Consider the following 72,089-nt stretch of genomic DNA (forward strand, 5'->3'; position numbering starts at 1 on the left):
GTGCAGAGTTCTATCAGACCTTCATAGAAGACCTAACACCAATACTCTTCAAACTATTCCACAAAATAGAAACAGAGGGAACTCTACCCAACTTGTTCTATGAAGCCACAATTACGCTGATACCAAAACCACACAAAGATCCAACAAAGAAAGAGAACTTCAGGCCAATTTCTCTTATGAATATTGATGCCAAAATACTTAATAAAATTCTTGCCAACCAAATCCAAGAACACATCAAAACGATCATCCACCATGATCAAGTAGGCTTCATCCCAGGGATGCAGGGATGGTTCAATATAAGGAAATCCATCAATGCTATCCACTACATAAACAAACTCAAAGAAAAAAACCATATGATCATCTCATTAGATGCAGAAAAAGCATTTGACAAAATCCAGCATCCTTTTATGCTAAAAGTATTGGAAAGAACAGGAATTCAAGGCCCATACCTAAACATCGTTAAAGCAATATACAGCAAACCGGTAGCCAACATCAAACTAAATGGAGAGAAACTTGAAGCAATCCCACTAAAATCAGGGACTAGACAAGGCTGTCCTTTCTCTCCATATCTTTTCAATATAGTACTTGAAGTTCTAGCTAGAGCAATTAGACAACATAAGGAGGTCAAGGGGATACAAATTGGAAAGGAAGAAGTCAAATTATCACTATTTGCAGATGACATGATAGTCTACTTAAGTGACCCGAAAACCTCCACCAGAGAACTCCTACAGCTGATAAACAACTTCAGCAAAGTGGCTGGTTATAAAATCAACTCAAGCAAATCAGTTGCCTTCCTATACTCAAAGGATAAGCAGGCTGAGAAAGAAGTTAGGGAAATGACACCCTTCAAAATAGCCACAAACAATATAAAGTATCTTGGTGTGACTCTAACCAAACAAGTGAAAGATCTATATGACAAGAACTTCAGGTCTCTGAAGAAGGAAATCAAAGAAGACCTCAGAAAATGGAAAAATCTGCCATGCTCGTGGATCGGCAGGATTAATATAGTTAAAATGGCCATCTTGCCAAAAGCGATCTACAGATTCAATGCAATCCCCATCAAAATCCCAACTCAGTTTTTCACAGAGTTAGAAAAAGCAATTCTCAAATTCATCTGGAATAACAAAAAACCCAGGATATCTAAAACTATCCTCAACAACAAAAGAAATTCTGGGGGAATCAGTATCCCTGACCTTAAGCAATACTACAGAGCAATAGTGTTAAAAAACTGCATGGTATTGGCACAGTGACAGACAAGTGGACCAATGGAATAGAACTGAAGATCCAGAAATGAATCCACACACCTATGGTCACTTGATCTTCGACAAAGGAGCCAAAAACATCCAGTGGAAAAAAGATAGCCTTTTCAACAAATGGTGCTTGATCAATTGGAGGTCAGCATGCAGAAGAATGCGAATTGATCCATTCTTATCTCCATGTACTAAACTTCACTCCAAGTGGATCAAGGACCTCCATGTAAAACCAGACACACTGAAACTAATAGAAAAGAAACTGGGGAAGACCCTTGAGGACATGGGCACAGGGAAAAAGTTCCTGAACAGATCACCAATAGCTTATGCTCTAAGATCAAGAATTGACAAATGGGACCTCATAAAATTACAAAGTTTCTGTAAGGCAAAGGACACTGTTAAAAGGACAAAACAGCAGCCATCAAATTTGGAAAGGATATTCACCAACCCCACATCTGATAGAGGGCTAATATCCAATATATACAAAGAACTCAAGAAGTTAGACCCCAGGGAACCAAATAACCCTATTAAAAAATGGGGTACAGATCTAAACAAAGAATTTTCACCTGAAGAAATTCGGATGGCCGAGAGGCACCTTAAGAAGTGCTCAACATCATTAGTCATTAGGGAAATGCAGATCAAAACAACCCTGAGATTTCACCTTACACCAGTCAGAATGGCTAAGGTCAAAAACTCAGGAGACAGCAGGTGTTGGCGAGGATGTGGAGAAAGAGGAACACTCCTCCACTGCTGGTGGGGCTGTAAGATGGTACAACCACTTTGGAAATCAGTCTGGAGGTTCCTCAGAAAACTGGACATGAGACTTCCGGAGGACCCTGCTATACCTCTCCTGGGCACATACCCAAAGGATTCCCCGGCATGCAATAAAGACACATGCTCCATTATGTTCATAGTAGCCTTATTTATAATAGCCAGAAGCTGGAAAGAACCCAGAAAGGAGGAATGGATACAGAAAATGTGGTATATTTACATAATGGAATACTACTCAGCAATTAGAAACAATGAATTCACAAAATTTTTAGGCAAATGCTTTGATCTGGAAAATATCATCCTAAGTGAGGTAACCCAATCACAAAAGAATACACATGGAATGCAATCTCTGATAAGTGGATATTAATTAGCCCAGAAGCCCTGAATACCCAAGGCACAAATTGCATAAGAAATGATGCCCATGAAGAAGTATGGAGAGGGTCCTGATCCTGGAAAGGATTGATCTAGCATTGGAAGGGAATATAAGGACACAGAAAAAGGAAGGAGGTGATTGGAGAAGGGTTGGAGTGAAGAAAGTTTATGGGACATATGGGGAGGGGGGATCCGGGAAAGGGGAAATTATTTGGAATATAAACAAAGAATATAGAAAATAAAAATATTTAAAATAAAATATAGTGAGTTCTAGGACAGTCAAGATTAAAAAAAAATAATAGCTGTGTAATGACATATACTCCAGCAGTATACAAGAGTTCAATTTTCCATACCCTCATCAACATGTATCTTTATTTTGGTTCTATGATAGCCATTCTGATATATCTGAGGGGACATTTCGTTACAGTTTAACTTAACTTTTCCTATCTACTAGTGATTTGCAGCATTTTTCATTAATCCCTTGACAATTTTCATTTCTTATTTTTTAGAAAGACATCTTTTGGTTTCTTGTTCATTTCAAAACTGGACTGTTTTCCTTACTATCATGTTGTTAAGTTGCTTGGATATGTTAACTACTAATGCCCAACTGGATTTTGGCTTGTAAATTTTTTTTTTCCAAAATGGTAGGTTGACTCTTTCCTACTGTTAGCTATTTTCCATTGCTGGGTAGGGCATTTTTTGTTCAATGCAAGCCCATTTTCACCTGTGCTTTCATCTCTATGGTTTTGGAAGCAAACCTATCTTTCAGACAAAGAAGTGAGCTGTTGACCCCCAGCGTCTTCTCATATTTTTATAGCTTATTGTCTCACGTTTGATGCTGAGCTGTTTTGTGTTAATTGTTTTTTGTCTGAAGTAAAATGAGGGCTTGATTTCATTCTGCATGCACATATCCAGTTCTCCTGGAATATTTAATAATGAAGGGACTGAAGCTTTCTAATTGTATATTCTTGGCTCTTGTGTCAAAAATCCTTTGGCTGCTCATGCATGAATTCATGTGGGGTGGTTTTCAATTCTATTCCACCATTTAATGTGTTCATTTATATGCCAACACCATACCGAGCTGTGTGTAAGAATTAGAAAAGGGCTAATGAAGTGCCCCATGTTAGGAAAAGTAATATTAAAGGCCAATTTAATATATTATTTCCAATTATGGCTATCACAAGTATGTTTGGTCAAAGTAATTTGTGCATTGTCCTTGGGGGAACTACGACCATGAGTCATGAACAAAGTTAGTGACCACCAAAAGGGCCCAAAAGACAGCAGAGGGAGAGCAAGTGAAAATGATACTTACCCGTCACACATTAATCAAAGAATATGTGTGTTTTATACAATTCAACCCTCCTAGAAACTCTGAATGGTGAGAATCACAAATGGTTGGTAGATGTGAAGAAACTAAAATGTGTGTATTTAAAATAGCATCCTGAAGCTATCTATCTGTACATGTAAGAGTTCTGTGGCCTCACGTCTAGCCATAGCACCTGAAAATAAGAGCAGCTGTTCTTTGACTACCTGGAAGATTTGTTAGCCATGTATCTTATTTGGGATATTTTGGGCATCTTAGTTATCAGAAGAATATATCCCTCTGATTTTCACCCTCCTCAGGGCAGACTTTGCTTGCTCTCTGCTCTCCCTTTTGCTAAGTCTTCTTTGACCCTGAAAGCCATCTCTTCTCTGACTTTCATGATGTGCACAGCACATTTTCATTCCCCTCTCTTGTTCCTACCCTCCCTTCAGATCTCTTCCACACATCTAAAAATCCCATTTATTCTTTCATGTCTGAGACAGAGATGTTGTAGAAATTCTTTAATCCCGACCCACAGTTTCTATCCTGCTGTAGATCATTGAGTTCCCATTGAGTAACTACACAGCCTTTATAGTTACAATAAGCTTTAAACAGCACAAAAGCCGGGCAGCTGCTTAGCCTCTACACTGTTAGACTCTACTTTCCAATCAAGAACCCCAAGTTTTCACTTACTATGTTTCAACTGGGCTACTCTGAACTCCATTGGCCAGCCCTCAGGATCATGTTTATTTTACTCTTAACCCATGGCAACTTCTCCCTCTTCCTCTTCCACATTCTTCTTCTTCATGGTCCCTCTCAAACCCCTAAGCCTAGGAAACCTAAACCCCACCTGTGTCCCTTCTGCACAGCTATTGGCTGTTGGTATCTTTAATTCCAATCAGAAGTAACTTGGGGTCAACGTGTACATGTGGACTCTCTCTTCTCTGCAACAACCAGGTCTTGGAAGCCTGTATTTAGCATTATAGTAGATAGCAAAATACCAAACTTTAGCACAGAAACTATTTGTGTATACATATACATATATATGTATGTGTATAGTGTCTATATGTTTATATAAATTTAAATCTATGTTTTATTCATGAGAAAGTGTGATATTTGTTTTTCTGAGTCTGACTTACTTTAGTATGATAATCTCCAGTTCACATTTTCTTGTGAATATCATAATTTCCTTTAAAGTTGAACAAGATTCCATTAAGTGTATCTGCCATAGACCACTGGCTACTTCTCTGTTTTGAGAATTGTGACCAGCACAATAGATATGGGCATTTAGGTATCCCTGTGGCGTACTGACTAAGAATCCTTTGTGATGTGCCTAGGAGTGACCCAGCTGGATCATATGGTAGCTCTATTTTTGTTGGTTATTTTTAGTTAGCATACAGAATAACCACTTTCCTTATGGCATTCTCATGATGCTTAATTTTGGTTCCTTCTGTCCTCCCTGCTCCTGTCTCCTCTCTCCACTTGTTCATTTCTCTCCTGGCATTTTCCTTTCCACTTTCACATCATGTATGTTCTATTAACTTCCCCAACTCTGCTTTTAAACCTACATCTCTCCTCTTCTGCTCCCCTTTCTACTTCCATAACCTCTGCCCACATCCACTCTCAAATAAGTACACATATGTAAAAATAAGAAGCTATTATCTACATATGAAAGCAGACACATGGCATTTGTCTGGCTGACCCAGGCTTTTTAATTGAGTTCATTTTCATACAGATTCCATAATTTCATTTTTTATGGCTGAATGAATTTCCACTGTGGATATGTACCATACCTTCATTATCCCTTCACTTGTTGATTGACATCTCAGTTGATTCCATGTACTTGATATTGTGAACAGCAGCAGTGAGCATGGATATATAAGTATCTCTGAGGTAGTAGAGTCAACCATAGACACTTCAAAGGTTTGCATTCCAACATCACTATAAATCTCCTCTTTCTCCATGTTGGAAGAATATTTATTTTTAAAAAATGAGTTCCGTACATTCCAATGCCTACATACCAAACATACATTTTTTGAGGATGGTATGGAAATCAAGGCTTAGTGTAATGTGAAGACAATTACTTTTCTAGAAATGTTGATGAAGCCGCTATTATTGTAGACTCTTTTAAAACTTGTGGAATTTGGGTACCTCAAGTAATCGACTTATTTTTACATACATTCTTTCCAAAGCCTATTTTAGCATATTGAAGAAATTAAACCTCAACTGAATGGATAAAGAAAATATGGTATATTTGCACAATGGAGTATTACTCAGCTGTTAAATATGAGGACAGCATGAAACTTGCTGTCAAATGGCTGGAACTAAGAATTATTATCCTGAGTCATGTAACACAGACCCAGAAGGACAAACATGGTATGTATTCATTTATTAGTGGATATTAGCTATAAAGGATAACCATGCTACAATCCACAGACACAGAGAAGCTAAGTAACAAGGAAGGCTCAAGAGAGGATGCATAACTCTCCTTGTGAAAGGAAGATAGAATAGAAATCTCTGGTAGACCAGGCTAGGGACTGGGTGGTGGTGACGTCTGGGTTGAGGAACAGGGGAGATCAGGTTGGGAGTTGGGGGAGTCTAGGTAGGGGAACAGGAGAGATCAGGTTGGGAGTGAGGGGGTGTCTACATAAGGGAACAGGAGAGATCAGGTTGGGAGTGGGGGGTGTCTATGTAGGGGAACAGGAGAGATCAGGTTGGGTTAGTACTTTTCTCAGGAAAAGTACTGGGAGAGACAACTGGATTGGGGGCCATCTTTGGGACAAGCAATGGAAATTCCTAGTGCGATGGAAACTCCCAGGAATTTACGAGGATGACCCTAGCTAAGACTCCTAGCAATGAAAGACATGGAGCATGAACTGGCCATTTCTTACAACCAGGCAAGACTTTCAGTGAAGAGATTAGGACACCAACCCAGCCACAACCCCCTGGACCTACAATTTGTCCTGCCCGTAAGATGTGCTAGGGTAAACGTAGCACAGATATTGTGAGATCACCAACCAAATGACTGACTGGTCCAACTTGAGATCCATGCAATGAGAAGGAGCCCACCCATGGCACTGCTTAGAGGGGATATATATCAGCAAAAACATGAAAAATGAAAAAGATATTCAATTTGAAAGAAGTTGCTTTCTTCTTCTTTTAATTAAAGCTCTAAGGGAAGCCTGGGTGTGTGACATTCTTTAGTGAGGTATCTTCTTGCCTAATCCTCCACCTCACCCTTGTGGTAACATGTTAAAATGACTAAATCTAACTGGCCTGTCAATACCACAGATATTCAGACAAATAGCACAGACCTTACTGAAAACAAATGGTTGGTGTAGTTGTTTGAATATGCTTGGCCCAGGAAGTGACACTATTAGGAGGTGTGGTCTTGTTGGAGTAAGTGTGTCACTGAGGAGGTAAACTTTGAGACCCTCCTCCTAGCTGCCTGGAGATAGTCTTCTCCCTGGCAGCCTTCATGACAAGATGTAGAACTCTCAGCTCCTCCAGCACCATACCTGCCTGGATGCTGCCACGCTTCCAGCCTTGATGATAATGGACTGAACCTCAGAGCCCATAGGCCAGGCCTAACTAAATATCATCTTTTATAAAAGTTGCCTTGGTCCTGGTGTCTCTTCACAGCAATAAAACACAAACTTAGACAGTAGGATGTTGTATAGTTTTAGACTATGTACTGGCTAGTTTTGTGTGTCAACTTGACACAGGCTGGAAATATCACAGAGAAAGGAGCTTCAGTTGGGAAAGTGCCTCCATGAGATCCAGCTGTGGGGCATTTTCTCAATTAGTGATCAAGTGGTGAGGGCCCCTTGTGGGTGGTTCCACCTTTGGGCTGGTGCTCTTGGGTTCTATAAGAAAGCAGGCTGAGCAAGCCAGGGAAGCAAGCCAGTAAGAAACATCCCTCTATGGCCTCTGCATCAGCTCCTGCTTCCTGACCTGCTTGAGTTCCAGTCCTGACTTCTTTGGTGATGAACTGCAACGTGGAAGTGTAAGCTCAATAAACCCTTTCCTCCCCAGCTTGCTTCTTGGTCATGACGTTTTGTGCAGGAATAGAAACCCTAACTAAGACAAATTGGTACCAACATAGTGGGGTATTCCTGTGACAACCTGACCATGTTTTGGGGAGGACTGTGGAAGGACTTTGGAACTTTGAGCTAGAAAAGCCATTAGAATATTAAGAGCTCGGTGGAAAGTTCTGTAGGATCTTGGAAGACAATGTTAACAGTGCAAAAATATGGAGGCCTGGCTTGTGAAATTTCAGAGGGAAGATTAAAGACTCTTACAGTGGCCATGTTTTGATTGTGAAGATTCTGTGGGTTTGGTTAGCTGGTGCTGAAGATTCAGCTGTGAGTAACAAGATACCAGAACCACTAAAGAAAACCTTTGTGTTACTGGGATATTGGTGCTGGTTAGATGGAGCTAAGAAATTAGCGGTGATTAAGAAGAGACCAGCATCACTGAGATGAAATCTTCTTGGAAGTGTTTTCTGAGAGCACAGAGTATATTACAGAGATAGCCACAGCTGTATTTTGTGCTGTGGCTGGACTTGGTACTGTGTAAGAGTCAGCCAGATGGTACTGGTTTTGAAGGCATAAAGGGGTCATGAAGAGCAGCTGAGGCTCTTGGCACAGTGAGAGGCAACGGAAGGCCACTAGTGAAGGTGCAGCCTCAGTTGCAATTGATGGCCCAGGACTTGAAGGGGTCATGCATAGGAGCAGAGGCTTATCACCATAAAGAGAGACTATGAGAGGCTATTGGTGAAGCCTAATTACAGTAGAGGTCAACAGTGTTTTGGAGATGCCAGTGCCATGAGATGGCCACCAAGAACAGCAGCAGCAGTAGAGTACAGACAGCTGGAGCCTAGAAGACAAGCGGTGTGCTACAAAGGGCAGAGCTGAAGAAGTGACCCAAGCCCTTGGAGGATCCCAGAAGATTGTGAGTTGGATCCCAGACATTGAACCATTGGAGTTTGCGTTTTGCTTTTGGTTGTGACTGTGCCCTGATATGTTTCCCTCCTGAAGGAAGAAAGTATTTTAGTGGAGCCCACAGTTAAAAGACTTTGAATTTTTAAAAGACTTTGAATTTTAAAGATATTGGACATTTTAAGGTGATTGAACTTTTAATATGTAAAGACTGTGGGACTTTTGAAGTAATGTAGATCTTGGTGATGAATACGAAAGTAAGGGTTGAGGCTTAATAGTGATGTGTTTGTGTGTCAAGTTGACAAGGGGTCAATTGTACTGGCTAGTTTTGTGTGTCAACTTGACACAGGCTGGAGTTATCACAGAGAAAGGAGCTTTAGTTGGAGAAGTGCCTCCATGAGATTCAGCTGTGGGGCATTTTCTCAATTAGTGATCAAGTGGGGAGGGCCCCTTGTGGGTGGTACCATCTTTGGGCTGGTGCTCTTGGGTTCTATAAGAGAGCAGGCTGAGCAAGCCAGGGAAAGCAAGCCAGTAAGAAACATCCCTCCATGGCTGCTGCATCAGTGCCTGCTTCCTGACCTGCTTGAGTTCCAGTCCTGACTTCCTTTAGTGATGAACTGCAACGTGGAAGTGTAAGCTCAATAAACCCTTTCCTCCCCAGCTTGCTTCTTGGTCATGACGTTTTGTGCAGGAATAGAAACCCTGACTAAGACGGACTATTTGAGAAGTTTTTTATGACTTCATGCCACAAGTAACATTTAATTAAAACATAAGGGATGTCTAGTGAACTCAATGAGTATGAGTATTCTGAAATTTACAATGAGTCATATTTTAATTATGGTGTCATGGTGTGCTTTTTCTCCTTAGCTATAAAAATAAAAGATTTTTTTTTTGGCAGTAACAACATAAACTCTTCTGAATCTATATGGCTAACAATAGTCATCCCAGACATTCCAGAATATTACCAGTGTTCTTGGTTAACCTGCAGAACTTAATTGTAAGACCCTATTGCTGAAAACATTCTATAGTTGAATCATAACACATGGATTAATCAAGCTAGTCCTGACCTAGAAGCTTCATTCCTACTAGCTAGTACCACATTGCTGGAAAGTGTTATGTGTGCTACTGAAGGAGAAAATAATCACCAATATTACAAAGATGCTAACACTTTGGGCTACAATAATGACTGGCCTGCCAATACTGGTGTGAATGTTATGGGGGTAGTCAACCACTTTCTCTTTGCATTTAAGTCCCATACTACAAGATAAAAAACATACCTGGCACCATTTATTGTGGCAAGAATCTATGGCAGGTCAAAGGTTCTAGGGAAGAACCTACTGCTATTATTTTGTTCAATACACATAATATTAAACTGACTGTTAATGACTTACATTATACCCATAGATTAATGCATCCCTCAATTTTCATTGCAGAAGTTTTTACTTGCAATAGTGGATTATTAATACAGACTCGAAATTCTCCAAGATGCTGAGAATAGGGCATTACAGAGTGCTTAGCCCTGAAGGGAATATATAATAGACAGAACCACTTCCTCCCAAAAGAGCCAGAGGAGGTGGATTAATACAAAAAAAACCCAGTGTCTTCTGCACACAGTAAGGCATCTATATCTAAGAACTCACAGTAGTTGTGAGATCACTTACCAGAACTGAGAAAGCCCAAGCAAGGACAAATCCCAGGATGAAGAGAATAATTGGATAGGAAATCCCACCTGTAGCTGAAATCCCAAGATGGAGAGAATATAGGGTCAGGAAGTCCCTCCCCTAGCTGAAGTCCATGGATAGAGAGAATAGATGGACAGAAAGTTCTACCCCTAACTGAAATCCCAGGATGAAGAGAATGGATGAATAGTAGTCCCATTCCTAGCCGAGGAACTATTGCCTGCAGTTAGCTGCTGAGTGAGAGTCATTATTCTTTAAGAGTATGCCTCTAGCTGGGCGGTGGTGGGGCACGTCTTTAACCCAGAACTTGGGAAGCAGAGGCAGGCAGATTTCTGAGTTTGAGGCCAGCCTGGTCTACAAAATGAGTTCCAGGACAGCCAGGGCTACACAGAGAAACCCTATCTTGAAAACAAACAAACAAAAAAGAGTATGCCTCTAGTAAATTGACAATGCTCCAGTGAAAGGTCACATGTCCAAGAATATTTGAGCAGCATAGATTAGTTTTGAAATGTTAAAAATAAAAAGAATACAAAGTTGAGTGGATAGGGAAGGGGAGTTGGATCTGAGGATATTTGAAAGGTGGCTATGATCAAACATATTGTACAAAATCTCAAAGAATATATATATATATAAAGGGGACATAAAAAGGAAACAACATAAGTTCAAGGAAAAATAAACAATGTCACATTTATAACTTTATTTTTCATTCATATACTTTTAAAAATAGCTAAATGAATATATCAGTTACACTGTTGTTTAAGATTTTTTAACATGTCAATATTAATTATACATCTAATTAATCATGCATGGCCTTTTATGCAGCTCCTTCTTAAAAAGAAATGATCTTATTTGGTTTTGGTAGCTCATGCCTAAAATCCCAGCACTTAGAAGGTCGAAGCAGGAAGATTATGAGCTCAAAGTTATCTTCTATAACCAAGTGAGTTCAAATCCATTTCAGGCTACATTAGACCCTGAATCAAACCAAACAAACAAATTTTACAAAGAAAAAAAAGAGAGAGATGACCTCTCATGATGTCAACTTGTATTTGAAAAAATTGTGTTGTGAAATATTAGGGTTTTGAATATGAACAGGCTCTATTAATATCTATTACTATGTTAATTTTTAGATGATAGAAAAATAAATGGAGGACAGAAGTTAGCTCTTAGGCTCATGCTCTCCTCTCCAATTATGTGATTATTTTCAAATATATCATTATTTTCACAGGACAGAATTTACAACATTCATGACATCCCTGAGTAAACCCATACGACACAGATGAATTCCACAAGTAGCTAGGAAGTGTCAGCCCAATTGATAAACTTCCCCAGTCCGCAGAAATTGAGCCATAACATTCCCATTAACTTTGTTTTGAGCAATGATTAATGATACAGGGTAGCGACAAATCCAAGCTAATATAGATAGGGAGCTGTTATTTTCCTCATCCCCCAAAATTTGGCTATCACTGAATAAACATTCCCTTCCTTGGAAGCCTTCCTTCTTCCCCCACACTGGTATGCCAGCAATGTTGCCCACAGTCTATAGAAGGATATAGAAGGTATCCTGGCCTGACCTAGTGCCCCAACCTTCAAAGCAAATGTTCTCTACTTGTTCCTGTTAATTCGATCTCCCCCACATACCCAGCCACACTCAACAATCCTGTTGCTCATGAGGTAATTAAACTTTCTAAAACTAACATACAAATTTAGAGCTAAACTTTCCACACACGTACACATGTACAGAAACACGAGAATTTGGCTCCAGGTAAAAGACCATCTTTTTAATCCATGGAAACGATTATGGCACGAAGTTTGTTCAATAGCACCATGAACTTTGCAACAACATTTTTTGTTAAATGCGGAAGAAGAGACTTGAACTAACCAAAGCTGGGTCTCAGTCACAGGGCTCCAAAATATGGCAGTGCTGTGAGAGACAGACTGTCACCAGCACTGAGTGTTCATGCTACTGTCAGTGAACTTCCTCCCCTGTAGTCAAACCTCTGTGGGGAAACACATCACAGTCAGAATTTGCTTAGATGGAACTTGAGGGCCTCTGTAAACTGAGTGGTGACACATATATATCAATCTCTTATTGGGAGACCCTGAGCTTAGCAAGAATTTCAGAATGTAATGACATCTGTGTTTCTAAGACCCCCCCTCCCCCTTAAGACTTGCTGAGCATTAGCTGTGATTATAAGTAACTGAGCAATTGTTTTCTGGTTCATATAAGACACAGAAGGACGCTAAGACACAATATCAACTAAAAGATTATTCCTGTCCTCATAAAAGTTCCAAAAGTATATCTGGACAGATAGCAGAAAAAAATCCAAATACAAACAAGTTCAAGAGGCCTTCCTGGACAGGATGAAAACTAGCTTTTAAAGGTAGACCCTGTGAACTGACTCACAGCCATACAACAACAGAAGTCTCAAGAATTATATTGGAGAGCTGGATTGGTGTCTCAGTCAGGACAGTGTCTGTTACAGAAGGACCTAGATTCCCCAAGAAGTGATATGAAAAAAAATTCCTTTAACACCAGTGCTGAAGAGGTAAGAGGCAGGGATTCCTGGGCTTGTTGACCAGCAAGGTTAGATCAGCAAGCTCCAGGTTCATTGAGTAAATAAAAGGTAAAAAGCAATTGAAGAAGACAATTGACTTTACCCTCTGGCCTACACACACACACACACATACACACACACACACACACACACACACTATTTACACATACACACCAATACAACATATACTCTTAGGTGTGCACACATATAACATACATACACATGCATATATGCTCATTATACACACACCACCTTCTACACATAAACACACACACATACACTACACACACACACACACACACACACACACACACTACACACACACTACACACACACACAAAGAAAAGTATATACATACCTATATACATAAACACAAGCAGTACTAGTTTCTTGGGTTCATGCCGGTATTGGATAGGTCATATTGTACAGTTATTCAGATGTTATCTAGCAAATATCTAGAAATCTTGTCTGTAAGGACCAGCAAACTATGCTTACAAATAACCATCACAGATTGTATCTCATGCCCTCTGGAGTCTGTCTCTACCCATCATAACCATTATGAGATTTCACAGATATTCCCAAACAGGCATTTGTACAAAGAACTTCAACTGCCAGACAGAAAATTAGACTCATGAAGAAACATCCATGTAGTATGGCTTCTATGAGTAATCACTTCACAGGTCAAAAGAGAAAAAGAAAAAGAAAAAGAAAAATAATTGGCTGTCTTAAAGTGTTGTGTAGAACAAGCCAGTGCTTGAATCCAGGGCTCTGGCTTCTTCCTAAGGTAAGATCAGGTACAAGCAGTGGCAGAAGCTGAAATGGATTTTCATGCCCACTTATCTCTGCACATGTTTTCAACTGGATGGAACATTCTCCTCAGCCACTGCCAGAAGGTTTTTTCTAAGATGCTTTGTGGTGCAGAGTTGCTAGGGGACATGGAGATTCAAAATAAATAGTTCATCCTTGTTTAAAGTGTGTACAAACTGCACCGAGTGGTGGTGTGTGGGATCATCCAAGTTGTTGAGGCTGGCACTGCACGGTGTATCTTGATGCCTCTTTGGCAAAATCAGATTCCTCGGTTATTTTCAAACAAGGGATGATGTGTTAGAAATGTGCACAAGGCTATCCTTTGGAAACATCCTAAGAATATAAAGAATGCCTTTTCCTGACCATTTCCTAAGAGCTGCTCAACAGGGATTTGAGACTCTAAAGGTGATTTGCAGCCATAGAGGGCAATGAATCCTGCAGAGCACCAGGGTGCCACCCCTCTGCTCTTTCCAGAGTTCAGCCTGGGGGGAAGGGGGAATGGAACAAGGATTCTGAGTCCTCCTAGTCATCCCTATTGATGCCAAGGGTGACTTGAAACTTTTGGCACTGTGTTGCCAGATGCTTCCTTCACAGCCAGAAGCCAATGATCAAGTTACCAAGGACCTGTGTACTATTGAAGTTCATGTGAATCAGTACAGAGCAGGACGATATGAGCATTGTCATCAAGGTAGACAACACAGAGAATGCTGTTTATGATGCTTCTCTGGGCTCCTCTTTGGGTCCCATGATTAAGGTACCTAGTGGGGCACAGAATGACACAATGACGTTCTAAAGTAAGATAGGATGAGCTAGCTGTTCCCATAGTCAATTTTTAAAGAGATTTCTTCCTGTTATCTTTGTTTCCTTTAAGAGGAAAAGCTAAGTTGTTCCCAATGTACCTACCTTGAGCTGGCTTGTCTTGGCCATCTGATGGATTATACAACTGGGACATTGCTTTACAGAATGATAGCCTCTGCATTATCTCCCCCTTTTGTTGCTCATATGGGAAGCTGTACTGACTGGTTCTGTGTGTCAACGTGACAACAAGTTGGAGTTGTCACAGAGAAAGGAGCTTCAGCTGGGGAAGTGCCTCCATGAGATCCAGCTGGGAATTTTCTCAATTAGTGATCAAGGGGGGAGGGCCCATTATGGGTGGTGCCATCCCTGGGCTGTTAATCTTGGGTTCTATAAGAGAGCAAGCCAGGGGAAGCAAGCCAGTAAGTAACATCCCTCCATGGCCTCTGCATCAGCTCTTGCTTCCTGACCTGCTTGAGTTCCAGGTGGCTCAATAATTAAGAACACATACTATTTTTGCAGAGGACCTGAGTTCGGCTCCCAGCACCTGCAGTGCGTAGCTCATAGCTCCCCTAACTCAAGATCCTGAGTGATCCAGTTCCCTTAGTCTCTGTAGACACAGGGATACACATATACATATGATTTAGAAAATAATAATGTATCACTTCCTTTGGTGATGAACAGCAACATGGAAGTGTAAGCTGAATAAACCCTTTCCTCCCCAGCTTGTTTCTTGGTCATGATGTTTGTGCAGGAATAGAAACCCTGACTAAGACAAAAGCCTTGCTGAATACTGCTTATAAAGATCCCATTAGCTTGAAATATTATTTTCTCGCTTGAGGTGTTTTTTTCTCTCATTCCCAGTTAAACACAAATTTTAAATCTATCAAAGTTCTTCTCTCATTTCTAAACCCCATGGCCTCAGGCTTTAAAAGTAGACTACATGATTGCACAATTTTAAGTTTGAGGATGATTCAGAAACCAGAGAACCTATCTCGAAGAAAAGGAGCCACGTGTATTTGTAAACAGACTGCCTGCTTCACGGTGTTTCCCATGTATAAATTTTACCCATGGGTAACAATTAACAGTCCTATCACGCTTTAGAAATTTGTCTTTAGTCCATTTTCTCACTCAACAGTCTGACATTCCCAGGTTTTCTCACTGAAAAGTAAAATTACCTCATATTTGATATATTAATATGTTTCTAATCCTGTGCCTCACAGTGTTCTATCTTTATTGTTCTTTTTAACCATTTGCAGTGTATTTTGAGTAATGACTTTTCTTTGCTCATCTATGACCCACATGTCAGGAAAAAGAAAGTCCTCTGTACCAAGCGATAAAAGCCTGTGGTGACTAGAAGAGGACCCTCCTTTGCTGCAACTGGTGATCGTGAGCTACCTGTAAGGATGCTGGGAACTGAACTCTGGTCCTCTGGAAGAACAGTACATGCGCTTAACTGGTAAGCCTTCTCCCATCACTGAGCTCTTATGTTAGTGTTAAGAAAACAAAGACAGAGACCCTAGAAGTGGCTCAATAATTAAGAACACAGTGCTTTTGCAGAGGACCTGTGTTTGGCTCCCAGCACCTACAGTGGGTAGCTCATAACTCCCTTAACTCAAGCTTCTGGGTGATATTATTCCTTTGGTCTCTGTAGACACAGGGATACATACATACATACATACATACAATTTAGAAAATAATAATACATCTTTAAGAAGGGAAAACAAAGACCAGTGACCAAGTAAAACAAACAAACAGTTTGGTAATGATATACTAGGTATAAACTAGCTAGAAAAACAAACCAGGGAGAACAAATCAGAGAAGGGCGGTTGAGGGAAGAGGTTGGTGGTTGGTTACAACTCTGAATAGTGTTATGGGGAAAACTGAGCTGAGCTGATGCTCTTCTGGTACAGGTCAGGATGAATAAGAGAAGGGAAATATCCCAGATTCTTGTGGGAGCAGAACAGCACAGCCTACAGTGTGTTGCATGTAAGGATCCTAAAACAGGAATATGTATGCTGTGTTGGGGAAAGAAATGCAATAGACTCTCTTACCTACATATTAAGCTGACATGAAACAAAGACACAGGAGCACAAGGACACTATTCAGCCTCCTTCTGGGACTGTCTTCCTAGGCTAGATGCAAATAAAGCCATTGTACCCTGGGACTTATCTTTACCTGGAAGAGAGATCTGTCTTAGGAGTATAAATTTTAAAACTAATAAAGTAAATTTACAGCGAAGGACAATCATGTGGTGTTTTTTTTTTTTCTTAAGGTGCCTCCATTTGAAGGCTTCTACAGGCTCTGCATTATCTCAGAAGAATTTGCTAAAGTTCATGGTGATTAATAAGAATGATTTAATAGAGCATTTGGCAGCTGTTAGCTGGCTAAAAATATAAGGGATTATTTTTATTATTAAAGAAATGGAGTTTATAAAACAGGCTGCAATGTTTTTTACCCATAAATTTCACAGGTACTTTTTAAATTCATACCACTTATTTGTAATTTAAAGGTGCCTTTCCCTTCATTATATCTTTAATGAAAATATTTTAATTATTTTCTTTAATACATTATGTTTACCATAAGGATCCACTCTTCTATCACCACCACCAAATTAAAAAAAAATACACATCTCATATGTTCATAAATTTTTATTGGTGATAGACTAGGATAATCTTTCTAGGTAACAGTGTGACAATAAATGTCATAAATGCCAGATAAATTATATATACTTCTGAACATGCCAGTTTATTCCAGAGCCTGAAGAAAAATAAGAAGAAGAAAAGAGAAGTGTTGTGAGGGTATTTTGTACAAAATTATCTCTAATAAGATCACTACTCTATGAGTTACTTTTGTGGCAAAAAATATCTGATGTAAACAATATAAGTAAAGAAGGACTTATTTTAGCTCATGGTTCTTTTGTCTCTTTGGGTTCATATCTGGTTGGCTCCAGGTGTTTGGGAAGATCATGGCAATAAGAGCATGTTTTAGACAGATGTTCATATCTCAATGGGTAAGGAGGTGGGGCATAAGACCAAGAATATAGTCCTTAAAAGTCGAACCCTAGTGGTTATTTTCTGCAGTGTAGGCTCGTCTCCTAAAAGTCGACCAGCCTCCCCTATCCACCCCACACACAAATAGCAACATCTGATGAGTGATGGCTTTTAGAACATGAACCTTATGGGGGACATTTCTGATACAAACCGTAACAAAAGCAAACAAACTTCCTGTGTTATAGTTTACCTGCACACTGGGAAGGAGGGCTCTTCATAGAGAATGACCTTAGCATAGAATTTTAATAACATAGACATTCTTATGCTTTATTATTATTATTTATTTTATTGACTTACATCCCTAATGTTGCTTCCCTCCCAGTCTCCCCTCACAGAATTATTTCCCCAATCCCCCTGCCATTTGCCTCTGAGAAGGTGCCCCTCCCTGGCATCCCTTCTCCCTGGAGCATCAAGTCTCTACAGGAGTAGGCACATCCTCTCCCACTGAGGCCAGGCAAGGCAGTCCTCTGCTACATACATGTCAGGACCTCAGATCAGCTCATGTATGTTATTTGATTGTTGTCTTAGTCTCTGGGATCTCCCATGGGGTCCAGGCTAGTTGATACTGTTATTCTTCCTATAGGGTTGTCATCCCCTTCAGCTCCTTCAATCCTTCCCCTAACTCTTCCACATGGTTTCCAACCTCAGTCCAATGCTTGGCTGTGCATACTGCATCTGTCTCAGTCAGCTGTTAGTTAAGCCTCTCAGAGGACAGACATGCTAGACTCCTATCTGCAAGCACAACCTAGCATTAGAGACACGCTTGTGTTTTAAAATGAAATAAAACCTGGATGTAAATTTACAGATAAATGTGGGCCTTGGTAGTGAAAAAGGCAAAGGAGTAGCGAAATGTCAGCAGTTGACTGCTTTGGGGTTAAGGCTTAGACTTTGGCATCATATTTCCTACTCTGGCAGTTTGCTGATAGTTGTATTATGGTATTGGAGAAAGACACATCACCCACCCTTTCTGCTACTTGAATGGTCTTAGCAACATTTCACAACTGTTGATTTAACCAACTATAACAATTCTTTTCTCTGAGCCTTGTCAACAAGGGATGACATCATGATGTCCCAGGAAACAAAGAAATTGATAATCAAGTTGACAAGATTAAAGAGCTGAAGATCGTGACCTTGAAGTAACCTTCATACGACAGCCTACAGGTTTGTATCTCCATACCACCTGCACTTGGGAGATGCATTTTCAGATACCTGTGACTTAACTGACCTCCAGGCTTTCTCACCTGACTTCCCTAGCTACTTCAAAGGCACCAAAGAGGATGCACATTTCAAAAAGAACCATGTGCATCTTTCTGATCAGGCTTGCCATTGCAATGTAACTGGTGAAAAGCTAAGGGGATATGTTGTAGTACAATTCGATGTATGCTTGAATTTGAAGATTTATAATGAGCAAGTGGGTCATGGGTTAAATTAGGCCATCTACTTTCTTGCCTATTCAAAGAGAATTTTCATGCAAGACCACCGGGGTGTAGTTTCTATAAAAGGCCTGTTTTAGAGAGGGCTGGAAATGACACCAGATTCTCAACTGTAAACAACCACTGGTATCCCTTGCGGTGACGTCACTTCCACTGCAAACACATGACCTCATCACTAGCATCCCATTGCTTCAAGATCTGAGTGCCCCATCACCATTTGTCAGTCTTCTGCTCCTACCATGTGCTTCCAGAGAACAGACAGCTCACATGGGGAAACAGACAGGACATGCTTCCCTCATTCCCAGAATGCTCTAGCATCTTTGCCCCTTATTTCTTGTCCTCATGGGAGTACCCCAGCCACAGTCCTCAGTTTCAGCTGCCTCTATTGAGTAAGCTTCCCTCTGCTTTTTTTCTGACTCAAGTTCCGTGTCTGGGGCAGCTCCACAGTCACATTTTTAACAAGAATTTCTTCTTTGACGACTTGTCCATTTTTACCATTATCTGGAGTAAGTGGCAGATATATGAGAGTCTCCACCACCAAAAATAGAAGCCTTGATCTAAGTTGCCCAGCCAAGACCAGGCACTAGATAGTAATTTATGTCTTTAACAGTAGTCACCACAGGCCTTCAGAAGGTCTACTGTTGAGTTCTTATCAGACCAACTACAGAAATAGGAGTTTTGTTTCCTGTTATTGCAGTCCTCGTGGAGTTGGAGAAATGCTTCTGGTTTCCTTTCATAAAGTTTTCTTTCTAAAACAATCAAGACTGTAGTAAACACTGACCCCAGGAAAAAAAAAAGGTTCATTTAATGAATTTCCAGTAATGCCTGCACTCTGAGCATTGTTTGAAGCCCTAAAAGATATGAAAGTTTAATTATGAATGTCACAGAGGCATTCCAATGGCTTCAGTCCCCTCATATTTTAACCAGAAATTTCCCATAGCCAGGGGCTGCTGTGCCTGGAAGAAATGGTTGGGCAGACACTGGGTATCTGAGCTGTTTGCCCCAAAGTTTCAATTTAGAAACAAGCCCATTGCACTGTCCAATACCTGGAAAGTGTTGAAGAATTGTATATTTTCCACTATTGTTTTTAATTTCTGTTTATCCCAGAACTCAGTCTGAGATTCCACTTTTAAGCTCTTAGAGTCCTAAATGTACTATGTTGCCTTGGCCTGTAACCCTAGTTCCTCCTTTGATTTTAGGCTCCTTCCTTCCTTGGTCTTTCAGTAGAAGAGGAAGGATGCTATGAGCCTGTTTCATTTAGATCTCTTAAATGGCTATGAAGTTGACTTGAGAGCCTATATTTGGAGATTTATCCATCCCTATGGTCTTTCCCTCCTGTGCCTGCAGTTCATATTTAGATTTTTACTTTCTCCTCCTCCTCCTCCTCCTCCTCCTCCTCCTCCTCCTCCTCCTCCTCCTCCTCCTCCCCCTCCTCCTTCCTTTCCTCTCTGTTTAATCTTTAATTCTTTCTGCTCTGGGGATTGCTACCACTGTACTACCTTCAGTGCTTACAGTTTTAAGACAGGAGCCTCATGGCCCTCCTTCCTCAGCCTCCCAGATGTAGGAATTACAGTCATGTATCATTAGAACTGGTTACACTGGAATTATTCTTGTTTGCTGTGGTGAAGTCCTGCTACTCAGACTTTTTATAATTTTTATAAATTATAACTTTCTCTTAGATGCGTTCTTTGTCCTTATCCATGTTTTCTCCATTTTTCTCCCCTCTTTCCTTATTAAATCCATTACATTCTCACCCAGTGTGCCTTTTATCTAGTATAGCTCTATGTCTTCATATTGAACACCAATTAATGTGTATCATAAATATACCCAAAGTCACAAGAAAATACTGAAGGCAACAGTCAGCCTATTGGGAGAAAGATCTCACCCATTTCTTCCCTTCAATTCTTGTATTACAATGTAGAACATAACTGCCATCATAAACATTCTGATGCTCACATTCTTTCCATGGTCTGACATTCTGTAGATAATCAAGTTTATCCTCCTCCTAAAAATCTGACCCTTCATCTCCAGGAACTCAGGTCCTGAACTTCCTCGTTGGAGCATTAACCCCTGCTTTGATAATTAGCTTGAAAATTCAATATGTCTAGAGTGGAGTTTAACAAAGTAACATGAGCAGACTGGGAGCCATCATTAGCTTTGACATCATTAACCTTGATTACTGCCTTAAATGTTTTTGTTAATGGAAATGCTGTGGGTTTCCTTAGTGGCCCATGCTGGCCTGAAACTTACCATAGCTCTGCCTCTGTCTTGTGAGTTGTAGGCTTACTTATGCAGGGTCCAATTTTTTTGGTATTATGATATGAAGTCTGAAAATGTATGAGGATACATTCATACTGACCTAGGATGAAGGCTATCCAAGGAACACAGGTTAGACATGGATGGTACAGGATTGCCCTGCCACATCTGGGTTTTATTCTATTCTCAGTTGCTTAAGTGTTCCATCTTCTGGTCTGGACTTCTTCCTATGACATCTCCTTTTCTAAGTCACTGGTTATAAGAATGGCATAGGTTCAGAATTATTGCATCCTTTCTGTGAACACAAGAACAGAGATAGGTGTGTACTACTGAATGCTCCAATCATGTTATTTGGATTTAAGCTTGACTGAGTCAGGTTTCAATCATTTCTGACTAAATCTTGAGTAATAGTGGGTATTTGTCACTTTGGAAATGTCTATCTAAGAATATTCTACAACAGCCTGCTTAAAACTTGCTACATAGAACTCTATCAGGAGAGAGGGAGTCCAGTTTCTTTCCAGGGAAGTAGTCTGCATATTGTCTTTGGGAATCCAGAAGGAAGGACAGGATTGGCCAGTGATTTGAGACATATTGGAACATGGCTGTGTGTAAGACTCATGATGAAGACAAATAATAGTTTATTATCTATTTTCATCTGTTCCTCCATAATAATTTATATTTTATTGAGTTCTTCTGTGCTTACAAAGCCCCAAATAAATTCTCAGAACTTCCAGATTGGCTCATTGGAAACTTTATCAAAAGGCCAGGGAGATAACTTGTAAGAAATATCCATGCTCACAGAATTGACACAAGCGTTCTTTCCCTTACAACAGCACTCTTTTATATTAGAACTTAAAAATAGAATAATTGTGTGAATGCTCATACAACACATGCAGGCAAGCATGTCTGTAATATGTATATGATTGATATGATGACATATATCAATCATATACATATACAGATCATATATATATATATATATATATATATATATATATATATATATGGGGTATGTGTATGTATGTGTATATGTATGTAAATGTATGTGTATTGTATGTGTATGTATGTACATGTACCTGCATCTTCATGTATGTGTACATGTACATGCACTTGCACCTCCATATGTATATGTGTATGCATATGTGCTCCACCCTGGGGCTAGAGTGCATTTTGAGCCACCTGATGTGTGTGCTGGGAATCAAACTCAGGTCCTCTGCAAGAGGAGTATGTGCTATTAACTGCTGAGCCATCTCTCCAGCCCCCAACAGCTGCCTTTGGATAAGCATAGGGGATGGTACAAGAATACAGAATATCCATTTGCTGAGCAGTTGGGAAACATGGTTGTTGCCTAGTTAAAGACATCTTGAAAAAAATCTTCATTGGCTACCTCCTCCCTGGAGGAGGAAAAAACTGTTTTAACAACAAATTTATTCCTACATAAGAATATTTTAAGTACTTCATTCAAGACTAGAAATAAAAATAAGCAAAACAAACATTACCAGGGAAAAGATGAATCATGCAGCCTGATGATCAGAATGTTTTTTTCTTCCTTGGTATCAACTGACAACACGCGGGAATTTTCAATGATTGACAGATGAAATGACTAACAAGGGATAGAAGCAAAATTGTTTGCTCGTGGTTGTAATGGGTAAAACTGTGTTTGCTGATTTTCTTTCTTTCTTTTTTTTTGAAGGCTGATGGCTATTTTGGCAATGAGAACTCCCTCATTAGGGTTGGGAAAGTCACAATTGAAATTGTGAAATTGAAAGTGGTAATGCAAGTACATCAATGAAATGAAACTTCCAAACAAAAATCTGTAAATCTCTCTCCAAAGAGAACCAACATTGTGCTCACTCCTACAAGAGAACTTGGCCTTGTACCTAAAGTGATTTAGGACATCATCAACAGTGAGATTGTGAGAAGGAAAGAAAAGAAAAAGAGTCTAGAACCCTTAAATGGCTATGAAAAGGAAGGAGTTTTAAATACTAGTTGGAGATCTGTTGCTGAGGTTCCAAAATAAAAGCACAGTCCCTACCCCAACACACCACTTCATTCACGGCACTGCTAACAGTGTCTAACAGACCAGCCTGTCTGCAATTGCCGTAAGCTGGATGTGACATTACTGATCATCTTTGGCACAGGCGCTTTATTCTTTTCCTCTCTCAAGGTACCTTTCAGTCTCAATCTCATCCTTAGTAAATAGTACCCAGGTCACACAGCCTTAGAAGTCCAAATTTCAAGAGTGAAAACTCAATTCCAGTCTAGCCTTCCTTCTGGTCCACCGCCTTTTCACACCGCAGACATTGTCCTATGAGTTACTTATTTCCCTACCCTTCTAGGCCGCTTTTACAATGTGAGAAGACAGCCAGCAGATCTTCCACTGTAACTCCGGAAAGAGTGATCCACACCATGAGTGACGTCACACCCTGTAATGCCTTCTTTAAAATTGGCCTTTCATTGCACTTAGTAAAACTCTAAGGATCTGACCAATACCCATCCCTTATAGCAAGACAATTGTCATTCGAACTAAGAATCTGTAGACATGAGCACAGGAAAATATTATTATGAAGGAGGGGCTCTCTTTAAATATTCTAAGAAGAATACTACAGAATTTCAGAGTCTATACAAGGTTGGAAAGTACTTTTCTTTAACCTTAGATAGTGTTTCTGAGCCTTCACAAGCTAATATTAAGGTTCTGGCTATAAGAACACATCCAGGCTAAACTGAACTTAGCATAGTCTCTAGAAAGCAGCAAAGGGAGACCCTGGACATTTTAAGTTTCTCTAAAGATGATGGACAGATTTGCAGGTAGTTGCTTTATATATGCAAATATCATTGCTGTTTTTATCTTTATCATACACCTTTCTGGCATTACACTGTTGTGGAGGAGAACATGTTTCTCTTACCTTTGGCTGAATAAAAAATGCCAGGAGACGGAAGAATTAGCTTCCTTAGGTCTCACAACAAAGATTTTTGACACCATGCCCCTTGGTGAAGCCTGTTTTTAGATTTCCCATCATCTTCTTGCCTGCTTTAAGAAGATTATAGGGCCCTTTAGGCCAGAAATGGGGAGTGGAATTTGATGTTTATATAATTAAGTAAGTATATTATCGAACTTGGAACTGATGAAATTTTGCAAAGAAATGGACGATTCACTCACGTCTATGAAGGACTGGGCCATCTGACATCACCAGAAGCCTCCATGGTCCTGGGAGCACAGAGAACCAATTGGCTGCTCTGTGGAATATTTTCATAGTTATACAAGTTGATAATGTATCACTCTCGGGTCTAATTTTGTTTCCTAGCCTAGGAGGAAAGGTCTTCCCTTTGTTCTTATTAAATCTGAAAAATAAACAAACCCAGCAGAATCTCAATGGGCCTCAAAGCTTATTTTATGCTACAAGAACATGAAAAAATTGGGCAATAAGTCACAGGGGCAGCAAAGGGGAGAACAGTTTGCTTTGTTGAATAAATTAACTCTGGCTAGGCTTGCTGAATAGATGATTATTGACAGGTAGGTATCTTGTCCATGACCTTAAAATTGACAGGGAAATACAAATTATTCCCAAGTTGAAGCAATGAAATGGTTGTAAATGACTTAGAGTAATTGCCTCAAAGGAAAGTCCAAAGGTTTCAATTTCCCATCATTTTGTTTTGAATGAGGGAAAAGGAAGCTTATTTGAGAGACAAGCTACTTACTGTAAGAATGCTGAAGGGATTTAAAGGCAAACTTGTTCGTATGTGTAGGCATAATGTTTTTGTGCACGGTATAAAAGTTACCCTTGTGTTATTCAAATGCTGATTTCTCTGCCCTTATACCTTGTTTTAATCCGAACAGGGCATCGTAATCCTTAGGTCAAGAATCTCCTGTCTCAGGTTTGTGTCAAGAGTTCTTGCCGTTTATTCTCTGCCTTGTCAATGAATCTGTATCACCCAGTGGCTGGGCAGAAGAGAGAAGATCCCGCCAGCTAGGGGGAGAAGGAGGGTTCATTTCAGACTGACCATGAGGAGAAGAAGGTCTGAGAAGACACTATGGGAAGAGACATCTGAAGCAGAAAGATCTAGAACAACATTAAGCTGCAAGTATCATTAGATGGGGCTGGGAGGTAGCCAGATTAGCATAGGGGTTATTATAGATCATTTAACTGTCCAGTACTGAGGTGCAGCTTAATATAAATCTTGGTTGCTCTGTATGGTTATTGGGAACTAGGAAAGGTAAAGAAATACATATACCAGATTAATTTGTCATTCACATTTATATTAAAATAATTCATTTTATAGGTATGGACGTGGGTATCAATGTCCTTGAAACACATGCGTTTTTTTCTTAGTAGTTTAAGAAAATGTTTTCTTTTACTAAAGCTGACCACCCAGATGCTCAAAAAATATGAACTAGGAAATCTTCTCAGTCATCTCTGCAGTGGGCAAAAATGTCTTCTCTTTAAGAAATACAAGACTTACTCACTAAGGTACCAGCAAGGGGCAACCTTGAAAAAATTATCATTGAATCTTTAAAGGTGACTCACCATGATGGGAGTTAATTACTGTTATTACTTATAATTATTATTTTAATTCTATGGTTTAAGGGGCTTCCATAACTTTCTCATGCTGACAGCACCTGTCAGAGAAACATAAAGGGGAAGAACATGTTTTCAAGGCACCAAGGGCTTCTGCAGCTTGTCTGAGGTCAAAAGTCACTGAGGGAACAGAAAGTGTACCCGCAATGTCACTCCAAGATGTGTGCATTTCTTTGAAAAATAAATTGTAGATTTAGCCACAGAAGGCTGAGGACTATGAATACTAGCAATGACAGAGTTCTTCAGATGCCAGGGCTATTACCCAGAATACAGTTTTCTGCCAAAGATACCAGCATGAGGATGATTGGCCTGCAATAGCCAATAGCCAGTGTCCACAGATGACCTTTGACTTAGTGACCAAGCTGAGCAACACAACCCAGGCATGGCAGAGCATACCTGGTATCCTAGAACTCAGGAGATCAGGCCAAGTTCAGTTTCTTCAGCTATATAGTAAGTCTGAAGGTATCCTGGACTGTACGAGTCCCTGTAAACAAACAAGAAAACTAATTACACAACCACAAAATAAAGAAGATCCCAAGGAGCTACAAGGAATGCCATGGATACAGGATCAACTATCTGATCTTTGTCAAAGCCACCAAAACTGTGATGGGCCTGAGCATGCTTTTCTTCTTAGTGGTTATTAGTAATCATTATTTTCATGCTGCTTAACAATCATAATCCCAATGATTATTGATGATTCTTGATCATCAACTGTAGTCATCCTAACTTCCATAGTATGATATCACCATCTGCTTCTTTGAATTGGGAGTTCTGAACTTCTGATCAAGTTTTCTTATCATAAGGGTATTGTCATTTGAAGCATTTTATAGCATGTGAAGCTCCTGCACCAAAGGAAATCTGATTGGTTCTCAGTTTTTCACAAACATAAAGTAACATGAAAGTAGAGGAGGGAATGTAAGTGGCTCTCTTCATTCCAGCGCAGGAAAGGCTTTAAAAAAGCCACATACCCAGAGGTCAGTGGGGAGCCAAGACTTAGGAACAAAAGCATCAGTGGGGCAGCTGTCCCTGCCTGCTCAGATGACAGGGAGTAGAATCCAGGTAGCCTTACTCTACAGAGGTGAAGAAAGCCTGCAGATCTGTGCAGCTCAAAAGGCAGAACCTCCTTTTAGATCTCCAGGGTAATTAGCTCCTCTTTCTCCTACAGAGATTATCAGCTAGCAGAAGAATCCAATTCTTTGAATAGGAGAATTACCGTAATTCTCACCTAGCTCTGGAAACACTGGGGGTAATATTGCCCAAAGGAAATATTCCTCTTTGAGTGTGTATTTCTTTTTCATCCTTGTTCTTGTCATTTATGGTGATGATCTTTCTTTTAGAACATAGCTCTTCATTTGCTTCCAGGGGATGGGTTTCAATGACACAGAGGCAGTGTGAACATCCTTGAAAATCAAAGAAGCACACAATGTAGTCAAGGTAAAAGTGAAAATCTGTAGAGATTCTGAATTTGAACACAGACACACCCACACACCCGTCTTACCCCACCCCAGTTTTTCGGGATGAAGAAGCCACCAGTTCCATTGCTTATTAGCATGGAGGAGGAGATCAAGAACTTTGGTCCTAACTTATTAAAAGAACATAGAAGTGTCTGCAACTATGTAAGACATAAACAGTGATGGACTTGAGCTCCTAGCTAATCATGTTTCCTGTCCCCCCTGGACATCCCTAAGAGGTCGTTGACCCAGAAGTCCTCTAGCAGTATCTAGGGGCATTGCAGACTCCCTCCTTTACCCGTGCCCCCTGTACTTTGTGACACCATTTGTTTTTATTGTCAACATCTCTTGGATCTCACTGTCTCCCTATAACCATTGCCACTATAAACAATGGCTCTTAACCACATCTCCTTCAGATGACCCAGCTCTCACCTAGGCTACCTTTTTGTTGCCTTCTTAGAAATGCATTCTGTAGCTAACACAATCTCACTAAAAGTCTTTCCCCATTTCTTGCCACATGAGAGCAGAGGACCAGGTTATGAGCCACTCTCTTGCCGTCTTCTCAAAGTTTACTTCTCTCTCTGGTCTTGCATTTCAAGGCAAGTTGCTTCGGCAGCCTCACTTGTAAAAATCTTGTCCATTAATGAGGAATAACATTGTCACTAATGAAAGCTTTATATGTACCCATTTGACTCTACACAGCTAATGACCTGGGCCTACAATGTCATCTCCACAAACTATGAAGTGTTCCCTTTCAAATTTTTCAAAATCTCAAACTCTCTACCCATTCTTCAATCTTAGTAAAATGTTTCCCCCCCTCCCCCCACTCCAACCCCTCTCCCCTCCCCCTCCCCCCGGTTTATTTTGTAACTGCCAGGGTTTCTAACTCTCATGGCCTTATTGAAAGTATCTAAATCACTGTCATTATTTCATGGCAATTTCTTCTCTGAGGCAAAAATAAATTCTGTGTGGAAGAAGTTTGGCAAGTACCTGCCAGTTTAACTTGTGGAAGTTTACAACCTGGGGAAAGCTCATTATTTGCAGAACACAATAAAGGCCAATATGAATTGAGAGCTTGCTTTGTTAAATAGAGCCCTAAAGCCCAGGCTTTCAAGGACATAGAGAATGGGTGAGATTGGGCTCGCAGCAATCAAATATTTAGGTTTCCCATTTTCCTGAAAGGTCAACAAAGTTCATAATTATTCTACTAGTGGGAAGGGGATTGGTGTTCTAAAGCTCTGAAAGTATTTATTTTTAAGTCCTGCTTATTTTGTTGACTTCATTGACAAACATTTCCTCCCTAGATGGAACAAAGGCAAGGACAGGGTAAAAAGATCACAAGTGTCCATGAGGGGTGTGGGTGGGGACATAGATGGAAGCTTCCTCCTCAAGGCCAGAGTTGGGGGAAATATTTTCCTTATAAACCAAAAAATTGCCTGCCACAATATAGTTCATAATAACCATTACTGTTTTCCACAGCTGACATATTCATTCTGTCTCCAACATCTAGCCAAAAAATTGCCTTTGATGGCCTAGACTCACATTAATTAATACATACCACTAATGCTCAAAGGTACTGCCTTGTTTGTATATGAGACACTTGTTTTTACTGCAAGCTTTTTTTCTTTCTACCTTAAGATAAGTTTGGCATTTCCCTCCCTTTATCTTTGCTTTGAACTGGTTCTGCTCTTCCCATTTTAGCCTATTTCTCATCTGCATAAGCAGCAAGAGGAAAATCAGTGCTGTGTGGTCCTTAAAGCCTTCCTTAATCTCTCTTGTCTAGAGTGGAAACGTTGTGTTCCAGTATGACTCTCTCTAGAGTATGTGCTCCTCTTTTCAAAGTGATTATCCTTGCTCTGAGCATTTAGCCCTTGCCTGCATCCTGCATTTCAGCAATAACTCCTTCAAAAAAGCCACAGAGACCTTGAGGAAGGAGGACACCTACTCCTTGTTTTCAACATCACTCTTTACTTCATCAGAAAAACATCTTTTCTGTGGCCAGATTTTATTAAGCTAAGGGAAGAAGTTCATGGTTACTGTGATGGTTTAAATATGGTTGGCCCAGGGAATGGCACTATTAGGAGGTGTGGCCCTGTTGGAGGAAGTGTGTCATTGTGGGCATGGGCTTTAAGACTCTCATCCTAGCTTCCTGGAAGCAGTCTTCTGCTAACAGCCTTTAGATGAAGATGTAGAACTCTCAGCTCCTCCTGCACCATGCCTGCCTGGATGCTGCCATGTTCTTGCCTTGATGATAATAGACTAAACCTCTAAACCTGTAAGCCAGCCTCAATCAAATGCTGTCCTTATACAAGTTGCCTTGGTCATGGTGTCTGTTCGCAGATATAAAACCCTAAGACAGTTGTTTCAAAGGACCCACAGCCCAAGGTTAGATGAAAGGTTCAGAGATATTGAGGAAGTTTACCGACCATACAAAATTGAATGGGAGAAATCTGAGTGTAGAAAGGAGACCCAAACGTGTGAAGGAGCTCTGCTCTTCATGAAAGCTGTCTTCTTTGTGCCCCTTATGACAGGGTCTGGCATGGAAGGTGGAGCCTCTGCTTATGTGACTGGAACAGTGTTTGGTCTTCTGTTGTTGCATTTCTTTTTGGGATTGCCATAGCAGTCTTCCCAAACTGGAAGGATTGAATAGAAACTTCCCTACAGCTTTGGAAGCTACTGCTGGGGACAACATTTCAGGCAAGGCCTCTCCTCACTCTCCTTCCCCACCTCCATCTATCCCTCTCTTCTCTCCTTGACTAGTAGACATTCATCTTCTCCCTGTGCCTTTATAGCTCCTTTCCTCCGTGGGAACACCATACTGGACTCATCCTACTGGACTCCCTTCATGGTGTCATTTCAACATAAGAGCTTCTGTACACCCTGCCTCCAGATAAACCCAGGTGCTGAGGGCTAAGGAGGCTTTATTGTATAAATGGGGCCCACAGTTCAACTCATAACTATTATTTTTCCCTTTGAGCTGTAATGAAGACTTTCTGGGACTCCTAAAATAAGTGTGAACTATCTATATTGTACACCTAGTCAACACTATGTCAAGAGTTATTTTTTTAACAAGTTAGCTAGGAAATAGATTCTTCATATCCTAAAAGAAATAGAATTACTGTTATAGTTTCTGAAGACTCCATGATGTATTACCATACAATTTCCAAAGTCTCTCTGACATTTTATTTACTGAGGAGGTAGTCATGGGGATAGGGATTGACTCCATGTTCTCATACATACATATGCTCTGTTGAGTTGTACCACAGCTCTTTGTTGTCTCTCTTACTATTGTATGTCCCACCAGAGAGCATTCCAAATAGGACCAAGTTGATTTTATGACTGTTAAAAAGTTACCAAGGCAAGTATTAGAAAATATTTGTAGAACTATCTCCAATCCAAGGAAAAAGAGCAATTGTGAGCAGTGTGTAGATTAAATAATGAAACACTCTAAAGACAGCCATTTTCCTGGGGAGATTTTATGTAAGGGGCACTACAAGCAGGCATTCACCAAGGGAAGGAGGGTGACCTGTGCATCAGGACATGGCTTTCAGAGACTAGAACTGTGGACTCTCTCCTTTCATCTTATTATGTCAAAGGACATTGTATGACTGATAACCTTTATTCTCCATGGTAGCTTAAGGCAAAGATGTGTCTTTTTCTATTCAGCAAGCTACTGTGCTGGTTTAGCACCACAAGAGAGAAGCCCAAGGAGCTGATCACTGGCCAAATGTCATCATATTGTCTGGTGAGAAGGAGCCAAAGTGACAAAGGCTGGGATGTTGTGGGTCTCCACAGGGACCAGCCCAGCCTCAGGATGATTCTCCACCCATTTATTCAACAAATGGTGATTGATTACTAAATAGCATGCTTCAATACTTTGCATACAGCATAGTATCTATTTTTGTGTTTGCAACATCTAACTTCACTCTGATCTGAAAAAATATAGAAAAATTTCATGTTTGAGGTAGTTTTATCAAACACATATAAGAAGGATATATATATATATACATACATATACATATACATAGATACATACATACCAGGTACTTTTAAACAAACATACTAACTCAGCCAACAGACCAATCATACACAATTAAAAATTATTTGATTTGCATTTCCCTAATGACTAATGATGTTGAACGTGTCTTAAGGTACTTCTCAGACATCTGAAGTTCTTCAGGTGAAAATTCTTTGTTTAGCTCTGTACCCCATTTTTAATAGGGTTATTTGGTTCTCTGTGGTCTAACTTCTTGAGTTCTTTGTATATACTGGATATTAGCCCTCTGTCAGATGTAGGGTTGGTGAAGATCTTTTCCCAATTTGTTGGTTGCTGTTTTGTCCTTTTGACAGTGTCCTTTGCCTTACAGAAATTTTGTAATTTTATGAGGTCCCATTTGTCAATTCTTGATCTTAGAGCATAAGCTATTGGTGTTCTGTTCAGGAACTTTTCCCCTGTGCTCATGTTCTCAAGGGTCTTCCCCAGTTTCTTTTCTATTAGTTTTAGTGTGTTTGGTTTTATTTGGAGGTCCTTGATCCACTTGGACTTGAGCTTAGTACAAGGAGGTAAGAATGGATCAATTTGCATTCTTCTGCATGCTGACCTCCAGTTGAACCAGCACCATTTGTTGAAAAGACTATCTTTTTCCCACTGGATGTTTTCAGCTCCTTTGTCGAAGATCAAGTGATCATAGGTATGGGTCTTCATTTCTGGATCAATCCTATTCCATTGATCAACCTGCCTGTTACTGTACCAATACCATGAAGTTTTTAACACTATTGCTGTGTAGTATTGCTTGGGGTCCGGGATACTGATTCCCCCAGAAGTTCTTTTACTGTTGAGAATAGTTTTAGCTATCCTGGGTTTTTTGTTATTCCAGATAAATTTGAGAATTGCTCTTTCTAACTCTATGAAGAACTAAGTTGGTATTTTCACTTCACACCAGTCAAAAAGGCTAAGATTAAAAACTCAGGAGACAGCAGGTGTTGGCGAGGATGTGGAGAAAGAGGAACACTCCTCCACTGCTGGTGGGATTGCAAGAGGGTACAACCACTCTGGAAATTAGTCTGGCTATTCCTCAGAAAACTGGGCTTGTCACTTCCGGAGGACCCCGACATACCACTCCTGGGCATATATCCAGAGGATTCCCCAGCATGCAATAAGGACACATGCTCTACTATGTTCACAGCAGCCTTATTTATAATAGCCAGAAGCTGGAAAGAACCCAGATGTCCCTCAATGGAGGAATGGATACAGAAAATGTGGTATATTTACACAATGGAATACTACTCAGCAATTAAAAACAATGAATTCATGAAATTCTTAAGCAAATGGTTGGAACTGGAAAATATCATACTAAGTGAGGTAACTCATTCACAAAAGTACACTGGTATGCACTCACAGATAAGTGGATATTATCCCAGAAGCTCTGAATACCCAAGACACAACTCATATCAAATTATTCCCAAGAATAAGGAAGGAGAGGGCCCTAGTCCTGGAAAGGCTTGATGCAGCATTGTAGGGGAGTACCAGTACAGAGAAGTGGGAGGGGGTTGATTGGGGAATGGGCAGAGGGAAGAGGACTTATGGGACTTATGGGGAGGGAAGAACTGGGAAAGGGAGAATCATTTGGAATGTAAACAAAGAATATAGAAAATAATAATAAAAAATAAATAAAAATAATTATTGTTGATGCTTTACAATAGGAGAAAGTGAGGCCCACATGGGTAAGTTACCCATGATCATGGTCACATTACTACCAGTGAATTGTAAAGCTGAGCTACTGCATGTTAGCGCCAGAGGCAGCACTGTTATTCTTTGTGGGCTGGGAATCATCTTTACAAAATCTCATGTGTTGTGATACCGGGACAAAATTTTGCTTTCTTATTCATTTATTTACTTGTAGTAACAGGTTAGTAGAGATCTGTGAAGGATATTTTTCACTGGATATATTTATGCATTCAAGGATATGTACACAGATCAATATTAACATCATCATGGATTAAAGGCATTATTTAAACACTTACAATGCCAAGATATCAAAGGATACATTTATTTCAATAAGAAATTAAAAAATGAAAGAGATTAAATCCAGATCAACTTCAACAGCCCAGTGTGTAAAGTTTTATCATATTTTAGAAATTAGACACATAGCTCATGGAAGCTTTCTGTATGTAAGTAAATTCTACATATCTGGGTGTCTTGCTTTCTGTATGTAAGTAAATTCTACATATCTGGGTGTCTTGCTTAGTAGTGTCAGTGTGGCTCAGCCTAAAGTCCTCCGAGAGAAAATCTTCAACTGAGGGATGGATTAGATCAGATTGGCCTATGGCCATGTTTGTATGGTACTGTCACAATAGTTAATTGGTGTAGGAGGTCCCAGCTCACTCCCAGCATTAGTATCCCTAGGCAGGTATTCAGAACAGGGCAAGAAATCTAGCTTAACATAAGTCTGCCTGCCAGTCAGCTAGCTGGCAGCATCCTTCATAGTTCATGCTGTATTTCTCTGGCAGTGAACCAACCTTCTTGATACTACATGGAGTAGTAAGCAGGCTGGCTGCTTGACTGCTACCTTGAGTTCCTGCCTTGACTCAGTTATAGACTGTAACCTGGAGTTTTAGGTAAAGGAAACCTCATCCTCTTCTTGTAATTTGCTTTTGGTTGGAGGGGTTGTCACAGCAACAGAGATCGAACTAGAAGAAGAGATTTGTAGAATTATTAAATTCTGGAGTGGAATTTGTAAATAATGAACAAGAAAACCGAAAGAGAAAATAAGAGAAATACTTCATTTCAGCAATGAAGTGTTTCTAACTGTAACACACACACACACACACACACACACACACACACACACACACACACACCTGTACACACATACTAGATACTATTTAATGCTATAAAAATCGGCATCTGACAAATCGTCCTGACTTACAGGATGACCCAGCTGCCCAGTGCTGCATTCCCCATCACAAACCCTTGCCAGACTATGGGGTCTCACAATGGCCTGATGCTCAACTTCTTTGCCAGCAAAGGTTAATAATCCTAATTATTATTGTGACTAATAATCTTTTTGATTACTAACCTAAACTGGTATCTCTCCATGCAATACCAACTCTTTAGCAGGACAATTTTACCTCTCTCCATTCCTATTTTTCTCACAATAAAATATATTTTTGCAGAGGTCTCCTTCAACAGGTTTTTCTCTGCTTAGTAACTTTATTAATAGCCATATTCAAATGGAAATTTGTGCTTTAGAAAAGAGGCACTGAAGAGCTGAATACTGGAGGCTCAAGAGTTTAAGTACAACCTAGGATATCTGATAAGATTCTCTTCAGAAAACAGATAATCAGATAATCAGAAAGCGTGATACCTCTTCATTTTGTTACCATTATCTTTCTATATTAGCATTCATAGGATCCTAACTAGTAACAGAATCATAGCATCATATAAATTAAGATTATAGGTTTGAAAGTAAAGTTCATGTTACAATGTTGCTTGGGGTCACTTATTGCATTTAATCTATAAATTTAACATAAATATTGCATGCCTACTTTCTCAATGATGCAACGAATGCAACTTGAAGATGAAAGGAATTATTTTTACTTATGATTTGAAGGTACAGTGTATCATGGCAGGAGGGCATAGCAATAGGGGTGTTGGGACACCACTGCTCACACTGAATCCATAGTTGACAAGCAGAGAGATTCATTTGACACTTCCCATAATTTCCTCTTATGTTTCAGTATGGGACCTCAGTGTATGGGATGGTGGTACCCACATGCAAAATTAGTCTTTGTCTCTCAGTTGAATGCCTCCAATATTCCTACAGAAATTCCAAAATCTAGATCTCCTCAGTAATTTTAAGTCCCAGCAACACGACAAGAAAGAGTAATTATCATTCATCAAGGGAACATGTATGCTTTAGAAGAGGATCTCTAGAGATCTCGTATTCTGTGTATTTGATGAGTAGATTTCCTTTATTTGAAATAATATTTACAAGTATGTTTATAGTAAATAGCTTTTGAAGATAGATAGGGAGTTTCCCTCTGGTTCAAAAAATGGGCTTTTTGCTCCCCATGGAGGAGTCTATTTCCCTAAGCTCCTGGTTCATTTTATGTAATAAAGTCTACTGTCCATGCTGATTCTCTTTGCATCATGCTCGTGGGACCAGCCATATAGATGTTAATACCTATATAGGGCTATGGCATGAGAGCCAGAGTCTCTGATCTAAGGGGGCTCATGACTCCTGCCAACTCATAAAACTGTGCCATGTTCATTCCTCAGCTTATTCTTAGAGTAAAACTTTAAGCCATTCTTTATTATTTTCCAAATTTAACTGCATTAATTATTATTGTGTCTGCGTAGGACCTATGCGAGATAGTGGGTCTGGCATGTCTAGACACATGTGTGAAGTTCGGGGACATTTCTCAGAAGTCTGTTCTTTCCTTTCCTTCCACAGTGTGCTCCAGGCATCCAAGATGGATCTTTGGGTTTATACAAGTGCTTTAGGCACAGAGCCCTGGGCTGGCTCTCTTTCCCCAGTGGCCTTGGAACATGGGATATGTAATAGTTTCATTTGAACAAATGCACATTGTAAAGAAACAAACATGGTGTATTTCTTTGGAGGTCTCATTTACCAGCAAACAGCACTATTTCCTTTCAAATCAGATATCAAAGAAGAATGAGAATTGTCTAGCCACTGAGTTTTCATTCCAAAACCTCATTAATGCAATATCCCTAAAACAGGAGGCTACATGACCAAAGAAAGTTCTTTCTTGCATATTGTCTTTAATCTCATGACACATTTGCCAAAGCATGTGATATATTTCTGCACAAGATTCTCAAGGATGTAGCAACCCCAGTGACAGAAGGCCAGGCGCCAGTATTTTCCAAGGTTTCAGATCATCGTACTAAGGTAATAAGTTTGATGGCTAGAATGTAGTAAAAGAGAGAAGAAGAAACGTGGGGGTTGATGTGCTTTATTGAGACAGGAGCACTCTTCACTCACTTGGAGATCTCTTGGTAATAGGGGCAAATTCTTCTCCACCGCTGTTGATAATGCACACTGGCAAATCTTTTTTTTGTTAAAGATTTATTATTAAATCTTTAATACACTGTAAGTACACTGTAGTTGTCTTCAGACACTCCAGAAGAGGGCATCAGATCCCATTATAGATGATTGTGAGCCACCAAGTGGTTTCTGGGACTTGAACTCAGGACCTTCAGAAGAACAGTCAGTGCTCTTAACTGCTGAGCCATCTCTCCAGTCCGACACTGGCAAATCTTAATGGAGTCTCCCCTTCACAACATGCCTGGTTCACTCTTCAGTTCCCCACTCAACCTTTACCATACTTGGTTAGTAAAAGAGAGTGGCTACAGTCAGCAGAGGGTATGTGATCACTTGGAAATTTCTGGAAGAGCAATATCCCACTTAACTGATATTACCTAACTGCTACTAGAATGTTCCCCTTTGTTCCACTCTTTCACCCAGGCACCTAAAACCCTCTTAAGCCACTTTAATAACTGAAACCTTCTAATGAGGACAAAGAGAAGAGATGGATAAATGATGCTCTCAGTACCCACCTTACTTGTTCAGGACTAACCCAGAGAGCCTCTCCTCTCTCCACCCAGCCTACTCCTAGTGTGCCTAGCCATGTCCTGAAAGGATCTGCCTCACCAGTCCTCTCTTCAAACATGCTGGAGAGATTTCAACAGGCGGCTCAGGGGCATCATGTCCAACATGTGGGTGCAAAGAAACCAACACTGAGTAATGAGCTGAAATTTACCGGCTCAGTGCACCGAGTTGCATAACCAGGACCTCGCCCTGTCACCCCAAGTCTCTCCCAGTTATTTCTGGAATCCCCCTTGGTGGATCTCACCTGTGGGATCTGGAGTCCTGCTTGCTTGTTCCACAGGACATCTACTACTGTCTGTACCTTGCGGGCCCCTTGATCCCAATTCCCTGAGCCCAACTCCCCTACTGCAGACCTGCAGGTACCCAGCCATGCTGTGTAAGCCATACTTACACAAGCCATGCTGTGCAAGCCTATTTGTAAGTGTAGACAGTGTTTCTTTCTCCATACCTGGTATGGCTGTTTACCGTCACCAAGGCTTTAGAGTAGCTGTGCATCTGTCCATCTCTCAGGATCCTCTTATTCTTTTTGTCTTTACTTCTCTTGACAGAGTTGATCTGTTCCTAGTCCATGGACTAGGCTGGGAGATATAAGCACATGGTACCTGCTGAATGTAACTTCCGGTTGGGAGACAGGAGGTATATGGTACCTCCTGTAACTCCGAATCTTTTCAAGCAACTTCTTTCTTAAAGGTCCTCCAAGGGCCTGTTGATTGGCGTGCATATAGAAAGGAGACCATTTGCCCACCACCCATTCATCATCTTCATGCCAATTACTTAACATAAATCTTCTTGAAACCCGAGAGTGCACCTTATTTTCTGTCTTTTGCCACAACCAGAGCCAAAAAATCACACAGCATAAGAGAACAAAGAGATAAACAGCTGTTGACTCATGGTGTTTATTAACACATGCCTTCCATGCTGTAGATAGGAAGTGAGAATTGCAATAGCATCTGATGTGCCCATGGGAACATTGAACAAATGGGGGCATCTGTGGGTCATTTTATGATTTCTAGAGAAGAGAATGAACTTGAGTCCATCAAGATTTCACCACAAACCTCCTAGCCAGTAGAATGGGGACTGTGCTGCTGCTTCTTGGTTTAGAAAATCCTAACTGGTATTTGTCCCTAAAGCTAAGTGATCTGACTCATGAATCCCAATACCAGGTAAGCCATCCTGGTGTTGGGCTGCCTGCCTTGTCATGCTTGGGCAAGCACTTCATCTCCATCAAACACTTGTTTCCAATGGCTCTTCAACAATGTGTATAGAGCAAAGGGGAACTTTGGAAGGAGGTTACCTTGGCTTCAGCTGTTACAGGACTTCTGAAGTCAGTTAGCAGTAGGTGAGTCAGGGGTTGCTATGGCAACAGCAAAATACTTTTATCCGCTCCTTGGAGGGAGGCAGTCCAAGACGTGCATGCAGCTTGGAGAAAAGACCCATCTCATTTCCTTAATGTTAAAATTTTCTCATCATCTGAGGAAACAGAAACCTTGAGAGGAAACTGAAGGATCTCTGTTGGGAATCAATTGGAAAGAGAAGTAACAAAAGGCCAAATATTCTGAGTTGCTGAGTTTACTGGTGAGTTTTTCTTGTCAACTTGACACAAACTAGAGTCACCTGGGAAAAGGGAACTTTAACTGGGAGTTTTCCTCTACCACAAGGCCTGTGGCACGTCTGTGTGTCATTTTCTTTTATTGCTAATTGATGGAAGAGGGCTCAGTCTCCTCTGGATGATGCTATGTCTGGGCAAGTGGTCCTGGGCTGGGTAGGAACAATGGTGGACATGAGCTAGTGGACACCATTACTCCATGGCTTCTTCTGCATCTCCTGCTTGAGTTGCTGCCTTACTTCCTTTAGTGATGGAATAGAAGTGTAAGAGAAACCCTTGTCCTCCCCCAATTGCTTTTGATCAGGGTTTGATCACTGCCACAGAAAGCACACTAGAACATTGAACTTTGGGGAACACGTGTTTATGAGCTCATAGGACTAAAATAGTCCATGTGAACGGTTTGGTGTAGGGCAGTTCACACTGTTAAAACAATACTCTGTTTGTCGTAGGTATGTGAATTAGAAAAGATTGGGATAAGGTATGAAGGCACATCATGAATTCCCATCAGAATATGTCACCAGGAAGCATGATTTCCTGATAGTCATGCAAGGAATGTTGCAAAATGCAGGTGAAGCTAAAAGGATTAGTAGGACTTATCTCTTCCACTCACTTGGTTTCATCTCCCATGGTGCATAAAAGAAGATGGATCAGATCTAAGAATCTGATCTATTTTAAAAAAATCTTTAAGGTCATGTTTTATGGAAATACAGAGCATTGAGCCATAGGAACAGCTGACCCCAAGCATATAACAAACTTAGGACAAATTCTTTTTTGTTAAGTTTTGCGTTAAGCACACATGCTATTTTCACATCCTATTAGACAACACTTATTGAAGGACCATTGCTTCTCTTTCAGCTTCTATTCCTTGATCATGCCAAGGTCATCAAGTCCTTTCCACAGTGGACAGGCACACAAGTCGCCTTTGTGTGCACACCTTTGAGGGAATAGTGCCTTGCCAAGCCAAGGCTTCTGTATGTCACTTTTCCTCTTTGCTGTGACAGTAATACTCAAGCAAAGCATCCTAGAAAAGGTGTTATTGGACTCAATTTGAGGGTACAGTGATTGAGGCAGAGAAATCATGGCCAAAGGCCCGGAAGGATGCTCCTCACATTCACAGTCAGAAAGCAGAGAGAGGTGCATGCTGGGCGTCTGCTCACTTTCTTCAATTTATGTAGCAGGAAACCCAAGCCTATGAAATGTAAATGCTTACTTTCGGGGTGGAGCTTTCCTCCTTACCTCACTTAAATGTTCCTGGAAACTCGTTCACAGACACACCCAGAGGAGTGTTTCCTCAGTGATTCTTAATCCATCCAAATTGACAAAGATGGCGGCAGATTCTGATGGGTTTCAATGAGCCCACCCCCTGAAGGAAGGGTTGGCTGCTGCTGTCTCACCTCTCATCTTAGTCCATCTGTTCTCTGGTTTGATATGTGACACCTTTCCAACTTCCCCTAGCTCACTGGAAGCAAGCAGCCTAATCTAAGAGGTCCAGCGATTCCTCCAATCAACAGCAATCTACGGACCACATGCAACCAATCTGGTGTCATTACCAACGCTGAGGATGCGACCATGGGCAGCACAGATGAGAGCTTTGTTTCATCTTTTGAGGCTTTTTCTTGATCAATAAATAAAGTATTGTGAGGTGGTATGTGTTGCCAGAAATATATCCAGACTGGATGAGGCAGGATACTGGGGAATTCCAGCTTTTCATACTTAGGGGATGCCTCCATTGGGAGGCTATCTAATAAACCATGGCTCTCCAAAGATGGGCATCTGGGAAAACACCAAGGCAGAGGGAAGAACCAGAGCAAGGGAATGAGGCAGGAGGTAGTTCGGTTGGCTCAGAAAGATCTGGAGGCTTTGAGGAAAGGTCAGGGGAGGAGTGACTGGGACAATACGGGAAAGACATCCTATAAGATACAGCCTACAGTGCCTGGTCTGGGCTCTAACAGCAAAGGCTCCTAGCCAGTGGGGCATGGAATCTGCTAAGGTTACCTGGTAATATTGTATGTATGGAACTCGTGTTGCATTCTGCTTATACCCTCATGCTTTGCCCTCCCAAAGGATTAGCAATTAGGTGGCAGCACTGGACACACCCACATTTCTCATAAGCCTCAAATTTAGCAACTCCTCCTACACAGATCAGCTGTAGTTCAGAAGAGGGCTACTTGGCCATTTTCCATGTCTTGGAGGGCTGTGGCTGGCTGGGCATCATCTTGAGAGGGAACCTAATGTCTAAAACTGAGATCTCCTGCCCACCTCAAACCCCCCCCCCCCAAAAAAAAAACCCAAAGACTGTTTATGATGCCTGGAATCAACAGGCCAGCCCCCATGCCACTTGGGAGGCAGATACTCTTGAGAGGATATACTAGGATGGAGTCCATGCTCGGTTGCCTTTCTCTCCTTACTGAGTCATAAGCACAGTGAAGACCCACAGACCCAACCTGAAGTATGACTTAAACTCCATGGCAGGCCATTCGGTTTTTCACTGGATGGGGAACTCTGAAGCTCTTGAGTCCAATGGATACTCTCCACAGCCTATTCCCACCCTCAGAGTGCTTAATTCTGAGGAAGGCTCTCCTGAAAAATCTCAGTGACCTACCTGGAGCCCCCACATCCAAGCAGACTTAGCAAATACCCCTTGGTTTATGTTGGCACCCCAAGATGGACAAACTGGGGAGTCCCTGGATAGCAGGAAGATCGGTCTGGACATAGGCTGTAAAGCTAGAAGTCCCAAGAGATACATCCTAGTACAGAGAAAAAGGCTATACCTAAAGTGGTTTCAACGATGATGAACAATTGACTCCTCAGTCTCTCCAGCATCAGAACCAAGATGAAATAAGAGTCTCCAACTTTAGCGGACCACCACTTCCTCCTCTCGGGCTCCAGAGTCTGCAGAAGACACTGCTCCAACATACTTTTCTGGTTTGAGCTTTAAAAAGAAATGTTTTGCCTTTTTTTTTCTTTTGCTCTGTCTGTGTCTGTCTGTCTCTCTGTCTCTGTCTCTCTCCCTCCCCCTCCCCATACCCCCGTGGAGAATTTACTATTCTCCATTTACCCCATGTACTATATTCTTACCATTGATTTTACTTTATTTATAAAATCAGCTTATAGGTTTCTATTCCTCTTCTTAGGCTTAATCAATTTTCCTTGTACACTTTTTTCTGTATTGTATACCTTTATAAGTCATTTAGTCTATTCTAGTTTGAGTTCTGATTTGATAAAAATGCTCAAACTAAAAGCAGCTTAGGGTAGGGCAGGGGTTTTTTTTGTTTGTTTGTTTGTTTTCTTTTGTTTTGTTTTTGGCCTACACCTTCCAGACCTTGGTCATTGATTGAGGCCAGAACCTAAAGGCAAGACTCATTGGAGGACACACCTGCTGGTCCATTCTCTAGCTCTAGGGTTTCTATTGCTATGATAAGCACAATGACCAAAAGCCACTTGGACAGGAAAGGGTTTACTGCAGTCAATCTCAGTGCCCTCCTTAGCTCCCCCACATCTGAGCACAGCTCTGAGGTCACAGTGTCACTGAGGAAGTCCCAGCAGGAATCAGATCCAGGACCGGGAGGCAGGAGCTGATGCAGAGGCCATGGAGGAATGCTGCTCACTGGCTTGCTCCCCATGGCTTGCTCAACCTGCTTTCTTATAGCACCCAGGACCACCAGCCCAGGAGTGGCACTGCCCACAGTGAGCTGGTTCTTCCCACCTCACGAAAATGCTCTACAGGCTTGCCCATAGGCCAATCTGCTGGGGAACATTTTCTCAATTAAGCATCTCCATTCCCAAACAACCCTAGTGTCTGTGTTGAGTTGACTTAAAATACGTCAGCACAGATTAGCTTTCTTGCATAGCCCAGAACCACCTATGTAGGGATGGTGCTGCCTGTTCGGTTCTCTTACTGGCCAATCTGATACAGGAAATTCTCTATTTGACATTTTCCTCTTGGAGGACTTTAGTCCTGTGAAATTGGGAATTACATTTAGTAGGTTCTCCCCTCTTCCTAACATCAGTCCCTTGCCTCTGTGATACTTCTTCCTAACTAGGTTCTTCTTTCACTCCCTCCCTTCTTGCCTCCTTCACTCCAGCCTTAAAAAGAAAGAAAGAAAGAAAGAAAGTATAAGCACTCTGCTGCACATACACCTGCAGGCCAGAAGAGGGCCTCAGATCCCCTTTCAGCAGTTGTGAGCCGCCATGTGGTTGCTGGGATTTGAACTCAAGACCTCTGGAAGGGCAGCCAGTGCTCTTAACCTCTGAGCCATCTCTCCAGCCCCATTGCCTCCCCTTTTTTATTTCATTCAATTACCACTTTTACTCTAAGTAATTATTAACTGCAGGGAATTTGCTTTTTGTTTGTGCCATTTTATTGTCTTTGGTCATTTAAGGCATGGTAATTGCCTTAAATTGATTTACAGTATATTTCCCTATCTGGTTCTGTTTGCTGTTGTTGCTGTTACATTGGTTTATTTCCCCTTTTCTGCGTGAAAGCAGAAGGGTGAGCCCTGAAGCCCCTCCCCTGCTCTGAAAGCATTGTTCACTAAAACTCTCCCAAATTAGTCAGAGGAAACATCGATCTCAACAGATACAGAGCAGACCCAAACAAAACAACACATCAGCACATCAGAGGCCTGGTGAAGGGTGGTGGGTCTAGACTGAGGAGCTGTGTGTGACGCTTGCTTCCAATCCCCTCAGTGCTCCCTGCGAGCTAGCCTCCCTCACCCCTCAGCACCATGACCACTGTTTTCACTTTTAAAAGTGCGGATCCCAATACAGGATCAGCTTTCAAGTTTTGCAGCCTCCGGGTAGTGAGTCCAATTTTTTATTGGGCTTTGATAAACCAACAGAACAGGCTGTGGGGAAGAATAAATGGTCTCTACCATCTCTGAGACATCTGAAGAAAGTCCCCCATCTTGGGCCAAGTCAGCAGATACCAAGCCTAGTAGACACAGGGAAGGTTTGGAGTTCCCTGGAACATAGAGAATTAATTCCTCCCAAGCAAGCTCTGGAGACTTCTTAGGCCTCACCAGAGACGGAGACACATGAAACTATGGACACAGACTTCCAAGGTAATCAGGAGCAGATGGAAGAGAAGGTTGTGCCCACTGCTTCTTTGCCCGGACCAGTGGTCCTGGCCCCAGTGCCATCCAGGTGAAACCCTTCTGGTGGCATGTCCAGCCTGGTCTTGAGTTAGCTTCTTCTGTTGAACTCTGACCTTCTATCTGTTTGTTTGCTTGTTTTTTTTTCTTCCATGCTTGTGAAATGTGTAACATGAGCTTGACTATACCTTAAAAGAGAAACACTTAAAAGAGAGAGAGAGAGAGAGAGAGAGAGAGAGAGAGAGAGAGAGAGAGAGAGAGATAAAGGAAAAGAAAGGGTGGAATCCACGATGAAGAAGAGCATCATGACCCATCCCTGACTGCTGAGTCTAAAGATATTGAAATGAATACACTACTATGTGAAGAATTTAAACATTATTTATGAGATTACAGCTGGCAAGATGGCTCAATGGCTCAACTTGCTGAGAAGCCAAATAATAAGATAAAATAAAAACTGAACAAATATCCAAATGACTTTTTAACTCTAGTTGGGAGGGAAAGCAGGGAGTTTGCTTCGATCAATAGACATGCATAAGGGCTTTCTCAATATGACTGCGCTAGCTCAGGAAATAACAGCCGTTCACCGATGGGCTCTCATGGGAACATTTTCGTTTCTGTACAGCAAAGGAAAGTGTGGTGCCAATAAAAAGGCAGCACACAGAGGATGGGAAAATCTCTACCAGGTCCTCTAACAGGATATTAGTGTATACAACGAAACAAAACAAACCACCCCAAACCACTAAATGTCTTCAGACTCTTCACAGCTGGTTGTAAACTCATGCAAGCACAAAGGAGATCAGTGTGGAGTTCCTTCAAAAACTGAAAATAGACCTGCCATGTGACTGGGATGCAGCACTTCTGGGAATTTACACAGAGGCCGCAAGTCTGCATATCACAGAGACACCTTCAGACTTATTTGCTTATTGACAAAGAGTCGGCAAACAACAGAAATACAGATAAAACTTGATAAAAGCATACATAGCTATTAAAGTTTTTCAAGATGAACCTATAGCTCATCCACCTCATGAAAAATCAATTTCACTGACAACCAAACATAGGAATTAAAGTATTTTTCCCTACTATTTTTAGCATTTTTTAGCTAAGTCTGGAAAGTACTGACAAAGATACCCAGAAGGATGAACCCTTTTTCTCTTTTTGTTGTTGTTAATTGTGTCGACTAATAGGACATAGAATACTGTCCACACTCTGTCACTGTTGGAGGCCTTTGCTTGTAGAGTAAATGGAATTCAAAGTGACAGTTTTAGTTTCACAAGGTGTTGCTGGAAAAAGCGGTGCCCTGCAGTAACGCATACCCAGTGCTCCCGGGAGTCGCTTGGATGATAAACTCATTGAATGTTTATTTCCTTTCCATAGAGATGTGGGCACAATAAGGAGATCTCAAATAGAATATATTCCTAGTGATAAGGTGCAAGAAAAATCTGTGCGAATCATATAATGGTTTGAGCTGCCCCGGCTGTGTTTATGAGGATTCCTACTTTCTGTTCCAACTGAAGGCCAAAGAAGAGAGGGCTGAAAAAGGCTTCTCCTCCATCTGCACTAAAATACCTGCAATTCTGGCTCATGTGGCCTCCCATAAATCCAGAAGTTAAATCCAATTGAAACACGTGGCATATTCAAAACAATATTCATTCCAAGATGAATTCTACTGGGGAGGGGGGAACAAATGACCCACAAAGTATTCTTTGTCTGCTGTGCCTTCTGTTTATAGGTGAACTATTTTTGTTGTTGCTGTTGTTGTTTGGGTTTTTCATTGTTGTTCGCTTGGGTTTTTTGGGGGGGTGGGGGAGGTTAATATGGCTTTGAGTCACCATCTTGAATATTTTCAATTTTCTAATGGAATTTGTTTTAATCAATACCATTTACCACATGACAAGTTGATTTCTGCAAAGAACAACTTCTTGAGCCTGAGTTTAGGTTGCTTGGTAATTATTCTTCAATTTTACTTAAGAATTTACAGTGCCTTATGAGACACACTCAGAAGACAAGGAATAGTTAATTAGGAAAGTTACCCACAGAATAATGACAATTCACACAAAACTGGAGCTCATATGATCTAAAGCCCTTTCTTATAACTTGGAATCACCCAATCTATTTTAAATAAATACAATTCCTATCTAGAAGCTGACATTTGTAGAAGACCAGAAGGAGATAAATTAATCAAATAGATATTAGGGAGAGACCTTCGAGAAAGGGACAGCTAGAGTCAATTTCCTGAAGCAGAGTATGTCTGGGACTAACAATGAAGCTGAGGACAGTGTGGCTGCAGAGAGGGGAGAGGCAGAAACCAGACATAGAGGACCAAGGGCTATATGACAATAGACAAGGTAGGGTATTACAAGACTCTATCCTTTATGTCTATGCAATGAAGAGTCATCACTAGCTATTCAGATGAAATGGCCCTCAGAAAATTGAAAGCACCTTAGGTTCTCTATAGAGATGTTGGGTGCTATAACAGTGATTTAGGTAAGGGATGGTGGTGTGGAAACTAGAGTATTCACAGTAGAGGAGAGAGACACTGTAGAGTGCTGATGTATTTTAAACACAGGATTTCCTAAGGGATGGGAAAGCCAGATGATCCAAAGGTTTTGGCTTTGAACAAATTGAAATACAAATTATCATCACCATTATCATCACCTGCATTAGAGAAAAACAGATTTCTGTGAATATTGGGGTACCAGAATTTTGCTTACAGCTGTATATGTATGGTGCAGACCTATAATCCAGCATACAGAAGGTGGGTATTGAAGAATCAAAAATTCAAGGTCACTGGGAAGTGGTGGTGCACGCCTTTAATCACAGCACTTGGGAGGTAGAGGTAGGTGGATTTCTGAGTTCGAGGCCAGCCTGGTCTTCAGAGTGAGTTCCAGGGCAGCCAGGGCTATATAGAGAAACCCTGTCTCAAAAAAAAAATTCAAGGTCATCTTTAGCTACATATGAAATTCCAGGCTAATTTTTGCTACCCAGAAAACTTCTTTTACTTAAAACAAAAAGTTAAGGAGATATAAGAAAAATGGAAAAGTAAATTTTAATTAGAATACATTGAGCTGTGGGTACCAAGAGATGTCCAGGAAGTGACTGACTGTAGGGAGTGTGGAGTGTGTATGGAATTGATCTGTATAGTTATAGTTGTTAGCTATGGACACCATTTGAATCTTTAGCTTTAGGGAAAAAGGGGTGGAGAGGGTATTCTATTTTCATCTCTGCTCCTGTAATAAATATTCTAACAACAAGGAACTTAGGGAAGAAAGGCCTTATTTGGCTCACAATTCCAAGTTTCAGTCTATTATTCCTGTGAATTCAGAGCAGGAACTTAAAGCACCACATTCAATAATCACAGCAGAGAGAACAAACACATGGATCCTTGCTCTTTACTAACTCCTCCTCTTATATTGTTCTGGACCCCCATCTAGAGAGTGGTACCACCCACAATGGACTCAGTCTTCCTCTGTTGATTACCAGTCTAGACAACCTCCCACAGACATGTGCATAGGCCAACCTAATCAAGAGAATTACTCATTAAGGCTCCCTTCCTAGTGATTTGAGGTTGCATCAAGTTGACAGGTAAAACTAAAGAACACAGAGGGCCAATGGAAAAATGGCTTAATTCCTTGACATTCCAATATTAGAGTATGGGAAAGCACTTTTGACCTCTTAATTTGTTTTCACTGTAATATAATATACAGAAATACAGATCTGGGGAACTAGAGAGATGGTTGGTGAGTTGGGGGTAGGGTAGAAAAACCAAGAGAAGCAAGTCTCTTACAAACAAACAAACAAACAAACAAACAAACAAAATTAGTCATGGAAAAGGGAGCCAACAACTGTGGCACCGACAGTTTGCACTGTTCTGTGACATAGGATCATGAGGGAGAATGCTTCATTGGATCAAGCTACTTGAGATCAAGTTGCAATTTCAGTGAAGTTAGGAGGTACAAGTCTGGCTAGGGTTGCTTTAAGAGTGAAAAGAACAGAATAAAAGACAATAAAAGCAAATACCTTCTTTGAGATTTTCCTACAAGGGGAACAAAGACATCATAGTAGCAATAGGAAAATGGCTATTTTGCTGTGTTTGGGTTTCTATAACAAAACTATCACAGACCAGGTGGTTTTAAAACAACACAATCATTATTTCTCTTGGTTCTGAACCATTTTATAGCCAAAATCAAGGCACTGACATGTGTAAGGACCATCTTCTCCTTGTAACTTCACATGGAGGAAGGTATGAAAGGTCTCCTGGGCTCAGTTCATTTATGAGAGCTCTACCACCTTCCAAAAGTTTCATCCTATAATATCACTCTGGGAGCTGAACTTTTGACAAACAAATTTAGGAGGGATATAAACATTTGCTCCATTTCAAGAGTTAAGGGCAAATTTTAAAATTGAGTAGTTTCGTATTCATGGCAAAGCTGCGGTAATTCAATGAAGACTGAAAACAGACCTTGTTTACTGAGAGGGTTGGCCATGGACAAGAGTCTGAGGTGCCCAAACTTCATGGCTAGCATCTTAAAACCTCTTTCAGTTCACTTCTTCACAATAATCCTGGAAGGTAGAAACTGTCTCTGTGAATGAGGAAACTCTGATGCATTAAAGCTTTATAACCTGTTGGGACACACACTATCTTTATGTCCATCAACACTGCCACCAACGCCCACTCCCAGTTGAACACCCACAGCCCAGTGCTACATCATTTGGACGGCTCATTTAAATGTGCTGCACCTACCTCTGGAATTCTCTTTTCATCTGGCATTGAACTTTTATAGCCAATTATCCCTGTATTCTCAGCCAGGTAAATGGTTTCTGCCAAAGGTGTGGAATGCCTTGTGCCTGGAGGGGTATTCATATTTTGAAGTCATTCCTAGAGAGATAAGAGAAAGTTTCTTCCACACTTTCTTTCAAATACCAAGTGCATGCTTTCATAGGTACCTGTGTCAGATCCGCTCCAAACCACATTTTCAGTGGGTCATCAGAAAGAATTTCTAGGCTGCAGAGCCTAGTGAGATATGACCACAAGTGCTAGGGTCCCATGTGTAGAGGTGAAGGGACAACTTGAAGGATTAGATTCTTTCCTTTATGCCATGTGGCTCCTAAGGACCAAACTCGGGTCATGGGCTTGACCACAAGTGCCTTAACCCACTGAGCTCTCTCACTGGCTCCTCAAACACTTCTGTTTTGGCATCATTAGAAGTGATTAAATTAAAATAATATCTTTTATATAGATAGAATGTAGATATATATTCTATGTTATATATTATATGCACACATGTGCATATCATAATATATAGTTGTCTTTCTGACACTGTCTTAATTTAGTATGTTTATCTCTAGTTGCGTCTATTTCTATGCAAATGGCATAACTTCACTCTTTATGGCTAAAAAGGTTTCATTGTATCACATTTTCTCACCTGTTCTCTGCTGATGGATAACTTAGATCATGTGGTTAATATGTATTAATTATCAGCTGCTAAATAGCTAAATATCTCTGTGATATGTGGTATTCTGCCCTGAGCAGCTGGGTTCCTATTCATAAAGTCCTTCCCTGAACTTACATCCTAAAGTATTTTCACTACTTTTTCTTTCTAATAATTTCAGAGCATCTTGGTCAATACCAGGTTGGCTGTAGCTGCACGGGTTCCTCTATTCGATTCTAGTGATCTGTGTTTCTAGTTTCTTTCAGTGGCCTGCTGATTTTGTGATTATGACTCTGTATCATGTGAAATCTGGTACAGGGATTTCAAGCTCACTGGATTTTTTGGCTCTGGATTGTTTTAGCTTTCGTGCTTCTATATGAATTTTGAGATGGCTTTTCTGTCTCTGTGAAGGATGACATTGGCACATTGATGGCCATGGTATTGAGCCTGTATTATATCTATTTTTACAATGTTAGTCTTCCAATTTAGGATCAAGGGAGTTGCATGGCTCAGTTTGTAGGTAAGAAATGAAAGTAGCTTTGAAGATGCCTTCTCCATAAACCAACCTGTGCATTCAGGCAAGTGCAGTGTGATTTAGGATCCTTGGCTAAATGTTCCTGCCTCCAGGAAATTCTCTCTCTCTTTTTTTTTGTTTAACAACATCTATGTTTGTTAGACAAAGTTATTACTATGCACATTTTAGATTCAGATATTCTTATGGTTGTTTCTAAGACATTGTTATTTTACAACTTTTGTTATAATATTCAAGGGACCTGGGCTGAGTTATTTTTAACTTCCATGATAAACACTTTATATGAGTTAAACGTTTAGATTTCTTCATCAAGAGTCTTATTGGCAACATTTAAGATCAGGGTTGCCTTCGTTAATAGAATTTTCTATATCTGTAAAGTTCAGCACATTCTTCTGAGGTAAATTAAAAAGAAAAACAGACCCTGCCTTTTCCAGGAAGTTAAATTTTTATTTCACTGTAATCTGGTGGGAAGGGTGAGCTGTCTGTCTAACAAACATGAGACCTGGTTATGATCACCATACTTCAAAGAAAGAAAGCAGAAGGAAGAAGCAGTTTGGGCATGTTTGCACACTGTAAGTGTACTCTAGGTTATAGTGTTCAAGAAGTGGAGGGATGTTAAATAAATCAGAAAATAGAAAAAGCAAAGTAGCTGGGTGGTGGTGGTGGCAGTGCACACCTTTAATCCAAGCACTTGTGAGGCAGAGGCAATCATATTTTCATGAAATAGAGACAAGCCTGGTCTACAGAGCAAGTTCTAGGATAGCCTGGGCTATACAGAGAAACCCTGGCTTGAGAAAAAAACCTAAAAAGCAAAGTACCAGAAAGAGTGTAGCACATTCACACCTTGGCAAAGAGGAGGTAAGGCTATAGACATATACACATACATGTACATGTGTACACACACACACACACACACACACACACACACACACACACACACATATATATATATATATATATATATATATATATATATATATATATATCATCATATGTTGTTGGTGATGGTAGATTTTTTGAGACATGGTTTCCATCCCAAGCTGGCCTCAGACTCACTATATAAGATGACCTTAAACTCCTGATATTCCTCTCTCCACCTCCTGAGTACTGGCTGGCATTACAGGTTTGTGACTCCATGCCCACTCTGTGTGGTGCTGGAGATCAAACCCAGGCCTTCATGAATGCTAGGCAAGATGTCTACCAACTGAGCTTCCTCTCTACATTCAAATAAGTTTGTTTTAGCTGTCTTGTCTGTTTTAAATTGATCTTTCTCAAATGTTTTATGATGTAAACACTGGTTCTTCCCAACTAACTCTAGCCAACATGTTATTTTAACAAAATACATTACATATTTTGTTAGGTTGCTTTCAATGTGAGGAACTCAATTGATACCACAGTATGAGGCTATAAGCCCAAAACAACCTCATAGTGTTCTTTGGTAATCTATGGTAATGAGAGGTACATTTATTTTAGTAGAAGGTGTCAGCTGCTTCTTAATGGGAAAAATAGCCTATATATATTATATCATCATACATAGGATGGAGGTATGTAAATTTAGACAAACACATGTATTGAAGAAAATATGTAGACATAGCCAATAAATAACCTATTTCTGTATATAGAGCCTTCTTGATATGTAGATTTATTTATGTATATGCATATCTGTTGTTGGGGAAAATATTTAAAGTGTTCCAAATTGGATACTAAAATAAATTGATTTCCTCCAACACTAAGATAAAAGCCCAAAAATATTTCAAATACTAAATAACAAAAAATTCAGATTTCCAGTTGTCATTATTCACAGCTTCTTTACGTCCAGGTTCTGAAGAAACAAATAGTTCTTCATACCACAGACAATGAAACCATAGTCCTGGGACTGAAACCAGCCCTGCATCCATTTCATTGTGGTCCCCTGAACCCAAATGGACTTTACACTGTCTGATTTCCTTTGTTTATTCATTTTGTGATTATTCATTTGTTTTTCAGTCCTAGTCATGGAATCAGGGCCCCTATGAATTCTTGGTAGGTGCCTTCCTAGGGAGCTAGACCTTGACATTTTATTTTGAGTCTGGATCTTATGAACTTTTTACCAGGCTGGTTTTGAACTCACTCTAGAACAAGTAGGCCTTCAAAGTTAGAACAAAAAGGCCTTCCTAACTCAGCTGCCTAAGAAAGATTTTTACCAGCTCTTTATTTTTTTATTACATTGGCATTTGCATACATAATTTGTTTGGGTGGATTCTCCTTTGCCCATTTCTCTCCCTCATCTTCCTGTTCCCCTCTCCCTCTGCTGTATACATTTGCCTCCAGTATTTCCCCCTCCACTGGAATACCTCCTCTTCTATTGCTTTTGCCGCAGGGTCCCTGAACTGTTTGTTCCATGTCATGGACCCCCTTCTATTTTCCTTATTTTTACTCAAGATTGACTGCATTTTTTAAAACTATTTTATGCTTACAGCTTCTTTAAGAACCTCATGTTTATAGGCAATGCAAAGTTAAGCTACAATCAAACCTAAATTTTATAGTTGCTCATAATATGGAGATCAATACAAAAACCCACACAGAGAATACTACACACAGGAACAGGTAAAGTTGCATAGCCATCATTGCAAAAAGGGCATTTCCATATTGGTAGAGAGTATGAGGGGTGACTACTTAAATTTCCAAATCAAAATAGACCCAACACCAAACAGAGAAGTAGACATCATTCTTTTCAGTGAGCAATACTTGGCTCCAAGCTATAGGTAGTAAAACATGTACTTTATGAGAGATTATCTGTAACTTATTAAGAATGCTAAGATGTAGCCAAGCAGTGGTGGTGCACATCTTTAATTCCAGCACTTGGGAGGCAGAGGCAAATGGATTTCTGAGTTCAAGGCCAGCCTGGTCTACAGAGTGAGTTCCAGGACAGCCAGGGCTACACAGAGAAACCCTGTCTCGAAAAGAAACAAACAAACAAAAAGAATGCTAAGATGTCTCCATTGCTTCCTCCACTGAAATGACAGGAGAAAACACAGTGTATACACCAATGACTAAATAAATGTTCTTAATCCTCATCTTGAAGAACAATCAACTCCTCAGATCTGTCACTCTGAAAGAGTTGCCTATTTAAAGAAAAATCCCCCCAACAAACTGTCCAAGGAAAGGAAAGGGCATGCCAGTGCGCCAACAGCTCACAACAACCCATTAAGGAACTAACACAGGAGAGAGCTTGATTAATACACTGGATACTAAAGTCTCCTGGAGAATGCCAGTATCATCAATGGGAAGAATCAGGGAAAGTGAAAATCTTACAGGAAATGATCCTCCTGGTAGGATTTTGCCACAGAAACTTTAAAGCTGTGTCTGTATCATGCCATCATATATTATAACTCTGCTTGATCTATATGTGCACAAAAAAAATCACAAATCAATTTCAGGTCAATCCTGCACACAGACAGTCATTTGAAGGATGTGTTTTAAAGACTCTGGGCAATGTGTTAAAAATACAGGGAACAGAGAGAAGAATGAGGTAGGTCCCCTCTCCTGGTAGCTCATAGAGTAATATCTGGACAGTTGTGCAAGCAAATAGCTTTGATCTTGTATTGATGGATCTCAGGGAAATAGTGCAGACATGTTCTATGGTTATGGAATCTATAAGAAGAACCAGTTTAGGGGTGAACCTAGAATGCATCACCTGAAGCGGCTCAGTAGGTCTGGAGCTATGGTTGAGGGTCCTTGGGTGTACAAGGGCAGGCTGAAATAGCAGTGCACTGGATTATAGCTAAAGTACTTTTAGTTTAAGATGTTGGGAATGACGTGGGCCTAAGAGACTTGAAATATATGTGGTTTGGAATAGGATGACAGGATCAATTGTGCATTTTGCTTGAACAATAAGGCAGCTGAATTCAAAGTGGTTTCTTTTATGGATAATGAAATGCAAATCTGTCAGTCATGACCTGGTTACAATGAGATAGGTGGCAACAAGTTGCAGAGTGTGTGTTGAGTGTTTGTAGTGATGTATAGTCGACCCTCCCATACACACAGGCTCTATATTTGCGGATTCAACTAACTTTGGATGTAAAGCCCTGGGGAAATGCATCATTTCACCATAGTCTAACACATATAGACTTCTATTGCCATCTTTCCCTGGATAATCTAATATGACAGCTTCCTACATATCAGTCACATCACATTAGGTATTGTAAGCCATCAATAAATGACTTAAAATAGATAGGAAGGGGAAATCATTTGAAATGTAAATAAAAAATATACCAATAAAAATAAATAAAATAAAATAGATAGGAAGATGGGTGTGTATGCTGTGCACATGCTATGCTATTTGGTATATGTGACTGGAACATCTGAACTCTGAGGGACAGTTGTGTATCATGTGTTCACAGTATAGGCTCATAAGAGTTTGTACCTGGAATTAAGGGTAACCTCTTATTTACAAGGGTCTGGAACAATATTTTATCCTAAAAAAGGGACATTATTTATTTGCATCATAATGGCATTCTAAATTATACTGCTCTAACATTTAACAAAATAAGTATGGCTGCCTGGCTGTCAGCCATATGGCAGACAAGAAGGGGTGCATGCCTTCTGCTGGGGCCTCAGCATGCAGGCAGGTAGAATCTCACAAAAGAGACTGAATATCTGGCCTCAGGGGGGCATTTGAAATCAAGAATGGGAAAAAGGAAATGGACTGAGAATCTGTCTTGTTGTTGTTGTTGTCATTTTACTAAAAATCTATTCTCTGTTGGCTCTGAGCCCTGGGAGCACTCAAATTCATCCCCAGAACCCTGGGAGCCTTTGAATCCAGTGCTAAAGCCCTAGGAGCAAATTCAGTCATAGAGCCTTCTTAAAATGACAAGAAACACTTCACTTCCCAGATATCAGCTTGTTCATAGAAAAATGTGCTGTGGAAAGAAAGTCAAGGAAAATGATTAGGTTAACCCAAGCTATGCAATTTAACCTGGGAAATCTTAAAAGGTAAGGCTTTTAACACTAGGGCCATGCTGAATTGAAACCATTTAAAAGAGATTACAAGCATACTCATCAATTATAAGTCAGGGTTCAAGGTCATTTTATACCCAAGAACTCTGTTTGACTTCTCCCAGATTTCAAGTGTAAATTCTGATGTAAGCAGCCCCTTACTTTTTAAGTAATCCATTGAGAAGACAGGGTACAATTTTTTCATCTCTAACCTGCAATTCTCTTAAATTCCTCATTACCTCTAGTCATGCAACTGAATTAAAGAGGAGAAAGAGTCTCCAAGCACGGACAGCTACTAATAGAAATTATAATAGAACATGAGACCAGAAAGACAGCTTTGGTTATTATAGGAGTTCTAACATTTTCCAAATCTGTCAGCCTGACAATGCGGTGTTTCAATAAGGGTTGAGTCATGAATCTATTTCAATTAGTGCACAAAAGAACAAAAATTGTACGTGACAGTAGACCACGGACTCTCTACTATGGCTAAATCTGCACAAAGAAAGGGCAGGGGATGAGCTCTGTCTTAGAAATGTAGGAAAGAACAGTGAAAGTAAGGTGTGGTGGTGACAGTGATGGTGATGGTGATGTGTGTGTGTGTGTGTGTGTGTGTGTAAGAGAGAGCGGGGAGGGAGAGCAGCAAAAAAGGAAATGTTGAAGGAGAGACAATCCTCGACACACTCTGTAGTATATTGTATTAATCTTTATTCTATCCTCTTTATATTATTAACCATCATGGTGAAAATAATTCTACCAATAACTTTATTTCTTTATATCTATAGCTCCTAGCTTAATTGTCTCTTTCAATGCATTGAAAATGCAATTATAAAAACATGAAGAACAGAAAATGACTTTGATTATTCACCTAGATCTGACACTGTGTCTGTCCCCTGCATACTAAGTCTGCATTATGCAGTACAGAGTCATGAAGGTTCCAGTGGCTTGACACTCCAGCACAGATGTGAGCACATATCAGGATGTGATTTGCATAGCGACAGAAGATGGGATCACAAACGAGCAAGGTCTCAGAAATAATAACAGCTTAACACCCAGAAGGAAAGAACAAATGCTATTGCAAAGAAGTACAAAGATTGGGATTTAATGACATAAAAATTTGAATTCTCAAGATAATAGAGAGATTAATAAACAAAAAGTACATTTTAAAGAGAGTAAGCACATGATAATGAGCCAATATTAGTGTCCATAATACATAACATATGCTCTAAATCAGTTTTTCATAAGTAACTATAAAATTACCAGGAATGAAGAGAGAGAGAGAGAGAGAGAGAGAGAGATAAAGCAAAGATTGATCTGAAACATCCAGCTACTGTTGTTTCAACAATAAATTCCATATAAATACATATATATTGTTTATATGTAATTTTTTTGCATATTTTCAGAATACACATAGAGAGGGGGATCTAAAATCACCTTCAAATTATTAAAACAAAATACCATGAACCAGGTAACTTTCAAACTAATTAATGTTCTGGAAGGTAAGATGTGTGAAATCAAGGTGCCAGCAGATTAGGTGCCTGGAGATAGCACCTTCCTCATAAAGAGGACATTCTTGCTATGCTGTCAGTTGGTGAAAGAGATTAAGTGAGCTCTCTGTGGTGTCTTATAAAAAGGTGCTAATGCATTTGATGAGAATACCATCACATAATCTAATTAACAACAGAGCCCATACCTCCTGGTGTCAATGCTGCACTCACTATACAGTAACAGAGATCCATTGTGCGAGTTCATATAAAAATTGCTGTATTGTGAGATCACTACAGTGATCCATGTGCCAACCTGATTCTCTGTTGTGACATTTTAGTACCAATGTGCTATCATAATGTTGCTTTATGACATCCAAACCTCCAGTGTGCCATCACATTGCTAGCATCTCAATTGTCCTATTTTGTGACATCATACATTTCCTGTGTGTCTTCATATTATTTTTATTATGTCGTATTGCTTCATTGTGATATCACGAATCTCCATTGTGTCATCACAATGGTCTATTTTTAACCATTCAAATATCCATTGTGCCATCAGAATGTTACCTTATGAAATCACAATGATCCACTGACTCATCACAGGGCTTCACTATGCTGCCACAATACTACATTGTGGTAACACAATGTTCTTCTCTGTCATCACAGTGATCCATTGTGTCATCATAATGTTCCATACCGTGTCTGTACAATTCTTCAATATGTGTTCAAATGCTCTTTCTAGTGTGACTTCGGTTCTCACACTATGACCCAATTTTTGTTTTAACTTTATCTTGGTAAATTGCCCACAGTTTGTTCAGGTTGCTGATAACAAAACCTTAGGTGCTGCTATGGATTCCTTTTCTTTATGTATTCTATGTCAACCATCACATAAGAAAGCCTTGTCAGCTTTCTTTCCAAGGAAGATTCTAGACTTACCCTTCCTTTCCATTGGGATTGACCTCATTCCATTGGAAATCCTCAGCACAGGCCGGTCTGGACTCTAGTTTCACCTGATGCTCCAGATGGTGCTGCAATCCACCTTCACCAGCAATGGTTCTCAACAACAAGTAATCCAGAAGAAGTCAGTTCTTTGCCTACACTCTCCAGACAACCTCACTATCCTCCTCTTTATGGTTCTACTTGTCCTGACACCTCAGAGCATCCCTGCTGCCATCTTACACTCTTGTTTCAGGCTTGATATATCCAGTAACACTTACTGCCTTTCTATTCTACAGAACTCAAAGCTCTCCCTGTCTCAAAGCCTGTGCCCTTTACTCTCCCTCTGCCTTGCCCAATTTACCAGATTATTTCATGTCTGACTCTCCCTTCCTTGTTACTCATATTTCACTTAAAAATTTCCCCTGTCTTAATAAAGCACTTGATTTGTAAACATGAGGACTTGAGTTGACTCCTGGTATCAACATTTAAGAAACAGCCAGGAGCAATGACAGAGTTCTAGAATCCCATTATGGAAGAGGTAGGGACATGTGAATCCATGAGACCAACTGTTCAACTCAATTAACCTACTTGACAAGTACCAGGCCAGTGAGGGACCTTATCTCTATTTATAAAAAAGTAGTGGTACCACATATATGTACATACACATGTGCAGGCATATATACATTGCACAAGTGCACATGCGCATGCACATGTATGCATACAACATTCACCTATTGAATACTCAGAAATCCTAGGTCATTGACTCTCCTCTACATGATCTGCCGTTTCCCCTGTCTTCTCCCATTGTATTTTAAGTTTCATGAGATTAAGGTTTCATTGTCATATGCATTACCAGATTCACAGATCCTACAAGAGTGTCTGGGCTTAAGATTTGATAAGCAGCTTTTGTGTCCGTAGATTATGGAAACTGCTGTTAACTTTTCGTTTTCCAGAGGAGCAGAAGCAGACAATTGAATGAACGCCACAGCCTGTGAAGCACTATGGCTATAGTCTTTTCTTTTGTAATTTAGTGCTTCCTCCAAAGAGACCTTTGCCCCTGTATCTATCTAGCGATTCATTTCTTTATTTTGAACCACAGTTTGAAGGAGATAACCATAAAATCCTTAACTGTATGTTCAGCAAGCCTATCAATTATTCATTCCTCATGAACATCCTACTATATGCTGAGGAATAAGAAGCCAAATTACAGGTCCACACTGGCAGAAGTTTAGGCCCAAAACAGAATTGTAGCATAAATGTAATGTTTAGAGGGCTAAAACGCAATGCTTCAAGAACAACAAAAAAAAAAAGTATGGTTAGTGATATAATGGTGGTTAATAAGATGTGCTCATGACATTTCACACAATACAGATTCCAATGACTGTTACTGCTTGAAAAGTAGGTGGTTTGGCCAACCACTTCAGTAACTAAGGACTTTTAGATAGGGCTGGGGGCTTACTTTATTCCAGGCATTGTGTTTCTTGCTGGCATACCCTATGATATGGTCACTATATTAATTTCCAAGGGTTGCTATAATAAATGAGGCTAAACTTGATAGCTTAAAACAAAAAAGAAACTTGCTGAAGCAGGTTTTTCAGGACACTTTTTATGGGCTGAAAAATCAAAGAAAGATCCATGTCCTGGTTCAGAACCAGTATCATTTTTTAATCTAGCAAAGACTTTGTGTATATGATTAAAATAATGTGGCAAAAATCCATTCCCTGAATGCTATGACAAGAAGTTTCTTGCTTCTTAGGTATTTCATGACTGCAGATGACCTTATCTTTAGCTCCATCAGTTCAATTTCTGCCCCCATGACCATGTCTTCTCTTCCCCATCTGTCTGTGATCTCCTCCCCCTCTCTTCTGAAAGTGCCTTACTGTATTTGGGATCCATATGAACAATGTTTCCATTTCAAGAACTCAACTTCGCATCTATACTGTCTTCATTATAGGAGAAAACATTCTGGGTTAAGAGATGTGCCTTTTTGGGCACATCATTTATCCAGTCTATCACAGATAATCAATAATTACATCAGTTTAATCTAGTTTTAGGGCACTACTCTGTATATTCATGGTTATAAACACAACTGCATTAAATTTTCTATTTTCTTTATTACTTGCTTAGTATCCTACTCCTGACAAAGTCATTTTCTAAGAACAGTTTTATCCACCAAATAATCCAAACTTCTACTGTCAATCTTTTGTGGCATGTAATAGATGTTCAATAAATATTTACTGAGTATAAAACAGACCCACAATGGAAGAAGAGGATAAGGTGATTGGCTCAGGTTCACAACTAGTAAGCCACCGAGCAAGACCCGGAACCTGAAATTCACCAGTTCCAGTCACCTTCTTTGGTCTGAGTCTGGAAATGTTCATGGCCCATCCTTTCGGTTCTGTGATTCTGATTCTCAAATATCACATCGTTCTCTTATGAAATGTTTCTTCCTGCCTTACATTTAAGGTAAATGTTTTCACACAACAATGAAGGACAGTATCGCCCAGTCATGAGAAGCTGGGTTAATGGGAGCTTTTGCTAGGATGTTGTTACCTGCACAAAACCCTATAAAAATCCATTTTTACACTTTCTGACTCATCAGTTCCTGAGGCCACAGGAACATGCCTAAAGACAGCTGCAAATCTAAGCTAACCCTTGACTTCTGTTCTTACAGCTGTTCTTTTGATGTTTATTCTTGGAATCTGTAAAATCAAGGCATTCTCCCAACGGAATTTTTGAAATCCACTTTTTCTAAAGTTCCACGGTTATTAAAAGACAGCTGGCACGAGCATCCAGCCCAACTACTGCAGAGTGAGGACCATGTTTGATGAGAAGAAAACCCACCATTTCCTCCTGTCAAGCCTAAGATCAGCAATAGGGGTTTGGCTCTTTTGTGTGCTGCTAGGACAGCAGTCAGGAGTGTGTAAGGGCATTTGTCACGTACATTGTTGCCTGCAAGGGTGAAGTGCCAACAGAAGGATTAGGTCTTTCTAAAGAATAGAAGGATTTTCTAAACCCTGACTCAGGGTGTCCACCCCCCCCCACCCACACACACACATGCATGTTCATAGGACCTGAACTCCTAAGGAAGTCACCATCTCCTTTCACGTTATGGTATAATTAATTAAAGATAGCTGGAATAAAATGTGTTCACATGTATAGTTGTATAAAATACATTCATATTAAAGCCACTGTGATTAAAAACAAAACTAAGAAACTGTGATTTGAAGCTGATTAGACAAAGAGAAGTTCTGGAAGATTAACTGAACTAAGAAAGATCCAGCAAGGACTGATGGGGCTTTTACCAAAGACAGAAAGTGTTACAATTGCAAGAGGGGAAATGAGCTTTAGTTTGAAAAGGCAAAGCCCTAAGTCATTCTTGCTCTTGTAAGACTGAAAGTAGTTCCCCCTCTCTTTTGTTTTTTGTTTTTTGTTTTTTGTTTTTTTAAGCAAGAAAGGCAAGCTCTTGATTGACAGGCTCTAGCAACTATATGAACATGGTTCCAGAAGACAGGAAGAAAGTCCAGGATAGCCATTGATAATGAAGCAGTTCCATCAGTCTCCTTTGGTTCTACAACTCTGTCTTTCATCATTGCCAATGGAGATGAAGAGTAAAGTGGATGGACTCAAATGACATTTAAGGGACCTTTCAATGGAACATAGTAATAAGTCAAACATGGAAATTAAGACAAATCCATGGTAGCTTCCTGGCTCACATCATGAGAACATACAAAGATGAAAGTGCCTTATCTTAGGATGGAAATATTGAAGACGATAGTATGATAGTATTTTTACAGGAATCAAGGACACAAAAATTTTAAGTGTGAAGTGACCATCATGCATCTGATCCGCAAACATAGAACTTGGGTAACATGTCTGACCTAGAATTAGAAGTTAAAGCTTACCAACACTCAAGAAGTATTTCTATGTGAGGAAAAAAGATGAGGTAGCCAGGGAAAGAACTAGTTCACAGCCCCAGGAAACTTGACCTGGAGGAGAGAAAGTCTACCAACAAGCTAGATCAATTTTCAGACAAGAGCATCAGAAACATAAGGAATATTTCTAGATATTCTCTCTTGAGGTTGAGTCCTAGCTGTACCACTGATACCCCCCGAGCACTTCAGGAAATTGTTAACATTGCTAAATTCAAGGCCACTTTTGAATTTCGAAAAAAATTGTGTGTGTGTGTGTGTGTATACAATATATATATATATATATACATATATGTGTGTGTATATATGTGTCTATATATATGTGTGTGTATATATGTGTGTATATATGTATACATATACACATACATATATATATATATATATATATATATATATGTCTCAAAATGAACCCCTAATAGTTTCCTCAGGTACTGCCTAATAAAGAACAAATTTTCTTTTGGTTTGATAAAAATAATATTTCTAGTAGAAAATTACATTGGTTAGGTTTTCCACTATTTTTCCAGCCACAAAGAATACAATTAAGTTGTCTACTTTTTAATACATTGAAATTTTATGAAAATGATCAGTGTATACATAAGGCACTGTACATTTTGATTAAACACAATTAAGTTTATAAATTAAGAATCAAGCACAAAAAAATAGCATTTCTTAGAGGCTAAAATATCAAATTGACAAATGATAAATATCAGCCTTTGTATCCACTGGTTTTGTGTAATTCTCCCAGGAAGTTTTCCTCCCATTTATTACTCTTTTCCTAGGGTTCCTCTGGACAGAGATGTGCAATAAGCAGACAAATCAATCCAAAGGACAATCTGTCTGTTCATACCTAAGAATAACCTTCCTTTTCTAATACATGGGGAAAGCAGCTCACGTAGTCATGAATCCAAGGTTGGTTTGGGAAAAGCCTATCAGTTTCCATAAAAGGGGGAAAAGGTGATGAATTTCCCTATTATAGGAAAAAATTTCATCTAATTATATTGTTTTATATTATTTAGAATAAAGGATCCTAATGGAGATGTCTTGATTTCTGGATATACTCCCCAGAACTGTAAAACATATATTCTATTTCAAAAGTAAATTCTAGATCCAGAAATAAATGTTAAGAGTCTGTTGCTTAGTTTTGAGCAATTCCTAACTTCAACCATGCTTTAGAATCTCAGTTATTATTAAATATTAATAAGCTCATAAAGAATTCTTTTTTTAAAATCCCTGCTGCCGTTATTTCTATACATGTCACTTTGATTCATTATTAATGTCTGTTGCTTTCAACAGTAATATGAATGGCCAGTGATGGGTAATACATATGAATTTTTATATATAAATCTTGACAGCTACAATCATTCACACTATGTACTGGGATGATTTACAAATCCCACTAGAGAAAAACACTTTATCCTCAGAGAGATAACAACATTTATATTTAATATTAATAAAATCCATACATGTATTTTGAGTCAATATGAATTGCTCCCACATGCCTTCATTGGACCATAACACAGATTTAGTGATCAACTGAGACTTCTTGGACTTTATAGCTGATTATTTATCTATTTCTTTTAAAAAGTTATAAAAATTAGCTTTTATCTTGTCTCTGAAAAGAGAATAGCATGCATTCTTAAGGTTTGGGTTTATTTTTCTGTGGAGACAGTTATTTCCCAGTGAGTAAACTGTACATTTGACTGGGAGCAGTTAAAATGATGCATCATCCCCAAGGTCTGTAAAATGAACACCTAGTCTCCAGTTATGTGCTTGGGTTAAAATAGCTGATTTTGCATTAGAAATAATTATATCTACAGGAACAATAGATAGGGTAAAATAAAAATTGCAAAGCAGGCATAAAAAAAAAGAGCAACTTCCTTCAGAAAGATTAAGTTATAAGCCAGTGATCTATATCAGAATTTGAGAATCTCATCCTAGACTGAACGCTTGGCACTCATGGATGACTCCATTCTCTAAGAGTTTGAAGCCAGTGTGCAGAGGTATAAGGAGGTTACATAGGGTAGCCAGGTGGCTACATGGCTTCTGCAGACTGAAAATTTGAAGGCCAAAAAACCCTAGCCTGTTGTTGGATTGTATCAAATGCATTAAAGCTCATTTTTATAGAGGTACGAAGCTAGTGTACCTTGCAGCTCCTCCTAGATACTAATTCTGGCTCTTATACAATTGCAGTTTCCACATGTAAGGCAGTTTTGATTCCTGCCTTTCCATCTCCTCAATGTACATATGGCCTGGAAGGTGACCAAGTACCGCATTGCTTGACATACTTCAAATCTCCCGTCTGTTCTTTCTGAATGGTACCCAGAGTCCTAAGAATGAGGTGCGTCTATCTTGAGGGGTTACAAGCTGAGAGGCCCATCTAATGGTAAGATCATTATGTCATAAATGCATTGCATGTATGGCATGCACCTTAGCAAGCATCAGTGCATAGCAATGCAGTGCTCCATGGAGTGTCCTTTCCCTCCTATGTTGATCATTGGTATGACTAGGAGTCACCACGACTGCAGTATGGATCGTAGAAGATAATTCTATACCATGGCATTTCCCTGGGGCAAAGCCAAGTGTGGTTTCTACTGAATTACATTGCTTTTTCAGCTATCATAAAGTAACAAATATTCATTAAGTCAAAACATGGAAGCCCATACTCAATGCCTTTGGACTGCAAGTCCATCATTGAGCTGATTAAACCTGAACTAGGCAGAAATAGTATGGCCCTATGCTTCTTTGAATACAGCCTAAAACTTGTTTGAAAGTCACTGAGCATCAATAAGCCTGGCCTTGTTGATTACCTTGATGGAATTCTAAAGCCACATCATGTCAGAGTTTTGTAAAAATTCATCCCACACTAAGGTTATCAGCTCTACCATAACAAAATAAATAAGTTCTTTCCCAAGACACCCTTTCCTAGCAATCAGGAAAGACTCTTATTTCTCTTAATCTAGATTGACATCCACAGGTGAAAGTCAATTGCCTTTGAATACTATTTATGTTGGTTAACTCTGGTTTAAAAAAAAAATGTGACTCTGAAAAAAAGTTCATGGTTTTGGAGCCAGATATGATGGTGCATGCCTGTAATCTCAACACTAGAGAAGCAAAGGCAGGAGGATTGTGAACTCTAGAACAGTCTGGGCTAAATAATAAACACCAAATTAAAAGGTAGTTATTATATAAGGCCATGATATTATTATTTGTTTGCAGATGATAGAAATTAAATAAGCAACTTTTAATTTTCTTTTCTTTCAAGACAGCTCTCATCCTGTAACTCAGGCTGGCCTATAACTCACTTCAATCTTTCTGCTTCAGCCTTATAAATACCGAGAGAGTGCAGACATGAGCCATCACTTGTGTGTGTGTGTGTGTGTCTGTTAGAGAGAGAGAGAGAGAGAGAGAGAGAGAGAGAGAGAGAGAGAGAGAGAGAGGAGAGAGAAAAGAGAGAACATATTTCTAATAAGCTAGTGATTCAAGCTGACAACAATCCCACTAAAATCCATCTGTCTATACAACAATCTTAAGTATTGGTCTCAAAATTCAGCCCAGAAAAATCCATCTTGGAAAATCATTTTGCAGAGATATTATCTGTGCATACTTTGGGAGAGACAATGTATTTCTCTAAGTCTATTAGACTTATATATATGAAGACTACCTAAGAATCAGATGCCAAGCTGTCAGTTGTGATATTGGCCCTCTCTGAGTGAACGTGCAGTCTGTCAGCATTGCCACCCCAAGTATGTTGTCTGGAGACTCAAACACACTGTCCTGAACAAACAGGAAACTCGGAAGAGCATCCTCGATAGGATGTCTCGATAACATCGGTAATCAGTGTGTTGGGTACATGCCTCTTGGTCACATACACTCCTACACAAGAAGGTAATAAGGGCAGGAGTCTGTGTTTACTCTTCACTAACAAAGCAGAACACACAAAGGATGAGCAATGGAGATAAACTTCTTGGCTGCTGACAGTGCTCTAAAGGGGAGAAAATAGCCAGTTATTAGCTCATTCACGAGGCTCCAGGTCTCAAGAGGCCTGGATAAATTGCCAAGGGTGGTATGCCCACTGCACCACCTTTTCCCTGCTGCTTTATCACAGTCTCACCTCTAATGCAGAAGGATCTGAGACAACAGACTCCTTCAGAGATAATTCCTATTCTTGTTTTTTTTTCTCAATGTGCCTTATAACAGAAAGGAGTAATTAATCGCCGACGACTCTCACGCATGTGTATAACAAGGAAGGTCCAAGCAAGAAGGAAACAACATCACTATAACTCACCTTTGAATTACTAGCATGATTTCAGGTGAGGCTGTGCTGTGTGTTGCTGTAGGTTAAGGTGTCTGCTCTTCTGCCTAAGTTGAAGCAGGAATAGAGAGCTATCAGCAGCTCAGACATGAAGCCTGAGGCTGGTGCTTCAGAGCCAGTCATTAACCACAGTTAAGGTATGAATAATCTTATCCTTTATGTGTAATGATGCATACACTTACCCCCAGATGTTTTTTAGCACATTTTTCTTGTTTGACAATTCCATCCATTACTATAATAAATTTAGTCATTTTCCAATAGGCCTTTCCAATTCCTCTCTCTAATTCCCTTTCTTTCCTACTGGAACCCCTCTTCTCAAGTTCTCCTAATACTTTTATGGTTTTTATTGTCAGAATTTAACTCTTAAATAAAGAGAAGTACTTAAGATTTGGGGCTGCAAATTACCATCAAAATAAATATATTCTAGCACTTGGGAGGCTAGAGCAGTAAAACCATAAGTTCAGTGTCAGCCTGGACTACAAATAATTTGCATAAAACCAAACTAAACCAAGCAAACAACAAAAAACAAACCAGACAACACAACACAATACAAAAAACACACACACATACACACACACACACATACACACAGAGGAAAAAAAATACCCAAAGCCCTGATCCCTTTTCCCCCAATATAGAACTATAGAATTTAGTTTCTAATAATACCATAAAGTCTTATTTTGTGGTTGTTCCAAGGCAAAATAAGTCTATCTCATACACAGTCCTAATGTCTCTCTATGACAGCTATGGGATGACAACCTTCCTGGTCTCTCCTCTCTAGTGGTTGTCAGTCAACCTTGACTCTCTATGGCATTTAGATGCACTGCTCCAACCTCAGCTTCCATCCTACATGCCCTTTCTCCTCTGTGTATCCATGAGTAAATTCCTCTCTTTCAATAACAGTGTTGGCCACTGGGTAAAAGCCTGTAACTAACCTCTTTAATTACATCTTCAAACATTGTTTCCTAACAAAGCCACAGTTAAAGATCCTAAGGTTTAGGACCTCAATATATCTTTTAGGAAGAAACAATCCATTATAAAAATCACATAAACCAGGCAGTGGTGGCACATGCCTTTAATCCCAGCACTCTGGGAGGCAGAGGCAGGCGGATTTCTGAGTTCAAGGCCAGCCTGGTCTACAGAGTGAGTTCCAGGACAGCCAGGGCTACACAGAGAAACCCTGTCTCAAAAAAACAAAAACAAAAATAAAACATAAAAAAATCACAAAACATTGACTCACAGACACCAAAAGTAGCAGCATTGGTAGAATCCTTGGCTGATAGTTGACTATAAAAGTGGGAAGATACATGGCCACAGCTTACTATGTCATAGTGTATTTGTATATCAGGACCATGGACAGTGGCTTTTCTTCCATCCAATGCCTCCATTGCCCCACTCCTGCACTGGCTGTATGTATGTCTAGGAAGAGAAGTACTTTGCAGGGAGCAAGCTTCTCAAACAACTGCCACACTCTTCCTCTATGGTTGCAGAGCTTAGACCATATAAATCAATTACATTAGCAAAACTTGTTTGGTCTGATGTGTATGAAGATATAATCTATGAGGATTATAAAAATGGATAGTCTGCTGGATTAAAAAGATGGTTGTTAGCTTCTCCCCCCGCCCCCCGCCCAAGACAGGGTTTCTCTGTGTAGCCTTAGCTAACCTGGAACTCACTCAGTAAATCACACTGGCCTCGAACTCAGAGATCTGCCTGCCTCTACCTCCCAAGTGCTGGGATTAAAGGTGTGCGTCACCACCGCCTGGCAGTTAGGTTTCTTATGAAAGAAAATTATCCTCATTGAAAAGTCCCAGGTTCGCCGGGCAGTAGAACAGGCAGTGAGCAGGGTGTCTGCATTTAAGGGGTCAGGTAATGAATGCCATATGCAGTCTTTATAGAGTGTAATCTAAACATGTAGAGGAGTTTTAGGAAAAAGGGGTGATATACCAAAATTTAAATTATACTCAGATAACCTGATGATTGAGGAAAAAGATGATTGGAGGTTGTGAAGATGAGAAGTAGACAGAATTCTAACTGGATAGTGAAAATGGAAAGCAGGTATTGATTTAAAAAAATCTTAGACCTCATAAGCAAGTGCAAGTTACTGTCTGCACAGAAGAGTCTGCATTACAGCCTGGGTGAAGGAGCCAAAGGGTTGATTGGAGGAGATGGCAAATGACTGGTTTGGTCTCTGTTGTTTTAAATTTGACCTTTGGACTTTAAAAAAATCTGTACTTTTCAAACTCTCATATAAAAGTGTCCCAGTCTCCTGAACTTACTGTGTCACTACTTCACAAACTTCTCTTACTAATGAGTCTAAATTTCCATCAATGTTGAGATAATATATTCAATCTGACAGTGCTTAAGGCTTGAGGAATAAGAGCTCTCATAAATCTAGTGTCACCCCAAATCCTCAGCTACTTTAGCTATAGGGATTGAACCATTTGTTTAATGCCTGATTATAGCTTCTTAATGATTTCAAATAAGGAGAAACTCTGGTGCATCTACATCAAGAACTTTCTCCTTGGGGCTTTAAACAAGGAGAAAGACTGAAGGGACTGGGTCTTTTTAGTTGTCCATCATTTAAAGGATCATCCCTTTCTTGATGTGCTATTTGTGCATGTTGCAACTTGTCAATTTGTTTTTGGTTGCTTCTGAATGTCAGAGAGTGACACGCCTAGAAGATTAAGGCAAAGGCTGATTCCTTGCTGAGAAGTAGTTAACAGTCTAAAACAACAAACTACCCATTATGGGATTTAGATGTGACAGTCCCATACTGTCCCGGAAATCAAGATCCAGGAAGCAAATACCTAAAACCTAACTGAAAGATTGCTATGCCAAGAGGCTATAGTGATAAAGAAGAGGCTCCTGAAAATTCCCCATTCTCACCCTTCTTACCATCAGAAACTGGTAAAGGCTACTGAGAATCAGTAAATGAGTAGAGTTTACATCACTGCTAGATCATCTCCAATTCCATACAGTGAAAGCATAGGAGACAGAATTGCATTGGTATACGACTTCATAATTAAAATCTCATGAAACCATTTAGCTCCCATTGCTTTATTTTACAAGTGTGATGAGAGAACCAGAGGACCAACATCATGGTCAAGATAACTGCAATGTTTGAACAAGAATCTTACTTGTTTATTTAAGGAGCAGGATTCTTCACTCTTGCACCACTTCCTATGTATTTCATCCTTGGATTTGGATGCTGGGTAATAACTGATCCCAATGAGAAGGGACTCATCTGTTTATTATAGTGTATTAGTCTGGGTTCTCTAGAGTCACAGAACGTATGGGCAGGCTCTATATAGTTAAGGAATTTGTCGACGACTTACAGTCTGTAGTCCAACTCCCCAACAATGGTCAGCAGCAGCTGTGGATGGAAGTCCAAGGATCTAGCAGTTGCTCAGTCCAGTGTGCCACCATGCCTTTAATCCCAAATGATCTTGAACTCGGAGATCTCCTTGTCTTAATTTTTTGGAATTCATAGTCACTATGCTTCAAGATCTCAATGCCAAGATCCAGGCCAGAAACTTATATCTCTGAGCCTCCAGAATAGGATCATAGGTGAGCCTTCCAATTCAGGATTATAGTTCATTCCAGATATAGTCAAGTTCACAACCAAGAACAGTCATCACATATGGGTTTTATCAAACAAGTTTGCTTTTAGACAGTTCTCTGCATGTGTAGAACATATTTGTTCATTCTTACCTCCACCCTTGCCTTTCTCTCTCCTAGCTCTTTATCTCCTCTTCTCATTACAGGTCTTTTCCCACCTTTGTTCCTCTTTGCTTTGTTTTATGACTCTGATTTAATGAGCACAGTGTGTGGCCATGGGGTTGGAGCCTTGTAGGCTCATCACTTGATACAATGCAATGGGCTATGTTGTGGCATGGCCCTCAGATGTTTGCAAGTCTTAATCCCACGATTCCTTGAGGTTTTACTAGTGAGCTCAAGAGCAGTGCCCAAATAGGATGAAGTTTATACACAAACATGCATTTGCATAAAACAAAGACTGCTTGAAGACAATGGGAAGAATAAGCCAAGGAAAGCAACTTCGGACTGAAACCAGCCCTGTCCGCTCACTGAACTTCAAGGCTCCAGACTTACATGGAAATAAATGCCACTGTCTAATGCATGTAGTCTATAGCATCACTAGCTGATTCATGCAAATAAAGGGAGAGAATTAGACTTTAGAATTATGTGCAAGCTACAAATAAATAAATACTAAAGAAGGCTTTGCTCCTGACACTGTAACATGGCACTGAGGTCACATCCACAGCTTTTGTTTTGTGACTTGGGGTTGCATTCCACATAGAGATCATTCCAGAGGAAGCTTTAGAAAGCTTTTCATAGTTACAAAAGTAAAGAGTTATAAGATTCAAATCATGTGAGCTTTTTTTTGGGGGGGGGAGTTATAAAATACACACATTTATAACCATTTCCAAGATGCTACTAAATTTACATTCAAATGAGTTTCCAAAACATCACAGCACAAACTATTTTTGCTTGCTTTTTTACTTCTCTATAATATATTATTAATATATTATACACATATATATTATTGTATATTTTCTTTCTTTATATATATAAAAACCCACCGGAGCAAATATGGAAACAAAGTGTAGAGCAGAGACTGAAGGAAAGGCCTCCCAGAGACTGTCCTACCTGGGGATTCATACCAAACCCCTACACTATTGTGTATGCCAAAAAATGATTGCTGAAAGGAGCCTGATATAGCTGTCTCCTGAGAGACCCTGCCAGAACCTTACAAATTCAGAGTTGGATGCTTGAAGCTAACCATTGTACTGAATACAGGGTCCCCAATGGAGGAGTTAGAGAAAGGACTGAAGGAGCTCAAAAGATTTGCAACCCCATAGGAAGCACAACAATATCAACCAATCAGACCCTCCCCCCTCCATGGCCCCTGAGCTCCCAGGGACTAACTAAGCCACCAAGCAAGGAGTATACATGGCTCCAGCTGCACATGAAGCAGAGAATGGCCTTGTTAAGCAACAATTGGAGGGGAGGTCCTTGGTCCTATGAAGGCTCAATAGATGCCCTAGTGTAGGGGAATCAGTGTGGGGAGGTGGAGTGGGTAGGTGAGCAGACAGAACACCCTCATAGAAGCAGGAGGAGGGGGGATGGGATGGGGGTATCCAGGAGGGGGAACCAGGAAATGGGATAACATTTCTCTGCTTTGTTTCCATATTTGCTCCTGTAGGTATTTTGTACCTCTTTATAAGAAGAACTGAAGCACCCACACTTTGGTCTTCCTTCTTCTTGAGCTTCATGTGGTCTGTGAATCTTGGCTATTTGGAGCTTTTGAGCTAATATCCACTTATCAGTGAGTGCATACCATGTGTGTTCTTTTGTGATTGAGTTACCTCACTCAGGATGATATTTTCTAGTTTTATCCATTTGCTTAAGAATTTCATGAATTCATCATTTTTTAATAGTTAAGTAGTACTTCATTGTGTAAATGTACCACATTTCTGTATCCATTCCTCTGTTGAAGGACATCTGGGTTCTTTCCAGCTTCTGACTATTATAAATAAGGTTTCTATGAACACAGTGGAACATGTTTCCTTGTTACATTTTTGAGAATCTTTTGGGTATATGCCCAGGAATGGTATAGCTGGGTCCTCAGGCAATACTATGTCCAATTTTCTGAGGATCTGCCAGACTGATTTCCAGAGTGGTTGTACCAGCTTGCAATCCCACCAGCAATGGAGGAGTGTTCCTCTTTCTCCACAACATCTCCAGCATCTGCTGTCATCTGAGTTTTTCATCTTAGCCATTCTGACAGATGTGAGGTAGAATCTCAGGGTTGTTTTGATTTTCATTTCCCTGATGACTAAGAATGTTGAGCATTTCTTTAGGTGCTTCTCGGCCATTCAATATTCCTCAGTTGAAAATTCTTTGTTTAGCTCTGTACTCCATTTTTAGTAGTGTTATTTGATTCTCTGGAGTCTAACTTCTTGAGTTCTTTGTCAAGCTGCTAATGTAAACCCTCTCTAGTTTCCTTTGGGAGGCACTTAGAGGTATGAGTTTTCCTCTTCGCACTGCTTTCATTGTGTCTTATAAGTGTTGGTATGATGTGTGTTTATTTTCATCAAATTCTAAAAAGTCTTTCATGTCTTTATTTTTTCCTTGACCAAGTTATCATTGAGAGTGTTGTTCAGCTTCCATGTGTATGTGTGCTTTGAGTTGTTTTTGTTGGTATTAAAGACCAGCCATAGTCTGTGGTGATCTGTTAGGGTGTGTGGGATTATTTCAATCTTCTTGTATCTGTTGAGGTCTTTTCTGTGATCAGTTATATGGTCAGTTTTGGAGAAGGTACCATGAGGTGCTGAGCAGAAGGTATATTCTTTTGCTTTAGGGTACAAAAATATCAGTTAGATCCATGTGGTTCATAACTTCTGTTAGTTTCATTGTGTCTCTATTTAGTTTCTGTTTCCATGATCTGTCCATTGCTGAGAGTGGGGAGTTGAAGTCTCCCATTATTATTGTGTGAGGTACAATGTGTGCTTTTAGCTTTAGTAAAGTTTGTTTGATGAATGTGGGTGCCTTTGCATATGGAGCAGAGATGTTCAGAATTGAGAGTTCATCTTAATTTTTCCATTGACCAGTATGAAGTGTCCTTCTTTATTTGTTTTGATAACTTTTGATTGAAAGTTGATTTTATTCGATATTAGAATGGCTACTTGTCTTAGTCAGGGTTTCTATTCCTGCACAAACATCATGACCATGAAGCAAGTTGGGGAGGAAAGGGTTTATTGAGCTTACAGCTCCATGCTGCTTTTCATCACCAAAGGAAGTCAGGAATGGAACTTAAGCAGGTCAGGAAGCAGGAGATGATGCAGAAGCCATGGGGGGGGGGGTGTTATTTACTGGCTTGCTTGCTT

The 72,089-nt window shown here is 40.0% G+C and overlaps 1 pseudogene; it reads left to right on the forward strand.

Moving 5' to 3' along the window:
* Positions 1 to 43,207: 43,207 nt before the first annotated feature.
* LOC127665224 (jupiter microtubule associated homolog 1-like) lies at positions 43,208 to 43,668 on the forward strand (annotated as a pseudogene).
* The last annotated feature ends 28,421 nt before the right edge of the window (positions 43,669 to 72,089 follow it).

Source organism: Apodemus sylvaticus, chromosome 14 (assembly GCF_947179515.1).
Source record: "Apodemus sylvaticus chromosome 14, mApoSyl1.1, whole genome shotgun sequence".
Lineage (NCBI taxonomy): Eukaryota > Metazoa > Chordata > Mammalia > Rodentia > Muridae > Apodemus > Apodemus sylvaticus.